The following is a 72089-nucleotide window of genomic DNA, read 5'->3' as shown; positions in this document are numbered from 1 at the left end:
GGTTACAATGTTGTCTTCATCTACATCCCAGCTTGTTTCTTAGGGTTGAATAGTCTCCTTCCAAGGCTATGGCCTGCTATTGTCTATGAAGCCACATGTACCCTCTAGTCTCTGGTTAGCCTGCACTCATCTGCAGCCCTATCATCTGCATCAGTTGGCAGATACAAAGAGCATAGCGCTGTTTTGCGTGTGAGCATGTGCGCCTTTTGTGTGTAGCACTGCTGCACTTGCTTGTGTGTGCAAGCCTTGCCTGTGTGTGCGCTTGTGTACACTGTCTTTTTATATGATAAAGTGGGAGTGTTGGAGGCATCTGATGATTCCCAGACTTTGGCTCTGTTCTATCTGATGCTGAGATGGCAGCTGTTGACCAAAGGAATTCATACATGTGTGTATAATTTGTCTTATGGCTCAAAACAAACACGGGACTCGGGACATCTTTTACCCATTCAATTTGACATGACACAAACAGAAGACCGCTATGTGTGTTTGGTTTCTGAGTTTCTTGATTATAATCTCAGGGCTGTCTAGAAATAGAATAGACCATAAATCTAGAGTATTTTTCTCAGAACGTTATGTACAACAAACTATCAACATACTTGAACCAATATGGGCTGAAGCATGTTGCGGCAAAGCTTTGAACTCACCATTTTATTTGCCTCCTCTTAATGATAATAATCTTAGCACTGGCAGCGGCGAATGAGCCTCCCCTGAATCGCAAAAGAAGAAAAAAATGACATGAATTAATAATGAGCAAAATTACTCAAACTCTGCACACCACGACCTGCCGCAGCACGGTGAGTAGCGGGCCCTAAGGTGACAAAGCTAGATAAATATTTTATTTCTAAATATGATTTTGGGGTCCTGAGCCTGCTGTCTGACAATCCTGCACAGGTTATTGCAGCACATGGCAAAACCATTAAGCTAAAAGGAGACTTGGAATCCGTCTGCAGCTCTTGTCTGGACAGAAGCAAGACTCAGAGATCAGGTTTATGTGTAGCAGCCAGCTTTTGGGGGCTTGTGTCTTGCCAGTGAAGTGAGTAGATGGTGTTCTTTGGGTGCCCTCAGGTGGAAGCCTGGTATAATTGCTGTTGACAACCTACAAGTCATTGTGCAATTAAAGCATCTGCCGCTCCTGTGTGGCAGCGGGCTGTGATGCCTTGTGACAGCTCGTAGCCATTAAGCAACTGTAAGCAGCTGGCGTGCCTCTGTGGGGGAAAATAATGTGACAGAGGCACTCCCCCCTATTGTTGCCCTTGTCTCATTGGGGAAAAGAGGGACATTACATCACTCACTGAATTCTCGGGCGCCTCGATGAATGAGAAAGGGGCACATCTACAAATTAGAATTAGCACAGCTGGATGTCCAAATGATACTTTGTTTCTGAGTACAACAAATGAATGAGAGCTTATTGTTTTCAAAAAGTATATAAGGGGAAAACTAGCATGCAGTGTACTTTGGTGTTACCATAAATCAGAGTTTAAAAGTCAATTCGTCAATGAGTCAATTGACAGAAAATTACCTGGCAACAGTTTTGATCATTTGAGTCATTTGACAGAAATGTCAAATATTTTTTGCTTCCAGCTGTTCAGATGTGAAGATTTGCGTCTTTTTTTTGTTTTCTGTGATAGTAAATTGAATATGTTTGGGCCGTGGCCTGATGGGGAATTTGAAAACACCAACTTGCATTCTGGGAAAGGGTGACACTATTTTCTGTGATTTTAGAGGCCGAAAGGTTAATCCATTAATTGAGGAAATAATCTGCAGCTCAATCGATAACAGAAATAATCGACAGTTGCAAGTCCTGCTGGGAATATCTGTAGCGAGACACACCTCACTTCTGGTGCAGCGCTTTCCTAATAATGAAGTGACTAAAAGCTGCTCAATCATAAGACTTCCTTACTGACGAGGGGAGGAAGAATTCTGGGCTGCGAGTGTGAAACGTGAATAACCAGATTTACAGTTCTTTGGATTGTAAAAATGAAGTCTTGATCAAAGTATGCCGGCCTGTCCTCCACTGCTGGGAGGATGACATAAGTCTTTCTTTAATTAACCCATCTCTGAGTCATTTGTCTGTCACATGTGAATGTGGTCTTTGATGTAACGGTACTGAGTTTGTGGGGGGATTTATGTACATAAGAGTTTGCATGGTCGTCGGTCAGATCTAATTATTATCTCTTTTTCATGTCTTTTTTTCTTTTGGACCCCGAGAGTCATCAATTTTCAATACGCCTTAAGAAAACAGTACTTTCCTACTAATATGACATAAACTATTACCATACATTTATCTGAATCTATGGGGACAATCCTGACAGGATCAAACTCAAAGACAGCGGTAATCAAGTAGTCAGATTCATGTGGGCAGGCCATGAAAGGCCGAGCATTCTGTGTGTGTGAGTGTGTGTGAGAGTGTGTGTGTGTGTGTGTGTGTGCACCTCCTGTCTGTCTCAAGGATTTGCTGTTTCAGCAGGGAAGGAATCAGTCCTGTGCCTTTGCCATGCAGGAAAGTCAGCGTAAGGAAATTCCTGAGCTTCACAGTGGCAATCAGGCAGTTAAGGACCTGCCACTGAAAATGGAGCTGTGTGTCAGTCACTTTCATGGCTTATTCACACTAGCACAACTGCTCTGGCATAAAAAGAGGCATTCTCATTCACTCACCCCAACAGCCCAGTAAATTGCCCTTACTTGAAAGATGGTAGAGTGTGTATGCTTAAGTGCCCTACAACAATTTCTTCATCTCCAAAGCTTGCTTCTCACAGGAGAAATGCTCTTTAAAGTCATCTCAGGTAGCACATGAAGTGTTAAGGTTTTATTCTGAAATGTGCAGAGCCAACGTTACTGTGTAAACAGCGGCTGATGGTGAACTTTAAGGCAAAACGTCGGTTCGAGTCAGATATTATTTATTCGGTCCAAACTGACTAATAGGTTTAGTATACACGGTAGGCCATTGAGGGCCTTTTTATTGGACTTCCAATACGACAGGTGGCAGTAACGTTGCAGTTATGCCAGGCTTTTGTAGAAGCGAGGAAAACAAGGTAATAGTTTAGCTGGAAAAGATAATAAAATGAATAAAATGTCTGTCACTCAGAGCCAAATGTTGGTGTTTACATGTTAAAGTTTTTCATGAGTAGGACTTCGGTTATTTTTCAATTAACTGCATAAGATTTTCAGAATAAAAGTGTTTGAGTCTCACTCACAACAACGGCGACGCTGCGTTCAGGTGCTCGTAAATATCTAATGTCACTGACCTCAGTGTCATTTACCAAAGAGTTGGACCCTGTTCGTGTTAGAGATTTGTTTTTCCCTCGGTTAAGAAGTCTAAAAGCAGCTTATAATGCACTGGCAGGATATAGAGAACACTTTACAATTAGTGTTTTAATTAGTTGTCTTTCCAGATTCTAAATATATACTAAATAAATAAATACATAAAAATAACAAACAAACAAAAAAACCTCCAACAACAGTTGTTGTAAAAACGAATAAAACAACAGTGTAGCAACACTGAAACGCCACTTTTTATCGCGTTAATCCACATGCACAAGAGTTGTGATGCACAATTTCCCCACAGCTCTGAAGGCAACGTGTGACGTCAACCGGGCAGAACGCATGCTTATCCTGCTGCCGTAAAGCTCCCGCAGCGTGTCGTAAACACCCCGATCTGTATCAGTGCTGTCAGATAAGTAAACTGTTGATGCCTCCGATACCCCGCACACCCCGCACCTTCACAGCCGTGAGAATGATGTAAGAATAAAATAATGTGATTGGTTGCGCTGGCTTGCGGCTTAACAACACGATGGACGTCGTGTGTGCGTCGGGGAGCCAGAGGATGAGTTGATCTCCAGCAAAACAAGCTCGAAAATGGCAACATACAACGCCGAAGGTAAATGAGGAACAGTTGTTAACACACTGCCTCCGCAGGCCGTATGTCTCTTAACATCTCAGTGTTGCATCTTGTTGTCTTCCTGTTGGAAATAATGGGCTCCTGGTGTGTGTTTTCTGCCCCCTGAAGTCGCTGCAGGGCATTCTGTTGTGCTGGAGGTGAGCCCAGACATCCATATCTGCGGCTTCTGCAAGCAGCAGTACAATAATTTCGAGGTTTTTTTCGCCCATAAGCAAAATGAATGCTCCCTGCACACCTCTGACACATCAGCCCCCTCTGCAGCAGCCACTCTCACAGGTAACACACCATATTGCTGTTTTTTTTTTTTTTTTTTTTGTTGGCAGTAACTTGCATGCACACTTGATTTCACAGTCCTGTTATCCTCCTGCACAGAAACCTACCAGACCTGCATTAAGAGAGGTGTCAAAAAGATCCTGACCAAAGCACAGAAAACACCTTCCAAAAAATTAAAACCTGCCCTGACTTCAAAGAGACACAGCTGCTGTTTCTCAGGTGGGTGCCTCTCGTCCGTTTATGGCTGTAACACGTTCCTCCTCTTTCTTTTTCGGCTGCCAAGCCCGGGAGAGATGTTATTAGCTTTTATTTATTTAGACCACCTTTTTTAGATGAACTTTTCCACAAGTACACAGGCTGCACGCACACCTTGTGAAAGCACAGTTTCTGTCCATCTGCAGGTTGCACTTTTAAGACACAGTATGGCCAAAAAGACATGGAGCGGCATCTCAAAACCCACACCGGTACGTCAGCGCCTTACACATGTGTATTCTCTGTCGCTTAAGCACATTCAGAGTTAGATATTGACGACACAAGCTGGTTTTCCCCCCCATCCGCCATCCAGGTGAAAAGCCATTCGAATGCGAGCTGTGCCACAAGCGCTTCAGTCGACGGGACAAGCTCAACATGCACAGCCGCTCACACACTGGCGAGAAGCCGCACAAGTGTAAACATTGTCCCTATGCAGCAGCAGACAGCAGCAGTCTGAAGAAGCACCTGCGTATCCACTACGACGAACGACCTTTTAAATGTCAGATCTGTCCGTACGCCAGCCGCAACTCCAGCCAGCTCACCGTGCACCTCCGCTCACACACTGGTAGGTAGTAGAAAATCCAGAATTGAAGTTGTTTTTTTTAAGACTGAACTGAAATCATTTAGTGTTTCTGTCTTGTTTTTCATTTTCCAAGGGGATGCACCTTTCCAGTGCCAACAGTGTGATGCAAAGTTCAAAATCAACTCAGACCTGAAGAGGCACATCCGGATTCACTCCGGCGAAAAGCCTTACAAGTGTGACTTCTGTGAATACCGCTGCGCCATGAAAGGCAACCTGAAGTCTCACATTCAGATCAAACACGGCACTGAGAACTCCTTCCACTGCGTGCACTGTGACTTCCAGTGTGCCAACAAGACTGCTCTGCGGCAACACACGCGAGAACACCAGCCCGTTCAGCCCATCCAGTGTTCCAAGTGCACTTACTCCTGCTCCAGCAAGGGGGCGCTCAAAGTCCACGAGAGGATCCACTCGGAGGAGCGCCCCTTCAAATGTGACTTCTGCAACTTCGCCTCCAAGCAACGCAGCAACCTTGTCATCCACAAAAAGAAGTGCCACTCGGATAAGCCTGAAAAGGGCAGCGGCGGGAAAGGTGGCAGAGGTGCGGGGAAAAGCGGAGGAGGTGACTCTCCAAAGTCCGTCGGCTCCAGATATCGGGCCAAACTAGATGCAGCTCGAGCTTTCTGCTGTGACTCGTGCGACGCTTGCTTTGTGAGGGAAGACTCCCTGCGCAGCCACAAGAAGCAACACAGAGACACTCAGAACGTGTTGCAGCTCCAGCTCTCCACCCCAGCGGATGCAGTCAACCTGGTTCCTGTAACAATGTCACAAAGCAACACCCAGCTTGAAGTTCCCATCACGTCTGACTCCATGGCTCCCTACAGCAGTGCACAGCTCAAAATCATCGTATCTCACCCTCTGGGCCAGGAGAACACCTTAATTCCAGCTGGTGTGGATAGTCAGAATAAGACCAACATGGTCCTGCTGAGCCCAGAAAGCCAGGACATGGTAGTCAACTCCATGATCCAACAGGTCAACCTGCTGGCGCCTATGCAACCCCTCGTGTCGTCCCAGACTGCAGAGGCCACCCTTGAACCCCAGACGGTCCTGTTGACACAGCTCAGCCCCGACGACACCGGCAACCCGCTCCACCAGGCCCTGCTGCAGACCGCAATAACCGCTCAGGACTCCAGCAGCTGCTCGCAGACTTTCATCACGACCTGCTCCGAACTAGAGGGCCTCAACGCCTTGATCCAGGAGGGTGGCACGGAGGTTACAGTGGTAACAGAAGGTAACACCACCATGGTGACCGCGGCAACTCCTCCCGACATGGTGTGTGGTCCATCGGAGGACATGTCCAAGCAGGCAGGGACATTGACGGTGGAGGAGTGTGCCTTACCCTGTGAGGAGAGTGCTTTACTGGTGCCAAACATCAGCCTGGGCAGCCAGAACATGGTCATCCACGGAGTTCCACTTATAGTGTCCGCTCAGCCACAGCAGAGTGCAATAGAGCAGCTCTCTCCTCACACACTCTACGCAGATTCACACACGCTGGAAGGCATCCCGCAATGAGTGTGGGGTGGGGGTCCGGTGTGGATTGTCTGAAGACTGTGACTGCATCATAAGCTATTCGTTTTGCCAGTAAGAACTCTTAGGCCTAAAGGTTACACACGTGTAGGCCATTAGCAGTAACGGCTTTTCTTTCAAGCAATTTAATCATTAACCACTGAAGTAACAATGCTGTTGACTTTGGGGGACATAATTGTTTTAGTTTTTCGATTTTTTTAGAATAATTAATTGTTGTCGTAGCACAATAGCCCAATCCAGAATGTTTTCATGTTTTGAATGTGAAAGTTAATCATTTGGACTTAATTTAATATACTTTATTTTGTCATTATTTTAAAAATAAAATAAACCTTATATTAAATAAATTATTTTGTAATTAATGATTTAATTAAAATAAGGTTTATTTGCAGCCAACATCTTGACAAGGTCTGAAACAAGTGGACACAGTTTGAAATTGAATGTGTCTTTGTGCCATGGAGCGCTCCGGCTAGTCCAGTAGGTGGCAGCAGAGTGGTACGATTAAAGGGTGAACTGGTTACTCTGACACTGTGGAGTATTGCAATGTTGTAGTATTGATTCTACATATTCTGTATATGTGCAGCTCTTTTTTTGGGAGGGGGGGGGGGATAACTTCAAGTCCTCGTTCTGAATCCAGGAAGTAGATGTCATTTGTAAGAAAACATTAGTCTGCATATCAAGGTCTTAGTTTCTAAAAGCCAAGTTGCTCTGCTGATAGATTTTTCAATAAAGTGCCTGTTTTGCTTGTGGCTATCTATTATTGTGGCCATTTTTACACTCAGACTTCAGCACTTAGTATTTGCAGAGAGTGAAGGCTGTACCTTAATAGGAGTCTCCTATGAACAGTTGACCATTGATTTCTTCCTCGTCCCTCAGCACTAATGGCTCCACTGATGCAGACATTTTCTAGCTCAGCATGGCCACGAACCCAGATGAAGTTGTTTGATGAATGGCTCTTTGGCAGCGCTGAAGTTTCACCTCAGAGTTGGTTTGTGTTTCAAATGGGGGGGGGGGGCGCTGTCTGGCTGTCTTCTGCCCGGAACAGGAAATGGTACTCACAACAAATAGCAAAGGAATATAAAGACCATACCGCCTACATTTTAAATTTATACATTTTCCTTATCTGAAACTATGAGAAGACTAAATACTGTATTTAAGTAGAATTTGGAGATACTTTTCCAGAGTGTTACATTTATCTGGCAGTCATGGCTACCACTTAGCAGATTAAAGGCACAATTAGAGAAATAGGCTTATTTGCTCTCTTGTAACAAGTTCATTGAGAAAAACTGATTCCAGTCTAAAAATCTGTCTGTTAAATATGAAGCTAAAGCCAGGAGCGTGGTTTGCTAGAAGAGTAAAACTGCAACATGTCAATTTTTAAACTTCATTTTTTAAACATTAGACTTTTATTTTGTTAATTCAGCACCGTGCCGAGCTGGCTGTTTCCTCCTGTTTCCAGTCTTTCAGCTAAGCTAAGCTAACAGTCTGCTGGCTGAAGCTTTTCAGATGTGAGATAAGTATAGATACATAAATAGAGCACTATCAATCTTCTCATCTAACTCTGCAAGAAAGTGAATAAGCATATTTTCCAAAAACTATATTTAAACTTTTTTCCCCAACTTCTACATTAAGATGCTGCTTACATGTTGATGTACCAGTAATAAGTGACAGAGGAAACAATTCTGCTGCACAATTTAACTTTTTGTACTTTTTCTACATTTTGCTAATAATACTTTGCACTGCAGTCGGGATGGAGGAGGTAATTCTTCCACCACTGAACTGAATGAAGAATGTCTGCTTTATATTAAGCAACTAAAAATCTTGGATAAATGAGTATCTCCTCTTTACAACTCTGCTCACAATTAATAATCAATCCTGCACAACTTCAGGACCATAAAGCGAGTGGGTAGTGTAAAAATGTAATCCGTTCATAAGGAGCACCTTGTTCAGAGGCTTCAGCGGGTCTGGACTGGGATAAGTTGTGCTCTCGCATTGTCACTACCTGCACTCGAGCTCACATTGATATTATAATCACACCAATGATCTGTGGTGTCACTGGTGACCCTTTTGAACATTGTGTGTGATTCCAGCACCAAAGTCTGTCGCCTGATCTTCAGGTGGAAAAGCCTCCAGAAATTCCATTATGTATGAAGATGAGCGTTATGTGGGAAAAGCAAGAAGTGCTCTCCGGTGTATCTCTTTGATCTATTATCTTACAGACTTCCAGGCCCTAATCCTGAGCACCCTTGAGGAGGCGAGCGCCCCCCCAGCTCCCCTGTTCCACATGTGACATCATGGCCGGGTTAAGTGCTTTTTCTATGGGCTACAACATCTTTAGAGCTTTGCTTTGGGGAAGAGTTTGAACTGTTGCAGGGAGTGAAATGTTATCATACATATCTTAATTTATTTTGTGTATGCTTGGTGGCTTTTTGGTTGGATAATGAATGAATGGTGCGATACTTATTTTAACTATTTTAAAGAAAAATCCCATCCAATCTATCAAAAATTCTTAAAGTTATGCTTTGGCTACAAGTTCCCCTTTCAGAAAGGTAGCAGAAGTTTTAAACAGACCTCTTGATACTGTATGGCACTTCTCAGTTCCTTCCTTCCTGTGTTTGAGATGTCAGCCTTTGAATGGGGTCATAAACGTCTCCCCAAAAAGCAATTTCCACTCACAGCTGCTTAAAGAAATCGTAAGTTGTGATGCATTCCTCCTGGACATAAATAGATCCAGAGAGGACCAGGTGATAGGAGGAAAACAAGCAGAACTAGATCAACACATACGCATTAGCAAAAGAGGACATGTACTTTTAAACAGTGTGAAAATGTCAAAGGGCTGTAAAATAAACTTTAATGAATTTAGTATGATGGTTAATTTCTTTCATCAGAGGCGGTTATAAATCGTTCAGACGGCCACTGAGTGCAAACTGTTCTTCACACCTCATTCCTCCGGGTACAATCTGTCACTCGGTTCAACAATACATTTCTGACCTTTGCTTTGTTTGTGTGCAATTTGCTATCCCATCAGCAAATGGCATTGAATGTCCTAATGAAATTAACTGATTGGTAAAGTATTGATCTGGATTTGTTTTCCGATGCAGGCGTCTTTTTCGCTGTGACACTATTGACATCTTAAGTGAGTTTTGATTTCTCAGTACACTGGAGGCTTTTATCTTGTCTCTGTTCAGTTCTTTGTGTGTGTGTGTGTGTGTGTGTGTGTGTGTGTGTGTGTGTGTGTGTGTGTGTGGTGTGTGTGTGTGTGTGTGTGTGTGTGTGTGTGTGTGTGTGTGTGTGTGTGATAGAAATGCAAGATGATAGAGCTAATTGATCAGCCTTTTACAGCCAAGTAACAAAGAGACACCTTAATTTTGCCTTTCTGAATGCAATGTGATTATTTGCTGAAACATTATTAAGCCATTGTAGGGTCTAAGAGTGGAATCAATAGGATAACTTTGGTTTTTTTTGCCTCTGTGGGTGGCTGTATGTTTCATATATATTTTAATAAAATGCATAATTTAAAGTGATTTTCTGCTCTGAAAGGTGACAACTCTTTTCTGAACCTTTTTTTTTTTTGTTGTGGGTGATTCATTTGTCATTCGAGTGTTTAGGGTGTTGTTTTTGTCTGTTTTTGTCCATCCTTGGTTGTCAGGAAGCATTAACCTGACAGGCTCTTTTGTTGTTGTTTCTTTATGATTGAAAGCACCAGTTTAAACCCAGTCCTCAGGGGGCAGAAAAATAAGTATAATTTTGAGCCAATAGGCATGGCTGAAGAGAGAGTGCCAAAGCCAATAAAAGTCCTTTAATGGACAAAGGAATGCTACAGTATCTCCTGCTCTCCAACACAGAGCCAGTGCCTTTTATAACAATGTCCTTTATAACGATGTGGGTTTCACCATTTAGCAATGAGCGCTGAGTGTGATCTCGTGAATGCAAATAACCAGCTATCAGCTTTTGTGATTCAGTAACAAAGACATTTAGCCATTGTTTCCCTGTCCTGTTTCTGTGCCACTAACCCTAAACAAATGAATGTTTGCATGGTTTTGACCGTGCACATGGTGCCATGTATTGAAGCAGGAACAATCACTCAATTGTTTTCTTTTATTCCATATTTTGTGGGATGCAAGTTGCTCTGGGAACACTGGCTAAGTGTTAGTCTTGTGCCACCAGGTTTAGCTCTGCACAGTTACAGGATTTGTTTTTTATGCTCAGTTTTGTGACAGCCTCGGATCATTCTCACATGTCAGCATGTTGCTTTGTGTTTTGCCTGTCCGCATTCTCATAGTTTGCAGTGCAGGACAGTCAGTTTTTGTGTGGTTGGACATTTGTTTGTCATTGCCAGCGTCCCATTATAGAGTGATTAGATTGTTCTAAGCATTCAATAATTGGAGAAAAGTTTATTATAACAATACAGACAAATGAGTTTCTGTAGGATTGTGTGGCTATTTAGATTTTATTTTATTCGCAGGGGAATAAAGGTGTAAGCACCTGGTGGGATTCACAATTCAAACATTTAACTTTTAAATTAATACTTGTGTGTCATCTCAGTCAGTGGCCGTTGTTTAAATATTGCCCTAATTAAACTTGTTGCATAGCAAAACAATAAACCTATTTACAATTTTAGAAATTCCTGTGGTTTCAACAGATGGCTATGAGCAAGCAAAATATTTTCTTTGTTCACACACGCCTTATCCTAAGAAAACAAACATGATGGAAATCTGATCTTTACCGATACAAGCCATTGTGTGTCCGTGTGTGTCAGTGTGTGTGTGTCCGTGTGTGTCAGTGTGTGTGTGTCTGTGTGTGCGCACATAAGTCTGTGTTTACCTTCCCTGCTTTCAAAGCACTTAATGCACATAGATACTGCTGCGGCCAAATTCATTCTTATGCAATCTAAAAAAATAAAAACTCTGCGGTGGATACGGAGCAATTAGGAACACAGTGTGAGTTATATGGATTATTATTATTATTATACTCAAAATATTAACACTGCAAAACAAATGTTCTTCACAGGAAAGTTGATATAAAGACTTTTTGTCTAAATCCCTATTCACAAACTCAAAAAAATTATCATACAGGCAGTCAGGAAATACTTAATTTTCATAACTGCTGTGGTTTGGTTTATCAGGGTGGACTGAGGTGCTTTCAGTGTATCTTGCCTGTAGATCTTTTTCATCACCAGTGATGATTCAGTCAGTCAGTGATGGACCCAGGAAATGTTGGTGTTTTCATTTTGATATGGTGTTTCTCAGGAATGGAGAGGTGGAGAGTGGGGATGGTAATGGGGGCAGGCAGAGAAGATAAGATTAAAGATGTGCTTTTTTCAAGTATTTCAAGCATAAAAATGCTGCAAAAAATATCAGAAAGCAAAAGGAATAAAAAAAGAAATTGTGCTTCCGTCCCTATTGCTGCTCATTCTTTTTTGTCCTTAAATGAAGTTCTCTTACTGCCACCATAATGTCCACTCAACCCTATGATCTAAGTCATAGCCTGTCCATATTTGCTGTTTGTTTGACCCCATAAGGGCACGGACCCTGGCTGATCCTTCATCTGAGGACAAAGCTTATGTTTGCAGTGACATCATAAATGCCTGTGCAGAGAAAACAATGGCTGATGAATTCAGCGGGAGTCGGGCACAGTGGACAGCAGAGGCACAGGGACGTAGCCCGAAACTTCCAGTGTCATGGAAAGTTTTCAGACATGACCCACGCCTTGGCCAAACACACAGAGTGCTCCCAAAATGTAGTCAGAAGGGATCAAATTGCTGCAGTTGTTTTAGAGACAGTGGCAGGGAGGGACTGAGCTTTGCTGGGATCATCATGTTAAAACACTAAATGTTTATATGAAGCTTTGTGACAGTTGGAGACAGTCAGAGATGGGTCTCTGCTCCTTAGGGAAGAAAGACGCTTTGTTTTTATAGGCTGCCTGGAATGTGTTGAGGACATCTGCTTTATTAGCATATGTGATTCCACCCCCAGCTATGAATCTGCTGGTGGTCTGATAATGTCTTACTGGTACTGATATCTGTAAATACAGACAGTGTGAAAGGCTGCTCTGCAATGTATTCTTTTTTTTTTAACACCATATAATGAATGGGTTGTCCTTTAGAGTCATATTTAAAAATGTCCATTTTAACCTGTGAGTAAAACAGAGGAAGTGGGCTTTGTGTGAGCGCTGTTTTTGAATGCGAGAAGTTTTTGTTTTTTCAGTTGCACCACTCAGAGATTAGCACTATATGAATGTGTGTTTTAGTCTGGCTCTCCTGGAGCTTATTGGTGTGAAAATTCCTCAGAGTCATTCTCAGGTCATTACAGATGCATCCCACCCATGCACCCATACTGGCTCATGGATTACCATTTTCTTTGTTAGGCTAATTACATTATTGTGGCTTTTTAAAAATCAAGTAGGGGGTAGGCCTGGATGGGGCTCTATGAATGTACAATCACCTATGGATGAGATTTGTTTTATTCAAATGGAAATGAATGCCTAAAGTTTCTAGGTTGCATGTGATTTATTTTAAGATTCTTCCTAAAAATGTATTTAAATTTTTTAATTTTTTATTAGAAATTATGAAATTTATCATTTTAAACTCTTCCCTAATATCACAGTGGTTTGTGGCCGACACCCAGCACACAGCCTCTGCGTATTTCCTCTTATCATGCCAGATAATTAATTAGTTTATGAATGATGCACCATTTCTCAAAAAGCTGAGTGATAAAGATCTCATGGCAAAGTCCCCTCAGACAGATATCATCTATTAAATAGACCAGTCCTGTGTAACCTAACACCTTTTAGGGAATGCACTCAATCAAGCCTATTGTTTCTGCTCACATACAGTTCCTTCTGTGAGATAAGTATGGCCTGGCCACAGAGATAACAACAATGCCTTAAAAGCATGGATGAGACGGTCACTGTCAACACCTCAGTTTGTAAGATTACTGCTCAGATTAATGCGCTAGTTCAACTCAGTCAGGTCAGCTGTGGCCATCAAACCAGAAGAAAATGACCATTAAAACTAATAAATGTATATGGAAAGTTATGTCACTGCAGTGACTCTCTGGTAAACCATTGTCTCTAATATCACACCATCACTGACTAATATTCAGACTATTAGTCAGAGTGTAATGAGGTGAGCCAGTGCCTGCGGTGTGATTCACATAGCAATTTGATGAGAGCAGCTTCTGAATAGGCAGCATAAATATTATGGCACAGAGGATGTGAGTCAGGACAGAGAGAATCCAGTTCATTGGGCCATTATTTGAGTTGAAAGGAAGGAGAGGAAGTTTGTTTGATGATTTGTCACCAGCAGATCTTTTGGTTTTAGGAAGGGGGTGGGCTCTGCACAGCTCAGGAATGTGGAAAAAAAATCTGGGTGTTGGGAGGGTTTCATAAATAAGACTTGTCAAACAAGTCACCAGATTCTGTGTGAGTGGTGCTGTTTATTATAATGTTGTATTTCATATTTGTGTTACTTCATATATTGCATTATCATAAAAAACAACACAGTGCCTGATAGAACCTGTTGCTCGAGACCTAAATATGCTTTATGAATATCTTGAACAACGGTTTTGTCTGCTATCAGAAATCTCAGCGCAACAGGTAAATCAGAAACTGACCCTATTCTCTTGGGGTTTTTTTTTTTTTTGGTCATCTGCTCTGGTTGGCTCATTATTTCATGCCTTTTCAAGTCTTTCGACTGCATCTAAATTCCTGCTCAAAAGCTCATTGGAGGCAGTTGTCCTACTCAGACCCTCATCACCGGAGGTGGGAGGCTGATATATCCATCTGCGCCTGCGAAGGGGCGCTAATCCTTGACAACTGTGCCCCTCTGGCACCATATCCGTTGCACTGCTGGTTGTGTGATACAATAGGCTCCCCTCCTTTGTCCTTGAAATTGTTTTAATTAGCCCCACTGCGGGGGTTGGGGTTGCAAACATAAGACTGACTCAATAGGGTTGACAAAATCACAGGAGCATGATACTACAGGCTTGGATATGACAGACACATGTTGGTGGCTAAATGGTTACAAGTGACAGATCTAGAATCAGCTTTGGCTCTTGAATCACAATGAATGACTGGAGCTCAGCTTTTATGCAGAATAAAGACAGTTATCAAAAAGGTTATGAATAACTTTCCCTAAATTTGAATCCATATGGTTATTAAGTTCAGAACTACAAAATATGTGTTATGATCCTGAACTTTAATTAATTGATTCACGCCGTAGAAGATGTGAATACTTTACACAGACACTGATTATTTCCTGACTGCCAAACCTGCTGCAAAACACACAAATAGACAATGACCCCTAAAAGTAATTTTCCTGAAATGTCACTTGCAAAACTCTAAAACCTGTTATGCCTGCTGGTTCATGATTCACTAACCAAATGCAGTGTAGTTGTGTGGGTGGGTGGGTGGGTGGCTGTGTGTGAACATGCATGTGTATGGCCTGATAAGCCACATGCGGTCACTTGTCCCACCATCAAATTTGCAGCATGGACAAGTTGGACCTCCCAGCAGCCAGCCAGCCCTGCCAACAAGAGGTGACAAGAAGCCAAGTCGTTACGTGATCCAAGAGGATCATGTGGCCCTTAAAATGCCACTATAATCCAATGTTCGTGTCTGTTGCGCGGGTCACTTTCTATTGGAAAGTTAATTCAAAGAACTCTGTGGAATGCCAGACATAGCATTAGCACCAGTTCTTGATACGGGGGATGTACAGCTGTAATTTAAAGCAATTGTCAGACAGGAAAACAGAAACTCTCTATGGGTGAAAAAGGGAGGCAAAAAAACTTAGTTTGGCCTTTTATGTAAATGCTCTCACCCCCTTCCAAATTCAGCTCTCCCTAGTCAAACACACCCATCCCCCTCATGTTCCCCTCCTCGCCCTGCCCCATGGGAGGAGGGGTGGCAGAGAGAGAGAGAGAAGAGAGAGAGAGAGATCCCAAACCATCTGAATCCCTTTTAACTAAGTGGCCAGAGAAGGGTAAGGGCAATTATTCCACCATGATGCATTCCTCTTCAAAAGAGGATACCATCACTGTTCAACACGTGGAATGCAAGCTGTGTTATGGGCACTGAAGGCATGTCACATCCTCCCACTGCTCACGAAAAACTAGAGATGTGCATCAGAACCAGCAAAACAGGTGCTCACAAAGGCATCGAGTTCTGCATGCACAGTGGGAAGCTAAATATATATGTGTGTGTGTGTGTGTGTGTGTGTGTGTGTGTGTGTGTGTGTGTGTGTGTGTGTGTGTGTGTGTGTGTGTGTGTGTGTGTGTGTGTGTGTGTGTGTGTGTGTGTGTTGGTGTTGGGAGGCATGTTAAAGGCTAATTTATTAAATAGCCAAGTGGATGTGTGTAAGACATCAAAATCAAATGTAATTTTATAATCTTCAAATGAACATGTGCAGGCAGTCAAAAAATCCTCACCAAACCCTGAATGAATGAATACATTCATAACAAGTGTATTCATTTATAATCTGATCATATTTTAACAGATGGCATATTCAGAAGGTGTAGATGTGGATAAACAGTCGGAGTCTAATGAAGTTAATATAAGACACTATGTACTATTTAATGGGAGCCGAACAAAATTGTGTTCTTGAGGTCTGATTATCTCCCGCTTACGTTGTGGGTCAGTTTCCTGCCACTATAAACACAGGCTTAATGATGAAAAATACAGCTGTGGGACGTTTGAATGGAGAAGCCTACAATTAACAAAGATTAATAACGGTGTGCTGCGATGGAGCCCCTCCTCGTACTGGCTCCCTCAGGCTGTGAGGGGAAAAAAAAAAAGTGTTTGTTTATTTTCACCCTCCATAGTCATGCTGATTATAAGAAACTGGAGACGTTGCATTCTTGTCTGCGTGGAATTTGAAGTGGTTTTTTTCCCCCTGTCACCTTTCATCATCAGTTCATTGAAAATGGAACAAAAGAAGGCATTCTGGTTTTTATGAGACGTTGATGAAGATGTGCACTTTGCATGTTCTTTTCCAATCTGCATTTATTAAATTCTGATCACTTTTAATTAGGCTGATCTTTCATTTGCTCTAATTTCTAATTCAAAATCCTGTTCTTACACTGACACTGCATGACTAGCTTCAAGAGGAAATAATACACCTTCCCACACTTTATTAGAACCAAAGAGCTGTGATTTTAGCACTGTGTGGCCTCACTTCCCATACCCCACCTGTAGCTTGTGCAGTATTGATTGCTCCAGACAGCCTTGAGAGGTCCACTTCTTCAGTGGTGTTTAATGGAGCTCATCGTTCCCTACCAATTCTCTCACCATTTCCCCTGAAACTGGACACTCGGGCCCATGTATCATCCAACAGCACCTTTCTTAGGAAGCGACTGGAGCATGGAGCGAGAGCTTTAACACTTTAAAGAGTAAGACAATGAGCTCAAGACAAATTTCCAGCGGAGCAGCTGTGTGGTGGAAAACACTTGCCTTTGTCCAGTCCTTCTCAGAGTCACATAGGGGCTGTCATATGCCGAGCATTTGTTTGACTGTTTCAGATGGGTTTTTGAAAGCCTGTGGGGTGGAACCAAACACATTCTTATGTGTGTGAAAATCACAGGGTATACAGACAGATGTAGCATTGCTCAACTCCTGCTCACCCAAATCATCTGTGATAGAACTCATCAGCCGGGTTGTGGTACTTGAAACCAAATCAAATTTCAGATTCTCATAGTACAACAAACAAGTACCATGTTTTCCACCATCAATCAAATATTTATGTTGATAAAGCAATAATTTGTCATTTTGGGAAATACGAGATGAGAAAATCAATACCACCTTCATGTCTGCATGGTAAATATGAAACTACTGCCAGTAGCTGCTTAGCTTAGCTTAGCTTAGCATAAAGACTGGGGACAGGACTAAACAGCTAGCATGGCTCTGTCCAAAGGTAATAAAAAGCAGCATACATACATACACCTAAAGCTCACTGATTATCATTTTATATCTTGTACCTTTGGCCAGACCCAGGCCCCTGTTTTGGTGCTAAGCTAAGCTGTTGGCTGTATCTTCATATTTACAGCACAGACATGGAAGTGTTATCAATCTTCTCATCTTACTCTCAGCAAGAAAATCAAATAATCATATTTCCCTATTCACCGTTTTAACGTACGAAAGAGAAGATACCAAACTTCACAGTGTCTGTATCGTGTTAGCAGGCAGATTCTACATGCTGACACACAGACAGCAGCCAGCTAAATGTGTCTGTGTGATAAGTCCAACCCGAGCCTTTCATCCTCTCGACGTTTGGACAGAGACACAGACAGGTCAGGGTTAATGACAGGCTGTCAGTGCACCTTTAATGTACTATGTGTTGAGTAAAGGCCGTCCAGATATGGATAATGGGTTTTGTATTCAAAAGAAAAAAGTCAAATCTTATACATGAAAGGGGTTTGATAATCAAATATCATCTATCAATAACTAGCCTATACGCTGTAGATATATTCTCGCTGGCTGATTGTAAGATAAGGATGGCTTTGTAAACATATTAATCAATTTAACCTCCCAGCATGCACCACCAAGCTGAGTTCATATTCCATATCTGTGCAACCCTCCTCTCTCTTCTCCCCTGCCCTCCCCACAAAGACCTGCGTATGAACATTTCCTTCTGAGAAGTCTGACTGTAATGGAATACTTGTTAAAAAGAGAAGAATGTGCTTTAATTTGTCAAGGGGATCTGAGCTGACAACTTTAGTAAAGTCCACTATAACAACCTTCCAGGGCCCCTGACCTAGGGAGGGAGTGACCCCTGACCTTATTTGGGCCTCTTTTATGAGGACTTTTTTGGCTCCGGCCAGATGGCTAAACTATCAAAGGGTTTTTTTATGAGAAAAATCTGCAGGCAAGAGCGGAGTAGTATATTTATCTCATTGTGTGGAAGACGAAGCCTCTGTAACTTCCGACTAGGTGGGTAGGCGAAGACTTGGATACCCAGCGGGGTGTGTGTGTGTGAGTGCCACCACTAAACATCTGAAGAGTTGTCATTTAGCCAAAGAAATCATCTCTTTTTCATAAATAATATCAGCTTTGTCCTAACTTTTCAAGCAGGGAAGCTTTTTAATCAAGCCAATCTACCTACCGTCGTTCAGTCTCTGCCTCTTCACATTCAGACACCATTCATGCTCACAATGTAGATGTTACAGTTTGATATAATTGCAAGATTTTTTGTACAAAGGTTTGTATTCCCTAGCAATCCTAAAAAAATATATATCTTTGTCTCTATTATCAGCAGCTTACTATTGACTCAGTCCTCCATCTCCGCTAACAGCAGCAGCAAACAAGAAAAGGAAATATTGATTTTATGTCTTTGCAACTCAAAAGCAGCTGCTTGTCAATAGTAGCAATCAGACAGTAGAATGAAATGAACAGCCTGTTGTTGAATAAGGCTGCTGCTCTCTTCTATTTTCAAACAAAACCCGGCCCTTTTTACAGGTAATGCAAAACCAGTGTATGAAAAGATTTTATAAATGTTGCCCTGAAACCGATGTGACAGTTGCCTGAGATCACAGATGAGCGCGAATCAGTGGAATTTGTGTGTTTGAGAAAAGGGAAGAGTTGTGTGTCCCAGGGTCACTATAACTTGCTCCGCTCACATCACTCATGTGGCGTCTTTATGAGCGATGGGCTGTTTTGTTGGATTAGGTTTCTGGGGAAGCATTCATGGCCGGCCTAAGCAGAGCAATACAGGAATATATTCAAGATCCCAGTAAATGTCCGATATGACGTTTGATATGTTAATAATCCGGTGCACATGTTTGTCCGTGTATTTGCATGAATCTGACTTTGTGATTGATAAAAGCGCTGCTGTATCTCCATGAAACCCCCACTCAGCAGGAAGTGAGTGCCTTCTTATACACACATGAATAGTCACACAGCTGTTGTAAGCATTACCTGTTTGTTGTTCTCTTCAGAAACCAAATCAGCTGCTCCCTCTGAGCCTACTCATCATACTCCTTTCGACCTCTGTAAGGACAGGAGCAAGATAATTTACAGACATGTATTCCACATGAGTGGAAAAGGAGATACACAGGAGTTTTAAAGTCACTGTGGGACCAGATTCATCATGTAAATGTATGTAAAAGATTCAAAGGAATTCTCTCCTTGTTTACATTAAGTACCTGAAATCCAAATTGTGTATGTTTTGGTATTTATACGCTTCCAAACGTATTCCCTGAGACACTGATCAATCATTTATGACCATTTGTAGCTTTCAAACTAGTATCTAACTCTTCATAACTGGGGTAACCTAAGCTGTCACCGGCCTGGTTGTTTTAATGTGGCCATTCCTTCTCCTGATTGCACTCAAAGGTCGAGCGAGATCTGAAGTCACTGGAAGCAGTTAAAATAATAGGAGCTGACCATGTGTTTGAGGTTATAAGAGAGGGGAGGGACACCCCCGTTACACAGAGCCAACACAGCCGCAGTGGAAACTGCTGCAGTTTACTTTAACATTACCAGAACCTGGAGAATATTTGATGATAACACATCAGTTATGAGGCTTTTCATCGGTTCTAGCTGTTCAGATCTCAACGCTGTGGGGCGCATGACTGATTTTGTAAATTGTTTTTATTGTAATTTCTACTTTAGTGTTAGTTTCCATCATTAACAGGCAGCATGCAACACATACAGCTCCAGTTTTAATTAGCTATCTGAGACGCTGATGATTGTTTCTGTTAGTAGCCCACAAAGTTATTTTACATTCGGATGCAGTATTTTACTAAAACAGCAAAGTAAACTAAAGCAATCCGGGTTAATAAAACAAACAAAATCTAAACTGAAATCTATACAAACATAAACATTACACAAAATAACTGTTTTTATGATCATAACTCAATCAGCAATTCATGTTGTGGTGTGTACATTTGCTAAGGTCTGCACAAACTGCCTGTTTACTTTCCCCTGCAGGCAAACAGTGTAGCACATGTGCACACGCATGCACACAAGCGCCTGCTATCAAAAACACTCACTGACACACATGTACATACACCCCACATAGCTGTCTCCACCCATTTTCATTCACAAAGAGAAGCGTGGTGCAGGAGGTGGAGCTATAACCAAATTTTGTATGAGTCACTGAAAGAGCACACCATGCATCTGGTATGTGCTGCTGAAAGTCACTTATCAGCCTAAAGTGATACTTTTATTGTGAAAATCCACTAAAGACCCCTCAAACAAAATGTTTATCATAAAGATCCTTATCAGTGTGGTTTATGAGTTCTCTGCTCCATGCCATTTTGACTTCACAGTTGGATTTGTGTGTCTTGCAAATGAGCTAGAACCAGAATTATGAGGGGGATCCTTCACCTTCAGATTTTTTTTTTTTCTCTGTTTCACTGTTAAATCTCCTAAAGGTTAGAACACAAAGACCCCTCAGCGCTGGCCAGCCCACCCTGCAGATGGCCGGAGGATCAGAGGCTGTCAGCACGCTTAAACGAGCCAAGAGTCGAGGCTTCAGCCCTGCGGGGGAGGACAGAGCATGAATGGGGTATTTCCACCAACCTCTATAGCCCCCCACTGGGCATTTGTAAAATGATTTGTGGCAAATTTGTTTAATCAATATGGATGTGGGGGTTTGGATACCCTCCTCGGACAGAAGTCTTTCTTTCCCCCCTTTTTTTCTCCCCTGCCTTGTAAATGCATCACTGGTCACTATGTATTAGGAAAACTCAGACTTCAGGTTTTTGTTTATATCTGTGTGAGAGCACAAAACTGAGTGGATGAATACCTGAGAGGAAGTCAGTGATCAGGGGAGTGCTTTACAAACAGCACAGGGATTCCAGTAACAAGTAATACAAGTTTGGACACCTAATAACAAAGACTTCTTGACAACTTCTATTGTCTGTCCATCCGTAAAGAGGAATCCCTCCTCTGTTGCTTCTCCTGAGTGATTTTTTGGGGAGTAGTTTTTTTTCTTTAAAAGGATCTAAAGATAGATTATGAAGCCCTTCGAAGCCATTTTGTTATTTGGGGCTATATGTACAAATAAAATGAACTTGACTATTCATTCTGACTTCTCTTCAGTGGTAAAAAAAAGCAAGTACATTTACTGAAGTACCGTACTTAAGTGGACTGCAATTTTGAGATACTTTGCTTGAGTATTTCCATTTTCTGCAACTTTAAAAGTATACTCTACTACATTTCAGAGAGAAATATTCTACTTTTCACTTTGTTACATTTATTTAAGAGCTATAGTTACTCATTACTTTTCAAATTAAGACTTCACATACAAAACATACGATCAGTTTATAAAATATGATCCATTGTTAAAGATTAAACTGCCAAAAGTATATGAAGCAGTCCAAATTAGCTCCACCTTGACCAACAACAACATTAAAGTACCACTTACATATTAATACATTCATAATAATGATCCAGTGATATAATAGTGTAACACTGACAAAAGCCATTTTGCATCATGCGTACTTTCACTTTGAATATTTTAAGTACATTTTGTTGCTAATACTTCCACCGCTGGTTCTCTTTTTTAGCTATAATCACATGTATAATATCATGTCCCTTTCTGTGATATCATCAACATATTTTGAGCTTTTCATTGACATTGTCTGTGAAGTCAAGCTGGTAGGAAATAATGTAAAAATGACACACTTCTGATTTTAGTGCAAGTGCACTCATTTTCACTAAAATCTTAAATCCTTCCTCAAATCATGTAGGAGAGCAACAGCGGTCTCTCTTTTATTCGGTGTGCTCGGTGGCTTTGCAGAGAGGCAGGTGGCTTCAATCCAATTCTACCGTGGCTGCTGTCCACGAGGAATCAAAGGACAAAAGCACTATAGGGTTTTCTCCTTTTTGTCTAGCTTGTGATTTACAGTTGTGCCTCCCATAAAGTAAACCACCCTCTCTCTTACACACTCTCTCGCACAAACTTTTGCTCATTTTTTCCCTATCAGAGCGGAGAGTGAGGTTGCTGTGGTCTTCACATACACTGAATTATTTCAGTGACTTTTCTTACAGAGCGTCAAAACAGTCAGCAACATCCTGTAATTATCTAAGACATTAGAGTAACTATTTGCTGTCATTTACTCTTTGAAATATCTCAGTTATGTTTTAATTGTCTTGATGTTTGTATGTCCTGCTGTATCTGCCTCTGTTTATTCACCTGTTGTGGTTATGTCCTGCCATGTTTCGCCAATAAAAGCAAAAAAAAAAAAAGAGGGCACAAGAAAGCCCTAGAAGCATACATATTCTACCTCTGCATACCTTCCTGGTTGCTATGCACTGTTATTATTTACAGCGTATCCAGCTGGATGTTTCTGGCTCTTCCTCTGGAATTGTTTGCCATTATAAACCCTGCAAAGCACATAAGAACTTTTGTCACACACTTTTTTTCTAACCCCGTTGAGTTGAGTTGAGAGTCTCTTTTTTTCTTTCTTCTTACTTCCTATCAAAACAGTGCTACCAGAGCTTACTGCATCACAGTTCCTGCACAGATGTAGGCAGAATTCTTAATTTCATTCTCATTCTCTCAGCCTGTCAGTTTTGAAAGGGGGAAGCAGGACAGAAAATAATCGGCAGAACATCCCATAAGTCTGAATGTGAGGGCAGCAGATGTGGGTGTGGAGGGGGTTGCCACTGGGCCTCCCCAAGGCCCATCTGACTATTGTTCAGCATAGAAGCCATTTCTGTGGTTGCTATAACAACCATAATACACTCTTGTCCATGTCCTTGCGCTCATGGTAGAATGAGCTCTGATTCTTTGAACTTTATTGACAAGAAAAAGCAATAACTAACTCGAATATGTCTTCTTATTTATTTGTTTTATTTTAAAAAAATCTAAATGTCTAATGTCTTAATTAATGTCAGACATTAAGGGACCAACAGATATGTTTTCATGAGCAGAAAGTAACAAGAACACTTTGATATTTAGCTCATCTTACAGGAAATGTGAACAGAATTTAAATGCCAGAGAGTTAATATTGTTGAATACAGTAGGCAGAGGCTGTGGGGATTAGTTCCTTTTAGCAGGTCACAGAAGGCAGTCAATACCTCTGAGGTCCACGGCTGTCTTTGTCAATGGCCGCTGTAAACCTACATTGAAGAGCCTGAAAACCCACCAGGTGTCTTATGGTCTTTGAGCCACAGAAGAACGACCACATTCACTGTCAAGTGCTTTATGCAGCGTGTTTCTTTTGTATTCTGGGACGTTTTTACACTTCAACACCCGAGGGCACCTTTAAAAGCTTTTTGCTTATGCTAAAATAAACCTTTAAAAAGTCAATTTAAATGATTAGAATTATTATTGTATTTGTAACTCATCTGTAATATCTGTTGCCAAGAGATACAAGTTTATTCAGTGTCTGAAAATGTATTTAGAAACATAGCAATGCGCATTATTATTCATTTTCTGCTCTTCATTCACAGAAGAATTGTTTTTTGTAAATAAATGTGGACTCAATATGATCGATCCATATTTCAGCAACACTTTTTCTGCTTCATTGCACCTACAGAAGCTGTGTGTGCATGTGCATATGTTGATGGGTGTGTCACCATGAGATCATGTTAACATGGGCGTTACAATCATCAATGTTTCATCAGCACCATACTTTACTCCAGTCACTCTGCCATCTGGCCGCACTTTCCACAAAACTTAATCCATCAATGCGAATGAGCCTGACATAGCCTCCTGCATGGTAACATTTGGTTTAACAAAATCAATTTATCCATTTACAAAGTTGATATATTTGACTCTTACTGAAGTTGTTTGATATCATTTACAAGAAAGCCCATCCATTTAAAGTTTTGAGGTCATATTTTCTGAAGGCCATACATTCCCATGATTTTCTTCCCTCTGCTTTTAGGTGAAACGTTTTGATGCATTTTTGACTCCACCTGATTGCTTTAAATTGATCTTTTGCTTTTCAACTGATATTAACACTTGGAAATAACCCAAATGGGAGGGGCGATATGTTATTGTATAACTAGTGCATTCTCATAAGCTAATTAGAAGTGAGAGAGGACTGATATCCTGCAGGCCCTCTGCTCAGCACTTCCCACCCTGTAAATGTTTATGACCCTGGCCCAGATTGCATCTCAGAATTGAAGGATTGGCCCCCTGTTGACTCACAGCTTGATGGTGACTGCCAAGCTCTCCCTATCTCTTTGTTTATTGTGTCTCAAATTCTTCAAGTTTGACCTCTTCATCCCCAAATCTACAATTCCTCTTCATAAATGTATAGAAGATGTGTAAATTAATAGCAGGTCAATATGAGAGTTGTGGCGTTTTCTCGCATAAAAAAATATCCCTGAATGTGCTAAATCTGTTGTTGTGCTTTACTTTCTCTCTAATGTGTGACTTCAGCTCTCCAGGCTCGTTATTGCACAGACTCATCATACGCTTCTTCACTGTGTGGCTGATTAGAAGAGAGAGTGAGAAGTGGACACAGTGGGGTTCTCTTCATACAGTGAGTCCTTGTCCCCCCCACCCCCCACCCCCACCCCACACCCCCACCCCAACACTCTATTGTTTATTGATGGAGGCGGTTGTCATAGTCATGCAATAACAAAAGCCTGACTATTGGTGTGTTTACCTCTGCACAGGAACCACTGGGCAATTCTCCATTAAATTACAGCCATGTGTGGGCCACTGATCTCTCCCCTCACCCGCCAGCCCCTGCACCAGAGGCACACACACTCCCACGGATCACACACTCAGAGTAGAGCAGGATATTAGACTGTTACCTTAACTATAAACCAGGACCTTTTTAAAAAAAAAACCCACACACACTGACTTTCTTTTTGTCGTGTCACCACCTGTCAGAAAATGTGGCAAATAAACAGTGGTTACAATAACGTGGACAAGAATTATGACAGAAGGGGAGATTTAAGAGCAGGGGTTTGTTTGTGGAATGCTGTGACACATAATTTCCTCCAGCCCCAACTCCCAACCTCCCAGTCAATGGTGTGAGACAAATAAGCAGTCATCTTGTTATCTGTAAAGGCACAGATCTACTTTAAAGACACAGTCGTTTATACTTCCTGTTTCACCCAGGTGTTACAACCATTTCCGGTTGAACTCTTAACATGCATGTTATACATGGTTGTGTTAAATTTGATTTTCTAATTAGTTGGATTTTGTTGTATTCACATTTTATATTAAAGATTTAACTCCGGACATATTTTAAGAAATAACATAAATTCTCCAATATGGTTTTTCTACTAAATAAAGTTAAATTACCTCGTTAGAAAATTCCTGAAATTACATTTATATATATATATATATATAATATATATCATATAATATATATGATAATATGGAAGTTTAGAGTTTCCATATCACTTGTGTATGTTGCATCTTGGCTTCCAAACTAGTTGTGATGTCCCAAAATACTGTTATTATGATCACATCTTAAACTCAGATTTAAGGTGCACAGAAGAGCACAGAAACATCCCCCCCTGGGCAGAAAACAGATGTGAAAACAGCCTTTTAGTACATATATCACTCTGCACTGTGAAGCTCAAACATCCAAATGAATAACAACAAGCTAACACATTTTTGAGTGGAAGGAGATACAAACTTTTATTCATTAGAGAACATATACATATATATATATATATATATATATATATTATATATATATGTATAGGACTATATATATATATATATATATATGTATAGGACCTGCCTATATATACATACTATGTATTCAGTTGACTAGTGGCATGGCATGCTGTATAACTCATATGGGTAATGCTTTTCAAAAGAGCAACATTCAATGGGGAAAAAAACAATATTGGTGCAACAGACAAACATCCAATACCTTTCACCTCAATGCCCTCAGCCTCTATTCTAGGCTGATGTTACCAAACAAAAGAACTAAATACATGTGTTCATGAAAAGGAGGACATTTGAAAGGGTGTTTGCTGATCAATAATGAAAACAGTCTGACACTATAGTAATTGCAGTGAGCCTCTATACTTGTATTTGCTAGATAATGCCATGTTTAGATGATCGTACAATTGCTGAGAACAAAGGGTGGCGGGGAAAATTTCTGCATAGTCTTAACAGTGCTGTCATAGAAAAAAGGGTCATTGATTGCCTACAAGCAGAGCTTATGTTGTGATATGACTAATATGAATGGAAAAAAACACCCAGGTAGTCTAAGCAACAAAAGGTCACCTGGACTGTTTTCATTTGTGTTTGACTATCCTCAGTATTACTTACCCTTTCCATGGGAATCAAGTCTTGCATGAAAAAGAAAAAACTTTTCCTTTTGTCCTTTGTGTGAGTTTAATGACGTTATTTATGACTACAAGGGAGGAAATGTTTTAAGGGGCACCTGAAGAAAACCAACAGAGGATAAAATAATAAAACAGGATATAGGAAATACACTCAGAAGAAATCCTGATGTCAATGAGCAAGAAGCTGGTCAACCATTAAAAGACTATTTGTGGTGTCCCACTGTGGAAGAGAGCACAGCTGAAAAGGTGAGAAATGAACCGCCTGGCTGTGTTTTCAGGTCTTTATGTAGGAAAATGCTGTTTTGTCAGCGTGTTTCTTCAGTAGGCAGTTAATTATTTGCAATCTAACACTTGTCGAGCGTGTGATTCAATGCAAGGAGCTCGGGATTGGCTGACAGACTGAAATGTCATGTTGAATGTTGAAAGGTTTTGACGAGTTATAAAGTGTTTCCTGGTACATTTTGTGCCCATAGTTGATTTAATAACTATGTGAATCCAAGTATTTAAGAATAACTTGTGTCTGATATTATTTCTCCCCAATAAAATAGTTTAAAGTTCAGGCCCAAAAGCTTCTCACTGATAAGTCTCGAGTATGCAAATGTGTTATATTTCAGAACTGCTGAACACCAGGTGCCTCCTTCTTCAGTTTTCAGTATGTGTGCTGTGAGATTTCAGGTGTTCACATCACGCTTCTGTAAGTTGCATTTTGGACTGATGATTGGCTTTCAAGATAATTGTGACGTCACAAAACCATACTTATATGTTCATGTCTTAAACTCAGATTTAGGGCAGAAAACAGTTTTTAGTGTCAAACCGGAAGTACGGAATTTAGTGCAGTGAAGGTCAAACATCCAAGTAAAGTAACAATAAGCAAAATGCATTTCGTGGAGGAGTTAGTTTAGCTCATTCTGCAAACTTGAAGAATAAATCAAGTTCTCATACAAACACATTGATGAGTAAAGCAGGCTCTTTTCATAAAAATTGGGCTTGTTTTGACAACAGTGCTGATTGTCACACTGATGTGAAATAGCTCATCCTTCCCAAGTTGGTTTGTGGCTTTCATCTTTTACTGAGTCCTAAAAAACACATGTTCAATTCACAATCCCTCAGCAAGTGCTGGGCTGTTATTGTTTGTCCACTGCAAGGTCGTCGTAAAGCTCGGCAAATGACACATCTGAGGAGCGTCAATGTGTCTCTTCCCTCATGCGTAAACTCCAGAGAGGATCAGAAAAGGGTCAGGATATAGAAAATACTGAATAGTATCCGTCCCGAGGCTGTTTTCAAGCCACCCCCGTTGGCTGTTTTGTGTGGTCTTTCATTGGTGACCAATGTAGGTTCACTATTGTCAGATACATGACCTGGTCAAGGACACAGTGCATGTTATGCTCTCTGTGCAGCTCAGAAAACAGCTATATCACTTTAACAAAAGGCAGGTAAAAAGGCAATGGTCCTCCTGTTTATGTGGTTTATTGCTTTTTACAGAACAAATACGAAGCAGCAAAATAGATTTCTATTCTTTCACATAATCACTGTTTCCATTGATTGAGTGTCAGCGTAAAAACTGATTTTCACATGATTTTTTTTAATATATATATATATCGCTGCCATGTTTTATTTATGTATAAGTTTTATTATTCAGTTTTCCAAAAGGGGCATGTTATGTAGCTGATATGCCTCTGGTTCTGGTTCCCACAACTGCAGTTTTACGACTGCACACTGTTTGAGTTGTTTAGATTGAATGTAGAAGAAACAGCGTATTCAAGCATAGTTTCTTATTGGGGCAATAAACCGTCTAGACAGCACTCCCCTCTTTTTCACCTTCAGCCAGTCCCCTTAAAGAGCATTTGTTTATCTGGATATATTGGCTTGTCTTTGTCTTACACTCATCAGCTGTGGCATTATATAACACATGCAGAGATATTTAAGATTGAAATAGTGGTAAAAAAAAAGACCAATATTGTGTATTATGAAGCGTTATAGTTTATTTCAGTTTAGATGTTCGTCTGTAGCTCATTAAAATTATATGTACAATAACAATTTTCATCATCAGCTAATGTATGACTTACTTTTTCACGTGTGTATCTATTCTGTAGTCTCAAAATAATAGCAAATGTTCATCACAAGTTAGCATAGACAAAACTTAATTATTAATTTAGTCCATCAACAAATCCAAAAATAGTCTTATAGTGTGTTCATTGCTTTTAATGTCTTTATTTTCATGTTTTTGCATCTGAATTGCCTTCAGCTTTGTGTAAAAATTAACCTATTCTTTTATTCAGTCTTCTAAAGTCTGTTTCCAAAGTTTAAATATCTGTATGAATTGTGTTCTATGAATAAATTCACCTTGCCAAATAGACTGTTTCTGCATTATTGTGAGAGGAAAGCTTTGTGTGTGTATATCCTGTGTCTATGGACAGTTTATTGCCCTCACACCCTTCACACTCTTTTGTGTGATGTCTCTTTCACTCTGTTTATTATCTGAGAGCCAGTAGTAGTTTTATATACTATTATTCTTGTTATACCCTAGTGCCTCATGAAGATTATTTTCCTTCTTCTACATCTCATGTAAAATAAATTTGTATCCAAACTTTGGATTTTCCCACACTTCAGTGATCTCAAGCGAGCCCTCAGTGTCTGCACAGCAACATTTGTACACAGCTTGGTATGTCCTTGGTATGTCACATTCCAAAAATAAATTACTGTCTGCATAAAGTAATCTGAGAACGAGAAAGTCACAAATAAGGTAGGTTGTCTGTCCTGTACACGCATACTTCATATCGTCACGCTCTGAAAATAAACAAAATACTGTGATATAAATAGAAATATTACATATTGTAATTGTACTTTTCTATTTTTATCTGTTTGAATCTTGACTTTTACAGTTCTTTTCTCTTGCTTTGTTTATTATGAGTGCTATTCATCAAAATACCAAGGCAAATTCCTTGTGTGTGAAAACCTACTTGGCAATTTTACAGTTTGTGATTCTGAACCATTCAGTTCTATTACTCCTTTCTAAACCATGTTTTTTTATTTATTATGGAATTCACCATAAACTTGTAGGAGGTGATTCACCCATAAAACTTTTCCCCTTTTGTACATTTTCTTCAGTAAACTTCCTGGAATGTTTTTGCTACACCAACTATGCCCACAAGGTGAATGTTAATGGGAAGCAGAACTAACAGCGTTATTCCAGCATCGTCTTTATTCCATATCACAGCACTGGACTTTAAACTGGCTAAACTGGAAACGCTTTTGTTCCAGATTAAACCAGTATTAAAGCAGCATCAAAACGCTTGATAACTGGGGTGACATTTGTCATTTTGTCTAACATAACAGTATATTTTGGAGCATTGAGGCTTTGAACACTGACACAGGTCACAGGACAAACTATGTGACAATTGTAGCCTCATTAATAAGTAATGCATCACTGCAAATAGATGATCTTTCACAACAGTTAGCAGTATCATCTAGAGGAATGAACATTACTCAAGCCTAAGGTGTAGTTGCATCAAAGTTATTGCAACAGTCTCAGCCAAAGACCACCAGTGTTTTGGATAATTACTGTTTGCATTAGCCTGAACATTGACAGTATTAAAGGATACATTTTGGAGCAGAGGCTTAAGTAACTGGGCTCAGTTGTAAATGTTACAAGTGGGGAGACTTTCAACAACTTTCAGTACATGAACAACCACCACGAACATATAAAGCTTGTATGTTTTGTTTTCCTTTAAATATACCCTATGTTGGATTCATTTCATGTTTTGTACTATTTTCTGTGATGGTTGAAGTATCGTTTGTAAGCCTTCATCATAAATACTTATGTCAGCCTCCAAAAAGACGTGCAAACAGAGTTAATGTGTGTGTGTACCCTCCATTACTGTACATTCCTGAGAACCAAACAGCTCTAAATTTGGAGTTTAGATGAACATTTATACCCTCACTGCTAATAAACACCGATCCCATGATATTTCTGGGAGAATATCCCAACAAATCTCAAGGAATATTTTGAGAACACTATACAGAGAATTGATTAGATCCCCATATGGACTTTTCCATATAGGCTGCCACATATGCACCACATTTGCATACAGGAACATACAGTGAGGCTGTAGGAGGATAAAGATAATAAAAATATGATGTTTCCTGGAAAGAGTTGGGCACCATGTGAAGACAAGGAGTCCCTGCAGAAAATGACTAAACATACACACAAACACATCCGTACGCCCCGTGTGTGAATGTGATCTAATAGGAAATCAAACAAATGCCACAAAGTACGCAAAGGTCACTATTCAAACGCGAATTATGATGTTTTTTTTTAGTTCAAAGCGCCACAGAGTAGCAGTTTTTAATCCAATGCCGTTTGACTGATCTGATCTTTGGCTCGCCTCGGTGACTTTATACATAGGTTTATTTTCATGAACAAGGAAAAAGTGCAATGAGTTGGGTGTTATTAACCCTGCCTCCATCCTGCAGTCCATCCACTAGCAGGGCTCCTCCCGCCCCCTCCTGCCGCTCCGCTCCGCTCATCAATAGGGAGCACATTTGAATAATGTGTGAGCACTTGGACTGGAGCCAATCAGCTGTCAGAGGGCCGTGATAAATCGCAATGCATTATTGATAATAATAATTACGTTGACATGCGCATTTCTACTTGAGGGGCTAATTTTCCAAGCCGAAGAATTTGTTGAAGAAGAAGGAGAGGAAAATTGTTTGCAACTCTTTGCTCCTGATGGTTGCACCATGTCGAGGCGTAAGCAAAGCAAACCGCAGCACATCAACTCCGACGAGCCCGGGTCGTTGGGAAACGGTAAGTTTACTCACACAGAGAGAGTTGGCGATATACCCCCCCCAAAAAAAAAAAAAAAAGAGAAAGAAGTTCACATTTTAGCTCCGCCATGCCATGTCGGGAACTATCGACATTTTATCTGAAAGTTTGAGGGGGTGATGCCGTTTACATTGTTCCTCTCACACTTTGACCTGTTGCTGTCCGTTGTGAATTGGGCAGCAGACAAACTTAAGCCGCAGTTTGTTTTGTTTTTTTTACTGAAGCGACGCATTCACAAATGATTTTAAACACAATACAGGTGTTCCGAGGCTCACTTTTTCCAAATGCAACACTGCGAGCTTGTATTTCTTCTCTCATGAGATAAAGGCGCATCCTTTTTTATTGTAACTTGACTAATCTGTGTACTGTTTATTTCGTGGGAAAAGCTGGAGACTTTAAATCCCGTTGAACTTTTTTTTTGGATCCATTGAAGCGTGTTGTACCTGTTGAATGTTTGATACATGGTGAGGTTGGAAGTTGGGTAGCAAGGAATGAGCAGGATGCCTTTTTATGTCTATCTATCTATTTGTATTTATTTCCCTCATATATTAACTCACTGGTCTCATTTATCATGGCGCATCACGTTGAATTGGTGGCAGATATTAGCGCGTACTTCCAGCGCTTTGGCTGAATTTTAGATGGGTATTGTTACAGTTGCCATTGTTTATTGTGTAGCAAATGAATTAACTCTCTACTTGGAATTTCACTGCATCTAATGTAACAACGTGTGTGTGGATATATTCGGTTTCTAATTTTCTTTTGGTGTGATGTGTTTGCAAGTGTGTGCCAAAGTTGAGGTTTGTTCAAAACAAAGGTGCCCAAAAAAACTGTATGAAATGTGACTCAGGAGTAAGCTGACCTAAAGGCAATAAATCCCCCAGTTTAATGCATGACTGTTTCCTTTCGTACATATGTGGAGAGGTGGGGGATGGAGCAGTGGCCTTTTCTGTGGAGCCTGGGTGGGGGTGCGTTTTGGTGTTGCCATATGCATGCTCAAGCGACCTCACCTTTTTATAATTGGGGGAAACTTTTGTTAACGCGGTGTTTGCAGAGCGGCTGCGTGCTCTGAGTTGTACCTGAGCGTTAGAACATTGATGTTTGATATAAGATTATATGTCACACACGCACACGGCCCATGAATTGAATGTTTAGTCTGACCTCGTGTCATGTACCCCAGTAAAGGTGATCACATACAGGTCATGCGCCGTCAAGTGGTGAACTAGAGCGTTGCCTCCTTTTTATATTTTTACTACACAATCGACAAGTTGTGATTTTATTGGAAGAATAAGAAAGACCAGAGATAGATATTCCCGTGTGTACTATCCACATCGAGTTAATTGCATTAAGATAAGAGCGCCGGTGCAGTATAGTGCGCAGATGTGGGTGGCTGAGCCTTGCTCACGGTTTCCTCGTAGATCAGAAAGTAATGCAGTTTGCAACTTTTGTGTGTGTGTGTGACACCGCTTCAATGCCTCCTGGTGAGCAATTAACAAGTCCCACAGTTTCCTCGGGCAAATGCAAACAGGTGGTCTACTCCCTTTCTCTGATGCATTAGCATTTAACAATACACCCAGTTGTGAAATGGCCTCTTGGTTAGCAGACAAATTAAAATGCACACAGGAGCACTTATCAGGCTTTCACAGGCTGTGGAAATGGTTTAAGGTAATCAACATTTAGATTACCCACTGTATTTGGTTATATTTTAGCCCAGTTTTGGATTGTAAACTTAGTTTTATAGTGATTTTATTGTGCATTGTAGAAGCTATAACCAGAGTTTACTGGATTTTAGTTTGGTACTGGTTGCAAATTTTTCCCCACATGTGGTGCTGGAAACGGATCTGATTTTTAGCAAGTCGTTGGTGGCCTGTTTCAGAAACACAGCAATTCAATGCCCATGGGTCTTTGTCTCTCTGGACATTGTTCTGGATCATGTCAAAGGTAGATGATTGCCCTCTGCTGGCCCTGTGGACAATAGCCAAATTAAAGTCCTTACCAGCCCTTGTGTGGAGAACTACAAGAGGTGGACAAAATAAGGTTAAAATCAACACATTGTCACAATGAAGGCAAAAAAATGAACATAAGCCCCACAAAGTTTAAATGTATTGCATTTGTTTTTTTTTGGTATTTCAAGATATATCATGCTGGTGGTGTTCATAATCTGTTGCCACAATTTGAATTATCTTGACACAAATAATATGGTTTTAAAACTTCCTTACTTTTAAGTAACTCATTATCAGATATTGTCATAACTGTATAAAAAGCATTAACTTAGATCCTGTATTCTCGGTTTGTTTTTTTAGGAATTCTTCGAGATGAGCAGGCTGAGGAGGTTGGAAATGAAGTGAAGAGGTTCAGAATGGATGAGACCAAGGTCTGCAACAAATGCTGTGCCGAATTCTTCGATGAAGCCGAATTCCACGAGCATGAGAAAAATTGCACTAAAAGTCAGCAAGTGGTCATCATGAAAGATGGAGATGGCAATGAAGTGCCGGAGGAATATTCACAAGGCTCTCCCGAAGGCATTACAAGTGACCATGACGATAGCCAGTCCAGCAGTCATTCCCTATCAAATGTCAATACAGACCACCTGGAAAGAACAGAGGAGGAGTCCAGCATGAATGCAGAGGACCTGGGAGAACAGGATCAGACAGAAATGGCTGCCAGCCCTGAGATGAATTTCCATCCCCTATCCAAACTGCATGATTCAAATGTCACTCTTGAAACCATGGCAGACACTAAAGTGGCTGTCTCCCAACATTCGTCAAAAAATAAATCTCTGACCTCGTCACAGGAAGCCCTGCAGTCCATCCCGATGATCTTGGAACAGTTGGTTTGCCTCCAGCAACAGCAGCTACAGCAAATCCAACTCACAGAACAGATTCGAATCCAAGTAGCCATGATGACTCCACAGGGTCTCCAGTCGTCAGTAGGGGCGGTAATGGACCCTCTGAAAGCCCTTGGTGCACATCTCTCTCAACAGCTGTCTGCTGCAGCAGCACTGATAGGAAAAAGGACCGGCAGTCAGAGCCTTTCTATGGAGACGATGAAGCAAGGGAAACTACCTCTCCCCACTGGCATCCCTACCTCTCTACCTGGGGGACTGGGTTCGATGACTTCTAAAACAGACATTTTGAAGGGCATTCCAGATCTGGCCAGCCGTTTACCAGCACTACTGCCACAGTCACCAGGTGTCATGGGTTTCCCTAGCACCCTCAATAGTATCCAAGCAGGTATCGAGGCCTCGAAAAAAGTGAAGACGAAGATGCTGAGCCTCCCACCAGAATCAAAGAACGGTGACTCGTTATACAAGCACAAGTGTAAGTACTGCGGAAAGACCTTTGGCAATGACAGTGCTCTCCAGATTCACTTGCGTTCTCACACTGGCGAGAGGCCCTTCAAATGTAACATTTGCGGAAACCGTTTCACAACCAAAGGAAACCTCAAAGTGCATTTCCAGAGGCATAAAGACAAGTATCCCAACATCGGCATGAACCCACATCCTGTGCCAGAGCACCTTGACAATATTCCCACTACCAGTGGCATTCCCTTTGGCATGTCTGTGCCCATGGATGAGTCAAATCTCACTGAAATTAAGCCCATGCTAAGCCATCCTGCTGCTGGGTTTCACCCATCATCCATGCCAGTGTTGAAGACAACATTTGACAGTTTTGCAGAGAACCCCTTTTCCCAGCGACCCTCCCCATCAACAAGTGATGGTTCCCCATCTGTTTCCTCTGTGTTTGGCCAAGAAACTGGTCTGGATGCTAATCAGAAGGATACTAAAGAACTTTTTGGAGCACTGCATCATATGAATGGTAGTGCCCTCCCAGAAGAACAAAGCTCTGGAACTGCAAAACTTCAGCAGATGGTGGATGGCCTGGAAAAGAGGACCAGTGACCCCAACGAGTGCGTAATCTGCCATAGGGTGCTCAGTTGCCAGAGCTCACTCAAAATGCATTACCGTACACACACCGGCGAGAGACCCTACAAGTGCAAAATCTGTGGCCGCGCATTCTCCACCAAGGGTAACCTCAAGGCCCATTATGGAGTGCACAGGGCTAACACACCTCTTAAAATGCAGCACTCATGCCCCATCTGCCAGAAGAAGTTCACCAATGCTGTGGTTCTGCAGCAGCACATTCGTATGCACATGGGTGGCCAGATCCCCAACACCCCTATGCCGGAAAACCAGTTTGAAGAAGCAGAAACAATGGAGTCCTCTCTACCAGAGGAGACCCCTCTTGATACCAGTGGTTTTGAAGCAAGTATGGAGGATCTCAAGCCAGAGCTGAACTCCCACAAGCCAAATGACACCTCAGAGCCCCTCCTAGATTCCCTCCCATCTGCCTCTGAGGAGCAACCGCTGCAGCATGTTGCCCCCGCCGTGCTTTCCAGCCTAGATGTTTTGAAGAATCTCACCTCTGCTCTTGCACTGAAACGACAGAGTAGCACCGCCTCGGAAAGCGAGGGAACATCCAAAGAATCCCCATCAGCTCCCAGAGAGCAGGAATATCAGAATGGCCGTAGTCCTGCCATTTCTGACTCCGCCATGTCATTTCACTCCTCTTCCCCAGTTAACAACATGAGTAGTTGCAAGTCACCGGAGTCTGCTTTGGATGAATATCCCCATAGTGTGCAAAAACCAGAGTCTGATGGCGGTGCTCAAGGTGGCACAGAGTCAAGTGGAGCCCTTGACCTCACAGCTTCCAGCAGCTTTACCCCCAAAGCGATTAAAGAAGAACCTGGACTTCCATTCACAAACGGAGACTATGGTGAGTTTATTAGTGAAGAAAAGTATTTTAGAGGCTGTCATGTTGAATGCTTTGATCTAATTTTTCAACTCTTGTGCCAATAGTTCCTAGTAACATGCCTTTCATGAGGATACCATCGAGTCTGGCCAGTCTGGAGATGAAGCTTCCTATGGAGAATCCTTTGGGCCCTCATGGTTTGTTCAGCTCCCATATGCCTCAGGGAACAGCCATGCCCTCTTCCATCTCGGCTGCGCCGCGACGATCAACCAAACAGCATGTGTGTCATGCCTGTGGCAAGAACTTCTCATCTGCCAGCGCCTTGCAGATCCATGAGCGCACTCATACAGGGGAGAAACCTTTCGCCTGCAACATCTGTGGCAGGGCTTTCACCACCAAGGGAAATCTAAAGGTAAATCACATTTGTCTAAGAAAAGTGCTGAATAGACCATTTCCAGTCTATTTTAAGTGTATTTAGGAATAATGTGTTGGGATTGTAATTAACTGTTTTGTCTTTTAGGTACACATCGGCACTCATATGTGGAACAACACGTCGCGGCGTGGCCAGCGCCTCTCTCTGGATAATCCCATGGCACTGATGGCAATGAGCTCTGAGGCGAAGATGTTGCCAGAAATTATGCAGGCCCCCAAAGAACTCGGTGCTCCACAAATGAACTTTGACCCGTCTCTGTGGAACCAGTATGCTGCTGCCTTCAGTGGTGGCCTGACCATGAAGACCAATGAAATATCAGTCATCCAGGGCGGTGGCATCCCACTCCCTGGGAGCCCTGCCGGCGGGCCCCTGATTGGATCCACTGGAGGCCTCATGAAGATGGATGGATCGCACTCGGGCTTGCCTGCCACCTTGGCCGAAATGGAGAAGAACGGCTCCGACAGTGTGCCAAAATCGCAGTTCCCACATTTTATGGAGGAGGGTAAAATTGCAGTTAATTAGGCTTTCTAGCCATCAGTCAATTTATTACCTGAACTCGGTTTTCTTGAATGTCCCCTCTCTTTGAATGAGGTACAATCAATATTCAGAGAAAACTTTGTAGAATTCTGCTTAGTTTGTTTGAATTTTTCCAGTAACTTCACTGCAGCTCTCTTCCTCCTGATCTGAATGATTCTCAAGTGTTATTTTTAGTTTAACTTGATATAACTACTGTAGTTGTATTTTATTTTATATAAATATATATGCGGGTATTTTTTTCCTGTGCGTTTTTTTTCGTTTTGCTGTCTATCCAGAAGTTTGAATGTATAACTTACTTGAAACTGCTTTAATTCAGACTGTCTCCTTGATATTTTTGAAGGATTTTGACTTTAATAGGAAAGGTTTCAGGGCATGACTTTTTAAGGACACCATGTCTGTGTTCAGAAATAATGGTGTAGTTAACAATATGTATCTATAATGACTACTTTCCCTCCTATTGTGTGCCATAGGTTTTATGACATTGTAAATTTTTGTAGTGGTAAATGTCATTAGCATGTCTCATTTTTGAAGGGGCTTTTGATCAGATTGGCAGATTATTCCAGCGTCTTGTCTATCACATCAAGGTGCAACAGTTCAGTCACCAGTTTCAGATAACGTAGATTCAGCTTTCATCTTTGTTGCATTGGTGCTAAGATACAGTAGTTAATGACTCAAACCTTTTTGCCAAGTGCCTAACCCGAATTGTACATGTTGCTGTTGTCTTTCACTGCACCAAAAGCCTGTTTATGAAGGCTCTGTTAGACTGATAAATTCATGTGTTGTACCGTGTAGCATTACACGTATATTTCATATTTTCATCAGTTTCTGAAAGTCAAGGTCTCACCCCTGCCCCCCCAACATATTCCACTTGTAAATCTGCAGAGTCAAGTTTAGTTGGCTGAGGTCTGAAGGCTTTTAAATGCTTTATGTTCTCATGCCTGCACTTTATTTCAGGTTGTAGTTACATTTACATTTTATAGTTACATTTCACTGCTTTTTATTGTGATGGCTGAACGGGGAAAGGGCAAATCAACAACTTTGTTAACTTTTCCATCCTGTCAGATTATGTTTGAAACAACCATTTAGAGTAATTTTCGGACTGAACTTTTTTTTTTTTTTTTCCTAGGTTATCTTACCAACCTGTAGCATCATTAATTTATTTATACTTCACAAAGTGCTTGAGTTTAGGGGGTAAATTCTACCTCGTTTAGATTTTAGTTGTCCTCCACCCCCCCCTACTCTCAACGCAATGATCTGTACATTTTCCGATACATTCTTGAGTTAAGGTTTTTCATTCTCAACCTGCTGAGTTGAACAGTAATGAATGTATCACTGGACACTTTACACAACTCAGAATGGTCAGAGTACTTTGTAGGCCCCTGCTGTACATTCCTTATCGATATGCATTTGCCAAGTTGTGCCTTTCTTTAGCAAACCATGTCAAAACTGCTTTCAAGTTGTCTCTACAATTCAAGTAATGTTGAGCCAATTTGGCTTGTTTACAATGTAAATGTTTTTTGGTTGTTTTTCCAATGTTTCCTTCACCTAAATGTTTTCTGATTTTGAAAAATAAAATCAGGGTGACTTTTTCAACACTTTTTCCTGTCATTACTTTATTGCAGAAGACTTATTTGAGCTGATACCCAGAGACAAGAAGTCTCTAGCTTTATACAGTAGGCTGAAAATGTAGGTAGGAGTGTTGTACTAACTGGTAAAATGTACCCTACCCCTAGGCTAACTTGAAAGATGGCACACAAATGAATTTGAATATATACAATCCCTAATTTACATCAATTCACCTTCAGATGACACAAGTGAAATGTTTTTGCTATTTTGATGATCCACCAGAAGTCATTAATCCGATGCCATTTTGCATCCTCAATGGAAAAACTATTTGCATCCACAACTGAAGTGCTCTCCAATCGTGTGTGTCCATGAACCATTTCAGGTTAGTGTCCTTGACCCTTCTGACATGATGCAATACTCTGCATAATGGTTATTATATACTAAATCACAACAAAGACTGCTGTGCCTCTTCACTTACAGACTGATGTCAAAGTTGTAGTAGTGACATGGTGGTGGTGTACATTAACTCATCTCTCCTCTTTCTGTCTCCTTATAAAAAGGTTTTACACCTATTTTTAGAAGCTTATGTAATCTGTTAAGCTGTTGTGAATTTTGGTCCCCACAATGATTTCTATCCAAAAGAGCTATGATGTCTGATTAAAATCTCAACTAGTATTTTACTGTACTTAGGCCGGTTTCTGCTACACTCAAACACCTGTAAACTGCTTTGTGTTGGTCTGCAGTATATTAAACAGTTTCTAATATTTTGTCCACCTCACCTAACATATATAATGAACTACAAATATTAAAAACTGCTTAAAACATGAGACAATCCAAGACAACAGCATGAACTGTAGCCTTGTATGGATGCATGTTACTGTTTCTCTGGTCACATTAGCAGTGGCAGAAGTAGTATTCAGATCCTTGACAGTGAGTAAAAGTACAAATACCATAATGTAGAAATACTTTGATACGAGTAAAAGTCCTCTATTTTATCACCTCCTTGAGTAAAAGTATACATATACAGTTGCAGTAGTAGATACATTTACTACACTGAACTCTTCAATATTTTATAAACCCAGCACACCAATGGTCCACCCCCACCGGTATTTGACTTATTCTGCCTGATTATATCCTTTCTGAGGATTGTGTGAGACTGCAAACACTGGGCTTGACTGAAATCATCCTTCACTTTATTATGGGACAAAGCATATCTTTGCACAGGGGCAGGTTTAATCAGATGCAATAGCTGAAAACACCTTTTATCTATGATAATGCATCATATTACATACATTGATCACATGTCTTGTAGTGTAAAAGAAAAGTGATTAGTAACTATTGCTGTTAAATAAAGTGGACGTAAGTAGTATTAGGAGTAGAACTGTAGAACATTACCTTCAAATGATATTTAACCCTGCACGCTGTATATACTGTAGGCTATATATAGACATGTTTATAGGCATCACTTACATCATGCACTGTATATAAAGTAACATACTATTTTAACCATTCAATATTTAATTTGACAATTTACAAAACACTTGACTTTACAAAGCTGCTGGTTATTGTTGCTTTTATGTAAGCTACACCTATTTGTTCCCCTATAGCCCACTTATATATTTTATGTTTACACTGTATATAAATTGTTCTGTGTGTAAGTACATTGAGACCAACAAACAATAAAAGCTGATTCTGATGACTCCCCAAGCAATATACAAATATTTACTAGTTATTTAGTCCTGTAACAAACTCAGGAAAAGTCTAGAATCCAAATAGATAGATAGATAGATAGATAGATAGATAGATAGATAGTTTATTCATCCTGAGGGAAATTCAAGCATCCAGTAGCAGCATACAAACATACATTAGACATAAAATTAACCAATAGCACAGTAGCCATACATTAAACTGGATAAATTAAACTTTTGCAGAGGAATTAAATATGTGCAGAGAGAGAAAATAAACTAGAAAAAAATGAAACGTGCAGGCAGGAAAAAATAAATAATATATTGTATCATAAACTGGATCAGAGGCTCATTGCTAAGGTCAGGCTGCCCGGTGCGGTGCTCAGCGAGAGCTAACCTGCTGACTGTTGAACCGTCCTTGTCTGAGTGACAGCCGGGAAGCCTCCGCCCAGAACCCGCTACAGCGAGGCGGACGGACTCCCCACCGCTTCCACCGGCTACCAGGAGCTGCAGGAATGACCGACAATATCCCCTTACAACCCGTGAGACGACAGAAGCGACACGACAGTAAACACAGAAATGGGTAAGGGCGTTGTTATACAGCACCGGAGAACATTAACACGGAGCCATTTGTGTTTTTTAACGTGAGCTTGATGTCAAGACGAGCGGCCGTTCAATTGTTTACAGGAGCGCGTCGACATTGTCTCAGTAAACTAAGCTAAGCGGTAGCGGGTTTATACGGGGAATAGCAGATATATATATATATGTTATTAAAAATGATGTAGCCGTTAATTTTAAGCTTTTTTATTTTTAATAAGCTAGCAAGAGCTAGGAGACATCCTTGTTCCGGGGTGCAGTTGGAGCAAGTGCATTTGACGCCCATGTCAATATTTGCTCGGTTGACTGAAGCTCAGTCTGTCAAAGAGCAGAAATGTTAGGCCCCTCGCCTAAAGGGGAGCTGTAGAAGCCCCTAAATTCACATGCTTGCTGGCAAAAATGACGCTTTTGTAGGTTTTGTTTTGCACATCACATAAAGGGACAGGCCTCATAAGAAGGAGGATGAGGATGATGAAGAAAGCACGTACTGGGCAGACACCAGTGCTGAAAGGCAGCCAATAGTCTCATCAGGCTAACATGGTGATGTCACCTCCTGTAATAAACACACTGTTTAAAGGCTCAAAACCTGGAAATGAGCTGTTATAGTGCAGAAATATTGTCGCTACTTGCTCAATGTGATGTATTTTTTTTGCAGTTAGGAGCATCATTTACAGTCAAAGTTGATCCATCATTGTCCAATTCACCTGTCCCACCCTCTGGCATGCTGTCTAATGCAAAAAGCCCTGCAATATATCCTGCCTTAGTGAACGTTATAATGTTTCAGTTTTTATATAAATGAGGCTACATGACAGACAAACCTACAAACCTCTCTGTATAATGCAATATAGTGCAGTAGCACTACAAACTGCATCATTATGTTGAATCAACACTTCTCTTAAACAGTCTGAGCAAACACTGAGCATCATAACCTTCATGAGGGGAGGATTTATTGCAGGACTGTTGTATTAGACTGCATTAGTTTTAGCCTAGGTGTAACCCAGGAGTGACCCGTATATATAGATTAGTAAACACACTTTGTCCTGTTTTAGCTGTAAAGCATTAAGATCTACAGTAACGCTGAATAAGTTAATTAATTGATTGAAAATTAATTGGCAACAATTATGAATTAAATGCCATTTTTTTGATAAATGATGACACAAGATGTCTGGGTTTCTTGGCTTCTCAAACTGTATGTTGGACAAAACAAGGCATGAATATGTCAGCTTGGGATCTGGGAAATTTTCAGTGGCCACCTTTTCACTATTTGTTAATATTTTATAGAAATAAAACAAGGGTTAGCGCATGATCCCTCAATATGTTGAGCTGATATTTTGTATTCTGAACAATAAATGTTGAAACTATTTGGGAGGATCCTGAAACAAAAGAAGCAAAGCTATTGTTAATTTTATTATTCACACCTGTGCTTTACCTGTTTTGACATATCAAAATGTCTTCTGTGAAAGAAAATGGTTAATCCACAGTAGGTGATGCACTGTAGCCGTCTCTGTGAGAGGCTTCTGGGGTCTAAATAGAGGAACACAAACATTATTTTAAAGAATTTATAGAAACCAGGGTTTGCGTAACAATGACGGAGCTCTTTTTTTAATCCTCGCAACATACACAACTATTCTATCTTTAAATACAATATATATCTAACATACTGTGGGCCTTCCTCATATAAGCTCACACAGAACGCTACTAAAAAGGAACAGCAGTAGAAAAGCTGTCAGGCCTCTCAGACGGCTTTTGAAGGGTGAATATTGTTTTGTTTGTTGAGTCATCTTCTAGAAAACTATGGCTTCCTCAACACCCTTTCTCTGAATTGTTTGCAGCTAATAGAGGCTTCATATTTGCTGCGCCCTTTATACAGTTTTTAGTCTGTATTTTTAAAACTTTCAAAGTTCAATTATTAATCATGAGTTCACTGGGCTCTCCGTTGATTGATATGGCGTGTTTTGTGAGCGAAGGGAGTGGCCACCCTTTTCCACATGAAGTTAATGTTTATTTTGCCATGGCACAATCTCCTCAGACTCCACGGTCATGCATGTTAAGCTCAGCCATGTCTGTTCTGTGGGTTTTATAGCTGCGTTAAGCAACACATTAACTAAGAGATGTGACAAGAAATTAATTAAAAATGGAGCTGTTATCTCGACAGTGTCACACAATACAACACAGGGTTGTGAGACAAACTACAGAATCTTCTTTTTAAAGTGATCCTACATTGGTCACCTACATCTTAAATATATTAGAAAATGGTTCGTGTAACTATCTGAATGTGAAATTCCTGAACCTTTCCCCACCTCTTCCTCTCAGGTGCTGCCCGTGGTCGAGATGCTGTGGCATGGGCGACTTCCGTCCCCGCACCGTGTGGCTCGGCCACCCAGAAAAGAGGGAGCAGAGGTACCCCAGGAATGTCATTAACAACCAGAAGTACAACTTCTTCACCTTCCTGCCTGCGGTAAGTGTCAGTCAAAGGTCACCCCTCCACCCTCCCTTTAACCCCCTGAACCACCACCCACCTCTCTCAGCCTGGCCCTGATTCACTGTCACTTGTCAGACACATTTTACCATTAAGACAATCATAATATTTGGGATCTGGTCACCTTGGCTGTTTCCTCTCACTGTTGGTTGCTAATAATGTGGGTGGTCAACACATTGAACCTCATTGTAGTGTGTGTCTCATTTTAAATCACTGTGGATTAGAGGGTCACATTAGGGCTGCAAGTATTTTTTGTATTTTGACAGTTATCATAACCCAAAGATAATCACTTTACAATAAAATAAAACCGAGAAAAACAGAAATCTCTCACATTTTAGGGGCTTCCACCAGCTAATGTTTAACATTTTGGGTTGAAACTATTCAGCAATTAACAAAATAGTTACTGAAAATCAATAAATTGAATATCTCAGCTGTAGATCAGATTCATGCCTGAAGTGTATATATATTATTTGTGTTTTTAATATAATAATATCTAATACAAGAATAGTCTTGTTTGCCATTATCTCATAACTACATATTAGCATACTTGTGGATGCTTAGACAAATAGAGGCTGGTGACATTTTTATATATATATATATGAATTATGCCAGAGGGCATTTTCTGACTGATGCAAAGTTTGCAATTTCATAGGAATGTGCCGGCCTGATATGCTGGTTAGGCTTGTTTTGTAAATGAAATATTGATTACTTTCTTCGGTTCACTTGCCGGATGTATAAGAAACTCACCAGTCATTCATAAATGGTGGAATGTCTTAGGTTAAAGTGAAGAGCTTTAAATCGGGGGAAAAAGAAGAGTGATGGATAGTTTCAGACACATTTGGACAAACTGCTACATGGACGCGTAGCACCAGATCTTCACGATTAGATTCACCTTCTTAAAAGAAAAAGGTGGTGACAGATGTGACAGCAGTTACTAGGCTGTGTGTTTTTGACCGGCCTGATTTACATATGCATTTGTTTTCCCGACATTCAGTTGTCTTAAGATCTTATGCCTTTTTTTGTATATGAAGTCAGACATTGAAAGTAGCTCAGATTTGTTTGGAAAGCAGAAGACGAGCATAGCCGTTTTGCATTGCAAATTGTGATTCTTTTTATTTTTGTTTGTTCGTGTCAAGAAGTTGGTCTCACTAGAACATATGGTAGTCTTGATGTTTCTGTGCATAGTGTCATGTTCTCTACTCTCCACTTGGAAATGGTGTACAGTGACAATGTGAAGACACAAGTTTTCCCTTGGTAGTAATCTTGCACACTGGTGGTAATGAAATTGTTGCGTGAGTGTTAATTTTAAGAATATGTTTTACAACATGCATATTGTTCCATATGTCTTAGGTTAGTGGAAGGATTACTAGGTTAAAACTGGGCTTTATGCAGTTGAATGTAATGTTGGTAGGGCTGGGTGATATGTCAATATATAACATCAGGTTGTATAAATTTGTATACAGTCAGTCAATATTAATTTTCAAGTTTTATGAGGCTAATGTGGAGGAGCTAACCAGTGGTGACAATATTGCATTTTATGTTTTTTTGCATCAGTTTTGAGGAAGTTGCTTAATATTAAGTTTTCAATTCACTGGATTTTATCCAATAATAGTTTTGTGTTTAATTTTTCAGAAAATCTGCCATGTTTTGCCACAAATCAGAAATCAGAATCACTATTGCTAAGTAGGTTTTTATATAAACAATATTGCAATTTCCTTAAAGGCCAGGCTCTTCAAATTGCTTGTTTTGTGCAACCAACAGGCCAAAAATCTTCACTTTACTGTCACAGAAGTCTAAAAAAAAAACAACAACCAGTGAATTTAGAATTTATGCTTAAAACCATCAATGGTTTTCTCAAAATAGTTGCCGTTTATTATTCCATTGTTCGGCTTATCAATTAATTGACTCATTGGTTCAGCTCTAATTGTGATTATATGTGTTTAATGATATAGAATTACATGTGATAGAGAATTTCAACCATATTGCCCACTCCTACCTTTTAGATTACTATGTTTGCTAGGATACTGGATCTGATCTGTAGATAAAAACGTCTCATTCTAAGGTAATGATTATACACTAATGAAAACATACCTATGAACATTACATTCCATTTCTGCCAATATATAACCTCCTAAATGTTACACATTGGACCTTTTAAAGTCATTTTTCATTTTCTAAATGTACGTTCATAGATGCTTAGGTGACCTTTTCATCTACAGGTCACCAAAATAGTGTTGTAATAAGGCACAATGATGTCAAATATATTTTCTATCAAAATCAGTCATCAGTCATGGTCTGAAAAAAGATGAAGTCTACCAGTAAATGTCAAATACAGTCACATGCACAATAATTTGCCACACAGCAAATATTTCAATCTGCTTCTTTCTTGTTTTATGTTCACAGGTGCTGTTCAATCAGTTCAAGTACTTCTTCAACTTGTACTTTTTGCTTTTGGCCTGCTCTCAATTTGTCAATGAGCTACGCTTAGGTGCGCTCTACACCTACTGGGTCCCTTTGGTATGTGGCATTTAACAAAGCTTTGTTCCCCATAATTGTCTTTTATCATGGATTGTTATACTTAATTTGTATTCAGTGTATCTCAGGTTTTTTTTGTTGTTGTTGATGGAAATGTTCAGAAATAACATGTAAAGTTGTTCTCTACTGTGGAAAAAATTGTTAAGATAATTTTAACATTTCACTCTTCAGGGTCTTGTTTTGATTATCACCATCATGAGAGAGGCCATTGAAGAAATAAGATGCTACCTTCGAGACAAAGAAGTCAACTCTCAGATTTACAGCAAGCTTTCAACAAGAGGTAAGGATTAGAAGCCTGGACAACACTGGTTATGTTTTGTCTGTATTGATATCTAAACCATGTTGCTTATTTCTCAGCATCAGCGTCTATTAACTGTAGGAGGTTGGTCCTATTAAAACTTATTGGGGCTAGGGGAAATGGTGGGTAATTCAAAGCAGAGATGTAAAAGTGTACATAAGAGGCCTTGGTATAAAGTGCTACCAGCAATAAAAAGCAGGAGACCTCTTGTGGTTTCCATCACTTTGCCCCTTTGATGTGGCAGCTTGTTTTACCCATAAACACAATGACTGGTTGCCTCCATGATAGCAGCCCCCATGCATATCTTGTGGTTTATAGAAACTTCATGATGTCAGAACTCGGTGTGTTGTTTTCTAGTATAGGATGAAGAAACTGGTTGAAATTGTGATGTTTAGTTTTGTCTATAAAATGTCAAAATATAGTGGAAAATTCCCAGTTTAATTTCCCACTGCTCAAGGAGATGTATTCCAGTTGCCCAACAGTCCAAAAAAGCAAAGATATTCCATCATGTATGACAAAGAAAAGCAACACATCTTCACATGTGAAGAGCTGGAATCAGTTAAAACCAGTGAATGTTTTGTGCTTTTCCTCTGTGTAAAGTAATCTGTAAAATGTTTTAACTTTAGTGGAACAGAGCACTGATGTGAAGTCCCTTGAACCCCAATGCATAGCAATATTAATGTGCTTTAATGTCTTGCATATGCAAAGCCCAGAGGTCGCGACAGAGGTCAAGGGTCAGTGATCTCTTCCAAACAATTTTGCCTGTTCATTCCAAACGAAATGAGAGAAAAGGCTCAACTCCCCCAGCATTCTTTCAAATCTGCAAGGAAAATTGCCTTCACAAATGTGCACTGGGGTGACTAGTGAGGCAACAGTTCAGTCATATTTAGTCACTTTATGTGTATTCCATAAATCCCAAATCTATGTTAAATTATTAAAAATGGAACTGTCCATATTTATTGAAAACTTTAGCTACATAATTGGCGGATTGGAATTTCATATGTTTTGCGTATGCAACCGTTATTGTAAAAACCTCATTCACTTTAAAGTTTGTTTTGTGTTTCAGGCACAGTGAAGGTTAAAAGCAGCGGTATTCAAGTTGGAGATCTTATAATCGTGGAAAAGGTTTGTTAAAGATTGTTTCATCCACACCTGTGAATAGTTTTGCTTTTCAGGACTGTCAAGTTACCATTTATATGACAGCGAATAATGAGGGGGTTGTTAATCTTCGTTGCTCCACTGGTGACTGAGGTGAAAGGAGTTAGTAAAGATTTTGTAATCTTGTGATCAATGCTGAGCCTCAGCCTGTCAAACTCAATACATACACAACAGACGTGAACCGAAAATGCCTTTGATTAGATCTTAAGCACAAATTCAATTATGTTCTATCTTTTTAAAACAATTTTTTGATCCTAAAATCGCATTTATAGTTGTTTCAAATATTCAAGTAAGTTTGAGTTTTCAGGGCAATCTGTTTTGTTGCTCCTCATGTGGACAGAGTGGATTCTCTGAGGTCTTTGTACATGAAATATGAGAAGTCAGTCCTGTCTTCAGTTTCCAACTCATTTCAACGCAGCTGAAGGAAAGGTCACACATGTTGTCCTACGCATTTCACTAATATGACTGAGTGATTTAGAGTTATTTGGGTTACAATTCTGAAATGTGAACTCAGCAGCTGAGGTGAAACCAGTAGCTAACAAAAAGAAAGCTGTGGATTTTATTTTATTAACCTGCATTTTAAGAGTCAGAGTACATCTTTATTAGACTATCGAGCACTTAGCAATAATCCATGCACAGCTCAGTTTTTGGGAAGCTGTCCAGATGAATTGAATGGAGAATGTGTTTAGTGTAGTGGAGGGACCAGGTCAGGCAGAGTGTAAAACCTGCTCAGGGTCCCGTTCAGGCCACGACAGGATGATTTGCTGGAGGGCTTATTATTTTGACTGACTGACTGTTGGTAATGTGGCACATGAAAAGCTAAAAGTCTTACTTTTCTGCAGTTAAAGAGAGGAGGGAGGAGGAGAAGTGCAGGATCAGGAAGTGATGTTGAAGTCATGTTTTTCTTTCTGCCTTTCTTTGTAGAACCAGCGTGTTCCTGCTGACATGATCTTTTTAAGGACCTCTGAAAGAAATGGTAAACATCTGCTGGTCATTCAACCAGATCTCCACAACAGGCTGGCTGCCTGGCTGGCTGGCTTGGGAAATGACTTGTTTAAAAAGGCGCTGAGGTGCAGGGATTAGCCCTGAGCCAGGACAGGAAGTCATACAATGTCTAAATTGTAATTGGGTCCACTACTAAACTATCACTCAAAATGTGGGGTGGTGGAGAGTGCCTGCTCCGTGTAATGGGGAGATGCACTGTAGACAAAACGTCTTTATCTTCGTCTATGACTCATTTTGTCTTTCAAATGAGTAAGTAATCCAACGGAAAATCGAGGGAGACACAAAAATCAAATGCAAAGACAGAACAGGAGACATGAGCAGATGATACCTCATCTGAATAACCAAATATGGATAAGGGCAAGATTTGTCAGTGGTAAAACAAACACATTTACAAAATACACACAGTTCAGTCCATTCAAAATATCATCCTCTCAGGCACAGCACACCATTAATGTCATCACAGGGAGAGGTTTTATTTTCAGCTTCTAGAAACCCAAATGTGGCTCTGTAAGAGAAGCTAGGTGCCTGTTGTTGTTGCGTCTTCCTGTTGGGGGAAGAAGAAAAACAACAGCTTTGTTTTACTGGAAATAGTGCTTGGTTATCTCTCTTCCATGTGGAGGCCATTAGGTCAATTATGAAGTGCCTAGGCCAGGATTGGGAGTTTTGGGCAGGATGACGCACGCAGGCCAGTGGGGGGATGGGCTTTGGTGGATGCCTCCACTTCAGTCCCAACAGTAATATGGAGCAGCTTTGTCCCGTTCACAGAAGTTGCCGCTATTGATTTGTGACTTCATTCTAAATTGTTTTTATTGGCCCTTTTCATGTATTTATTCAAACTGGGAACTTTAAAACAGATGTGTATTAGAACAGATATAATCATAAACCTGCAACAGTTGACAGTAGTGTATTGAAATATAAATGTACTGATCGATGCCATCGTCCAGGATAGAGATTGTGATGTCCACCCTTGAACTAAAAGCCTATCTATTGTTGCCCCCTAGAGGTGAATGTGTTTCCATCTGGCATCAGTGGCAGCTCTTGTCCTCTTTTTATCAGGCTCCTGTTTCCTGCGGACTGACCAGCTGGATGGAGAGACAGACTGGAAACTACGCCTCCCAGTGGCCTGCACGCAGAGGCTGCCGACTGCCGCTGTGAGTCATTCAATAAAGATAGAGAGGTAGTAAGGATGAGAATAAGGAAGAAAATTGCACAGCGTTTAAGCCATTGCTGTATGGGTAATTGCACATGCCGACCATGGTCTCAGAGAAGCAAGTCTTTCATTTGGGCAGAGTAGTGATTTAACTAGAGTGCAGGGTGGCCTGGTCATCAGAGAGTGTCATGACCTAAAGGTCAAAGGTTCACCTCAGGCCTGAGTTGTTCAGTGTTTAACCAGTTTGGGTTTTTTAAAGGCATTTGTTCATGCTGACATTATTAGACTTCAAATTGTCAGTAAGTCAATACATTTTGTTAATTCAACCTAAATTTGGCTGTGATCAACAATATTGAAATTTTATTGAGGGGTCAGCAGTGTGGGCTTTAAGATGAAGAATTAATATTTAATCGGACTGTTGGTCGGCCAAAACATGACGCATTGAAGATGTTAATTTTGGCTCTGGGAAACTGATCTTTCACTATTTTCCATTATTTTATAGACCAAACGATTAATTGATTAATCAAGGTCATAATAAGCAGATTCATTTATTATAAGAATAATTGTTAGTTGCAGCCCTGGGTCTAACTCAACCCTGAACCTCTCCCACCTGTGCTTCTGTCATCTCCTGCTCTCTGAGCCTCTGGTGACAGGATGTTTTGCTGATGCCTCCGGGTCCACAAGAAAGTGATAATAAAATAACCACAATATTTGTCTAACAAGTCCGGGGCTATTTATGTTTGGGACTTGTCATAGCAGTTTGTCTACAAACTATAACCTCAAGCTAAACGCCAGTAATGTGAAAGGTAAACACTGCTGCTGCATGAACTGTAAATGATAATATAAACTAATGTGGTGTCCAAATAAGTGATGTATTATCTAAGATAGTTACATAATGTCTGTTTAATAGTAAGTTAGACAAAGCTTTGGTTGTTCTTGTGTTCTTCTCAGTCAATCATTATTCACTTTTTCCTGTGTTATTGATCTAAACCTAATCTATGTTTGTGATGTCTCACAGGACCTTCTACAAATCAGATCATATGTATACGCTGAAGAACCAAATATTGATATCCATAATTTTATTGGAACTTTCACCAGGGTGAGTGCTTACATTACTATTCTGTTGAACCCTACACCTTTCACACATGCACCCCTCTATGTTAATCTGATGGAAATTTAACATGTCTGAGTAAGTGTTTAAATCACTTTTACAGAAAAGTCATGACGGCAATCTTGCTAGCCTGGACCCAGTAACACTTCCACATCACTTTCAGCACGGCAGAAGTTTAGATTGAATTTCTTTTCAATTTTCACCTCTTATGCTCATAGAAAATATAACAAATTATCCTCTTGCAGTGCAACCAGGGTAAAAGAGGATAAAAAAAAAACCTTGTACGACCACAGTAATAATTTGACAAACAGTCTCTCCCTAAATTTTCAATTTTAATTTAAACTTCATGGATGAATATGAATATCAAGCAAAACGCTTTACATGCAGTCTGTGAGCTACTAGGAATAAAATGAGTCCCAACTTAACATCCTGTTATTCAATGCTTGTGCACTGTCAGATATTATAAAACAGGCAGTAGGCAGTAGACTTCTTGCTGTAATGGCGTTAAATGAGGAAACTGATATGAAATGCATTAGTGGATAACTGTTAGAAGCAGGGGTGAGCGTCCTTCACACATTTGGTGAAAGCACAGTGGCTCATTGCATAAATGTCCTTCCTGAAGCCGTTAGAAACATTAACATAATATAAACCTATGTCTGAGTGACGAAAAGCCATCACTGTAACGGATGGATGAAGCCAGTAATCTTAGGTATTCCATGAAAAGAGCTTTTGTGTAATTCTGTTTACAAAACCTTTATTTAACAAGATAACAATTATTTTACCGGTTTCTTTCTTCCATCATCATTCTGTATATTTGTTCTCTCAACTGTTACAGGAAGATGGAGACCCTCCAGTTAATGAAAGTCTCAGCATTGAGAACACCCTGTGGGCCAGCACCGTTGTTGCCTCCGGTAAATATGTGACTGATGGAGCAGCTCAATACTCAGGAAGTAACCAGGACCAGTCTCGACTCTTAGCGCTAAAGTTCCTTCACAACTGTTGATCTGATGATTTGTCAAACCAAACACACACACACACACACACACACACACACACACACACACACACACACACACACACACACACACACACACAGTCAAACATTTTGCTCATTCATAAATAGCTCGGGGGCAGCTAACCATACTGGTAAAGAAAGTGTGCTTCTTCCAGGAGAGAACAGACGGTCATGTGTTATCCATTAAGCAATTTGAAATATGCATCCTATATTCCAAATGACATTCTTCATTCGACATTCGTCTATTCATGTCAAGCTTATAAGTCTGGGAAACTTCTTCTTGACATACAGAGTTTTATGTTGTTTCTTTATTATATTGACCAGAGGCAGTTTTTTTTAAGGTCTTTTTCTCTCTCCCTCACTCCAGGCACAGTGGTGGGGGTTGTGATTTACACAGGCAGGGAGCTGCGCAGTGTCATGAACACCTCCAACCCAAGGCACAAGGTACAGTAGTGTGAACCAGAGCCTGAAGACCAACATTTGACTGCTTACTTTGCATGAAGATGTATTTAATTGGAGGATTTTGATTGTAATGTTTATTATTATTATTATTATTATTATTATTAATGGTGCAATTTGTTTAACTTTTTATTGATCTATTGATTTACTACATATAGATCTACATGTTGTACGTACACAGACCATTTCTCCTCATAATATTTGCCTCTGTGTCTCATGGTAGGTGGGTTTGTTTGACTTGGAAGTGAACTGTTTGACTAAGATCCTGTTTGGGGCCCTGGTAGTGGTGTCACTGGTCATGGTGGCCCTCCAGCACTTCGCTGGCCGTTGGTATCTCCAGATCTTTCGCTTCCTGCTGCTCTTCTCTCACATTGTGCCCATTAGGTATGACTTAAGATTCTCTACTTCAAATTCATCTGCACTGTTGCATTGTATTTACATGTAAGGCATTGAAAAACACTTATTTACTGTTTCTATTTTATGCAGTCTGCGTGTCAATCTGGATATGGGAAAGATGGTTTTCAGCTGGATGATTAAGAAAGACTCCAAGATCCCTGGGACGATGGTGAGGGCTAGCACCATACCTGAACAGCTTGGACGCATCTCCTACCTGCTGACTGACAAAACAGGTTAGACTGCAAGAAATGGCTGTGAAAAGCAGCATACTTTATATTAAAATTACCTTGGTTGTGTGGCCAAAAGAATCACTGAGGCCACCGTGTGGAGTACTAAAATGAAAGGTTATAGTGCTGGGGATTTGCCAAGGAAGTATCCAGTAGGACAGAGTTAAGTCGTTTCCTTCCCTAGGGGGTTTTGCTCTGTGGTGGGGTCTCTCCTGCTGGAGACCTGCTACTTATTGGACCCTTAAATCATAAAAAAAAGCCCAAAGTCTCTCATCCATACACACCTTTAGAGCATAACACCTCCACCAGTGCACTTCCTCAGGCGCGAGGTGTTACACGTCAGATTTATAGCCCTCATGCCCAATAAAATGATCAGCCATTACCCCATCCAGACCGTGATAAGGCCGGTGGGGTCTGCAGGTCAGGCTAATGTACGTGCGAGGCCCCTGAGGTCTTTTTGATATATGGGCGGAAAATGCTTTTAAAGTGAGTGTGAGGATATAGAGGTTGTGTATGGTGTTGAAGGGAAGGCTTCCGGCTCTCTTACCATTTTTATTTTTTTTCTTTTTTCAATCACCATATGTGACATGCATGTGACTGTTTTAAGTAACTGATTAATGTTTGTAACTTCCCATCTGTGAAAGGTGTAGAAATACTTTTACTTTTATTGATTTTAGGGGAGTTAGTTTCCAAAATTGTATTCATTTAGCAACCAAAATCTAAAACACCATTTCATATTTTCTGTCAATATTTATTCAAAAGGGTCACATGTAGCATGTGAAGCTGAAAATAATCTTGAAATGAACTGCTTTGGTTGTTCATATTTTGGAGGAGTTTCACTATTTGAATACCTGTAATGTAATCTTTACCAGGGACTCTTACTCAAAATGAAATGGTGTTCAGGCGGCTCCATCTTGGAACTGTGGCATATGGGATGGACTCAATGGATGAAGTACAGAGCCATGTGTTCAGCGCCTACACACAGGTAAGAATACATGCATGCATCTATGACTGAATGAGAACAAATTCACTCAGAGCATTTCGTAACCAAACAGAAAACATTGAGTTCAAAAATCTAGGGAGAGGGTAAAACAAACAGACACGAGCATTGTTTTAAGAAACATATCAGTTTGTGATTATTGTTTGGTTGAATGCTTCCTGACCTCAGATGACACTCTTTGTCCCCCTTGACACCAGAGGTTAGTGAAGCAGGAAACAGGATTAGCCCACAAGCGAAGCCCTGACCGGACTTCTTTAATGACGCTACCATTAACCCCTGGAACGCAAGGCCTTCTAAAAATAGCAAGGCCACAATGCAAAAGCAAATTGTTCATATTTACTTTCCACATCTGGTTATGTTTACAGGCCACTATCACAGCAATGATTAAAACCGGGGGTTAGTGGAGCAGCTAGTTTCTCATGACTAAAACATCTCCAGTTAGTAATCTCATTTTCAGATTAGGTTTTTGAATGTATGTCTTTGTGTATTGTTGTATATAGGAGTTCAAGTGTTCACCTTGTTTATTTTTTAATTAAACACCACAGATTTTTTTTTTGGCAGTACAGATTATTAGTTTTATTGGCTACAATAGAAAAACCTTGACCACAATAAAAGCCCCCCCTTAGAAAAGGGTGTTACAACTCTTTTCAGATGACTGTGTGCCCTTCTTTTAATCACAGTACCTTCTGCAATTTTTCTCAGCCCACACATGACCTTCCAGCCTCCAGGGCTCCGGCAGCCACTAAGGTCCGCAAGACAATCAGCAGTAGAGTTCATGAGGCTGTGAAGGCCATCGCCCTGGTGCACAACGTGACACCAGTATACGAGTCCAACGGCGTGACAGACCAGGCGGAGGCTGAGCAGCATTATGAAGACACATGCAGAGTCTACCAGGCTTCCAGCCCAGATGAGGTATGATGGCTTTGTGTTTTAGTGACATTTATGTTATTATTTTTTTTATCAACAGATGGGTTGAATGCTTCTTAGGGTGTGTGCTGATGAGAAAATGTAATACCAGTTATCTGGGCTCAAACAAAATAGCATTAATATTTAATTCCTATCCTTATCGATTTTGGATTTTTAAATGAGGGTTTCGAGAGTAATTCAAGATACTTCCAAGGTAATTGCACTGGAAAAACCATACCAACCACAAATTATCACAAATTATCTTTATTATGTTATTCATAGTATTTTTATATGTATATGTCTAATAATAATAATAATAATAACACAAGAAAGGCAGTAAATATTAAAATATTTAAATACATTTAAAAGAAACAAAAAACTGTTACAAACCTAGAAATAAAGTCAAATGAAGGCACAGTGGGCATCTGTGTGGAAACATACATGCAGACTTGCACATTTTCCACATTTATTAAGCAGTATATCCATCAGATCACATATATGTAAACATACACACACTAATTAAACTTGACCTGTTGGGAAATGTACTCTTTATCTCCATACAACATTCTTTTCTCATGGACAAACCCGGAAGGCCTGACAGGAGAACAGACTTCTCAAGATGGAGATTTTGTCAGTGAAGGCCATTATCTTGAGTATCTTCACTGCTTTCTTACATGAAGGGAAACATTCACAAGCCAAATGCCGTTCCACATTTATGTCCTTCATCAGTATAAATTCTTTGAACATCAGGAAGAGAGCTGCAGAATTCGACGTCGATCCATTTCCTGCAGTATAAATACGGATTTCCTTAATGTGCTCCCCAGCCCATTGCACTTATCCCCTTTTGAATTTCCTCTTTGATAGCATACGTTGATGGAGCCCAGTGCATCTGTGGTGATGTGGTTTATATTGTGGGAAGGAAATTGAGCCGTTTTATTCTTTTAGGTCACACTGGATACAAATTTAAACTGTTTTATTTGAGTTGCTGAGCCCTGAAAGGTGCATTGTATGAATTTGATACAATCTAGAGCAAGATTCAGTTTGCTTTCCTACAGCTTTCAGGAAGTCTTAATATAGATTTGGTTTTGGCTGTGAGTACTATGGACACAATGTTAGTGACTGTTGAATGCATGGTTTTTAACCAGTGCAGTCAAAACCAACATTTTACTACATACATGTCACTTTTTTAAAGAGGACATGCAAGTGAAAATAGGATCAGAATCATCATATGCAAGTAATAAGAATCAAAACAGTGACTTGTATTATGTGTGATTCACCAAGGAGAGTTGATATCATGAATCACTTCGCTTTTCAGCTCATAAAAAACTTGTCAGCCATGTGTTGGTTCTGAGTCAAGCCAACTGGATACAGCATTATTCAGTTCAGTTAGAAATCTGCAGCCAACCCAGATGCTGCTATTACAAGGGGTTACTGTTGTGGCCGACACCAGATCCAAGAATGCCCCCACAGTGACTATTTCTAGACCGTGACTAAGCGTCAATCTTCATATTTCCCAACCTGGATGACAAACATTACGGTAGACAGAGCTTTTCTGACGTTAAAGTCCTCCTGGCCAGGCATTGTCAGACTACGTGGTCATGTATTTCCAAAATAAGGAATTTTGGGCCAACAAAATCTGGGAAATTGGGGTTGGAGTGTGCTGATCTCTGATATTTTCTCTCATCTGCATCCATTTGGCCAGCTCTGCTATTAGACCTGTCAGAAGGTGGATGATAAATTGGGTTTGTGATCTGGCTTCTGGTCTGGAAGTTGTTGGGAAATGTCGTCTCCCTTCTTTTTCTCTGCACAGAGACCTACAAACACACACACACACACATTAACATTATATTAATGGATGTCATTTGTTGTGTCCTTCAGAAAGGATCGAACCAAAACAATATTTTCTGTTCAGAAATGAACATTTCCCTAGTTTATCAATCAATAGTCTTGAGTGCTGAAAATGCTTGAGTTATTGATTAAAGCTGAATGGTCACTGTGCTATCTGACATCCTGCTCACTCCAAAGTGCCCTTCACTGTTTTCTTTGTAATTCAAGTAATGGAACATCATATTGACATAATGGCTTCACCAAGAGAATAATAAAAACCCTAAACATGGTCACTTCTCTCTCTTGCTGTGTGTACCTAAATGATGATTATATTTTATTATTTGGCTAAAATGTAAAATGTTAGCTATTATATTCACCTATATCCACTTATATATATTTCAATCACCACCCACTAAAGCCTTTTCTATGTGGCGTTGCTAGGTGTCGCTGGTGCAGTGGACTGAGAGTGTTGGTCTGACACTGGTGGGAAGAGACCAGTCTTCCATGCAGCTGCGGACCCCTACTGGCCAAATACTGAACTTCACCATCCTGCAGATATTCCCCTTCACCTATGAGAGCAAGAGGATGGGCATCATAGTGCGAGTGAGTGCCAAGATAATTTTGTTGCTTGTGATTAATGTTCTTATTTGGCATTATTAAATTGCAGCAGCTGTTGTGCTTTTTGCTTTCTAATGTGCCTCAAAGAAACTGAATTGATTTCCTAGTTGCTTAAATAATACTTACAATTATAATGTAGGTCAGTGCTTGTTGCTAGGTGGGTGATTGGGACTTGACACTGGCTATGACTAGACAAACAAAAGAAAACATTCAAATTAAAGTACATTATCTGAGAAAAAACTCACCTTATAATAACCTCTGACTAAGTCCGATGACTAACCTTCTTTTTATTGGCTCAGGAAGCTCAGGAAGCCTGGGATTTTTAAACTTGACTTCCTCGTGATAATATTTTCAAAGCTTTTTGAAAACCCCTGTGAATACCAAAATAAGCTATGCATTACTAGGCAACACAAAATCATAAAATGGTGCACGTGCATCTTGGCTCATGAGGTATGGAGTGGAAATCCCTTCTGAGTGAAACATACTTGGGTCATTAAAGTAAGATGTGTGAGGTTTTTATGCTCAATTTATGTGTCACACTGAATAAACTAGGGATAATTGTTTTTTAGGACGAATCTACAGGAGAGATCACTTTCTACATGAAGGGTGCTGATGTGGTGATGGCAGGCATCGTCCAGTATAATGACTGGCTGGAAGAGGAGGTACATTTCCTTCTGTTTCTCTAACATGCGATGAAGATGTAGCAACAGTGATTTTATTCCTGTTAGAAATGAATCACAGACTTGTAAATGTGCTGAATCCAGATGTTGTGTTTGCTAGTGCGGAAACATGGCGAGGGAAGGCCTCCGGGTCCTTGTGGTCTCCAAGAAGTCCCTGACAGAGGAGCAGTATCAAGATTTTGAGGTAAATACTGTCTCATGAGATTAACCTACAGTGATCTGAGGCTTAGCCAAGGGTCCGGGTCTCATATTCATCATAGAACAAGACAATACTTACACATTTCGTTTGTCTGACTTATGTTGAATATCCCATTATTGCTGGTAAACTGCAGAATTATCCACAGTGTGTTAGATATCTCAAATTACACTCACACTGCCAAACACACAAATGCAGAATGATATGTATCACAGCGATGTTCAGTATCTCTGACTGTCAAAGTGGGTTGTTGGGTAATGAAAGGGTCCAGTCCATGCACCCCACCCTCCCACTCACACACCCAGGCCCCACTCATTGTTTGAGCAGGGCAGGGCTGTCTCCCCTGCAGCCTTCAGCCCCAGGCCCGTTACTGAAGTGTATAATTGTGTGAGCAGAGCTGGTGGGCAGCAGTGAGTCACCAACTGAGTCACACACAGAGTTTGTGTTCCTGTATGAGTCACACTGAGATTGTTTTTGCTTTATCTCACTCACAAATTGCCCTGGAGCTGGAGCGCTGAAGATGGGCGTTAACCAATTGATCATGTCTGTCTGTATTTTACAGCTTTCTGAAACATAGTAGCTTTAAGGGCTGCTTGCAAGAAAATACCTGGTAGTTTGTATATAAACTGAAACTTTGATATCTCATATGGGCGTTTCTGTGAGTGTTGAATGGTGTGTATTCATGCTGGACACAGTTTAATCTCTGTGTAGGTGGCAAAAATTCTGCTCATGTATGCACACTGTGTGACGCATCCCTGTTGCATTTTTTTGTACTTTTCTCTCTGTGTTTGTGTCGTGCCTTACATAGCTTGTGGTCATATTGTTATTTTCTCCCCCTATTCCTGGCTGTTTCCCTGCTTTGGTATTGCAATGCTAAATCTTATTTATACTAATCTAATCACCTCTCATTCAAAATCCTCCCATCACTCTCCCTTCTCCCCAGGCACGCTACGTCCAGGCCAAGCTCAGCGTCCATGACCGCTCTCTGAAGGTGGCCACAGTGATTGAGAGTCTGGAGATGGAGATGGAGCTGCTGTGTCTGACTGGGGTGGAGGACCAGCTCCAGACTGATGTCAGGCCCACCCTGGAGATCCTCCGCAATGCAGGCATCAAGGTCTGAGCAGCAAACAGCCTCATAGCTTACAGTAGCAACAAACTAAGAAAAGAAAACATGATGAGTACATATGTTTTTCATATCTATTTGCATGAACAAGCCTCATCTAAGTGCCTCCTTTAAGTATAAAAACCAAGACTATAGTGAATTAGAATTAATTTTATGGGAAGTGGTTGTTGGTTGGCACACATCAGATGGTTGATAATAAAATATTTGACCATATTCTTATGGAAATAGGTATTTGGTTTTGTATAAGGGAACCAGAAAGCTGAATTGGTTACTGTGGTAAAAGTCACCCTTTTTAATTTAAAGGGTCAGTTCACCCAAAATACTAAAAAATGAATTTTCTCAATTAGCTCCAGTTGTATCTAGCTGCGCAGATGTCTGTCTCTAACAAAAAAGTGCCACTGTAACTGTTAAAAAAAATTAAATAAATAAGGACTTTTTCTTCCATAGAAAGTAGTTCAATTGAAAACTTTTGTCAGGGTGTTCTGTGGATTATCCAGACTAAGACAAGAGACATGCGACTGCTGAATTATTATTATTATTTTTTTTTATGCTGAGTTTTAGAAATTAAATTGCGTTCATCTCCACTGAATCTAAGTGAAATCAAAAATAATAAATAAAACCCAAAACCACTACAGTTAGGAATTATTTTCTTTTAATTTGGGTGAATCAACCATTTAAATCCTCTGCTTTAAGCTTCAATAAGCAACCTGTGAAACGACTCCATTAAGAATCTGGATACCAATCTATGTGATTTGTCTTCTGTTTGAACCACAAGTACTACAATAAAGTAAACCTTTTTGATCGTAAGATAAGTTCACAAACTTTGGCTCCCAGACAGTGCAGTTACAGGTTGCTTGATGAAGACAGTGATTAGAGTCTTTGATCCCTGGAATTTAGCTTTTAGCTGATTTAACAGAGAGATAATTGAAAACGTTTCATGTATTTACAAGTTAGAGGTGGAATTTCTCTTCAAACATCAGTGCGTCTTATGAATCCAAATATGATCTTCTCTCCATGTTATTTCTCTGGTTTCTTTGTAGGTTTGGATGCTGACAGGAGACAAGCTTGAAACGGCCACATGCACCGCTAAGAACGCCCATTTGATCACCCGCAACCAGGACATCCATATCTTCAGACCCGTAAGTACAGAACAACGACCCCTTTTCCTGTTATATTCATATGAAGTGTGTAATAGTTGATTTTAGTACCACAGGGTTCATTTCAGTTCAATGCAGCACTGACAGCTTCCTGACTCCACCGACCCGCGGGCATCCATCCTCTGTGTGACCGAGGCCCATTAGCTAGTGGTCGTACAGCCCCACACAACTACGCATGCAGCCCAAGCCAGCATCCACAGCTGAATAAATCACCTCCCACCAGCAAAGGCATCCAAGCCACTGTCAAAGAGAACAAACAGGCCTTCGCTCAAACAGAGAGCAGAAACCAGCTGAACCACTCCCAGAGGGAACATGCAGAGGGCTCACTTCCTAATTTGTTTTGCAGGTTTTGGGCCTCTCTCGCCACTTTGATATTTTGCGTCTGCCTTCCCCTCTGGAGCCGTGCCAGAGCAGAAGGAGCGCCTGCCATGTAGGAAGGTTACAACTTGCGTACAACTGCGGTTACTGGAAGAGAATAACAATGGTTGGCACGGCTTGAAAACCTCTGTCCCAATGGACGGGGGAGTGCTGACTGGGCCTGCAACACATACATCTGGATTAGTTTCCTGGTGGCCACCAATGGCCTGATCTGGATTGACGTATGAATAGTCAGCGGTTGAAGGATATTCATTCCAGAGCATAGCTCTTGTTGACAGATTAACACCAAGCCCTGTCAGTACTGCATTTTTGGAGAATTTTTAAGTCTATATTTGAACCTGACACAATTGTTAGAACCTTCAGTTGATTTTATAATACAGAATATATTTTTATTTCCCACTTTCAAATTGAGATTTTGGTACAATTTTACTTTAATCCTCCTCCATAAGCATTTGTAAACACTACATTAAAATTTAATAAACTAATTATAACACACTATAATCCTGCTGTACACAGGAAAAGACATGTTTAAGTGTTCATTCAAGTATTTCAACAATTATAACTTTCCCTTATGAAGACATATTTTTTATTATTACAACTGGGTAATAATAAACTACATTGTAGTTCAGTATCTGTTTATACACCAGCCTCCGCTTATAGGTGCCAATTGGAAGAGCTAATGTATGCTAACTCATACATTAGCAAGATTTTAATAGAATTGGTCGACATAAATATTTATCATTAGTATATTTAGTAGTCTTATCACTTGGGGGTGCATTGCTCACTTAGTAGAGCGATAATTCAATTCAGTCGTCTTATTGACTTTCAGTGCACTCGTGTCCTAATTATGTGATTATATTATAATATAGTATTACAAAATTAAAGACAGTAACAGAATGTGTGTGGTTAAAAGTTTTTGTTTAACAAATTCTTTCTGATGTAATGCACAGAAATTGATAGTTCATTATATTGAACATCAATTAGATGGTTTTGGATTCCCCATATATTGATAATAAAAATGCACTGATTCGATTAGTCGACAGCCAGACGTTATTACATCATACATTCATTTTATTTTCTGTTCTGCTTTGTTGAGCTAAACATTTAACTGAGGTTGATGCTTTATAACAACGCTGGAACAATTTAAATATGCAACTTGCTTTAACAGCAAGGAGCATCTATTGGCAGAAATAGAATACAAAATGTATAACTATGTTTTCATTTGTGTACAATCACCTGAAAATAAGAATTGTTTTGTTTTTGTTACCTTAGAATGAGCTTTTTATATCTATAGACGCCATGGTTTCGCCTTCCATGGTTTTGTGTTTATACACGAGTTTTGCGTCCACTGTAGTTTCTCCTTCGTGCTTGGAAAGGAAGGGTTAAGCGAGTTGCATTCTTGCAGCTACACCGCTAGTTGCCACTAAATGCTACACACTGGTTCTGGATAGTAATACTCAGTTTATGATTGTCATATCATCCGCCCTTATCAGTTTGTCAGTTAGTTATTTGAATGTTTGGCAGGTATTTGGTTGCTCTAACGTTTGCTGAGCTACCGGTCTGATAACCATCAGGATGCCAAGGCTGACAGATTGTCATCCTTGATAATTTTTTCTTGTGTTTTGTGTGTTTGAATATGCGTGCATGTATGAATGTGGTTGCCATTGCCATAGGTGACAACACGAGGGGAAGCCCACCTGGAGCTCAACGCTTTCAGAAGAAAACACGACTGTGCGCTGGTGATATCTGGGGACTCACTTGAGGTAAACTTTTGGTGCATCTGTGTGTATCTAACCCTCCTCCCACTGACTCCTCTTCTTATGAAACTCTGACATATTTTCTGTGTGATGCATGATAATATCGTTGCCACTGAAGCATCTCTGGAAGTGGTATCTGTGGTTAGAGTCACTTTCTAAACTGCAGTAGGAGTTAATAGAGATGTTGAAGATCCACAGTTGAGATCAGTTATATGCGGTGGGCTAAGTTGCTCACCCATACTATTCTGGTGGGTTTCTTGCAGGTTTGTCTGAAATACTATGAGTATGAGTTCATGGAGCTTGCATGTCAGTGTCCCGCTGTGGTTTGCTGCCGATGTACCCCCACTCAGAAGGCTCAGATAGTCCGGCTGCTGCAAGAGCGCACAGGCAAACTCACCTGTGCTGTGGGTGAGTAGAAAATAGAAACTGTCCAACAGCTACTTCATGGGGGGATACAAACCATATTTATTCTTCACGTCCTCCTCAGAACATATTCATCTGTTTCAGCCACAAACCTCTGTCACTCAGTTGCACTCTCACCAGCTCTCGCATGAAAACATGTCACAAATAAGCAGGGCTGATTTAAATGTGCTTTATTCCCCATATTCTATGCATCACTTGATGATGATGACCTCTCGGGCTGGGGAATATTTCACATTGTTATTGCCTGTTTATAGAAGCATATTATGACGATATGATCAAACCTGTAGTTGATATCAGTAAAAGCCAATTCAATCAGTGGAACACAGCCTGCAGAATTGTACATTAATCAAATATAAACATTTAATATGTGATTGGAGTGAATTTCAACCATATTACTCAGCCCCTTTATCTCACCCTTTATCTTGCAAATTCCACAGAGACATGTCATTTTCCTTTCTTTGGCTGTAGCTCTGATCTCTTTATCAGGCCAAAATAAGTCTAGTGAAATACACACACAGATACGACTCTGTGTATTGGTGAGTCACTGATGTGAATCCTGACACCTCCATGGCTTTTGTTTTCTCTTAGGGGATGGAGGAAACGATGTCAGCATGATCCAGGAAGCCGACTGTGGCGTGGGAGTGGAGGGAAAAGTAAGACTCTCTCCATCTCATCGCCTCACATTGACGTGCCACTCTCACAGATTTTTCGCTCTGTTTCCTGTCAAGATCTCTCACGTTCACAGACATGTGAAGAGACGTGCACACAGATGATTCCTCTTTATGTCGCTCTATTGTCTGAGTAGAGGAAACAAAGATCATCTCATCAGCCTGCCTCTCCGTAAACTCCCTGTCAAAGTGGCTAGTTTGCGGAGACATGGACCTCATACATGTGACAGCAATGATGGAGAAAATTTGCTTATTCCCTTCCTTGCTAAAGATCAATACCACTCTTATATCAGTCTGCTAAAGATGAAGCTAGAGCCAGCAGCCAGGCAGTTAGCTTAGCATAAAGACTGGAAACGGAGGGAAACAGTGTGATGTAGAAACGTGAAGCCATCAGTGCACATACACTGAGAATGGACTTCACAGTGAAGTAGGAGACAACTTGTGTCCAGCAGGAAAACCTAAGCACATATTTATAAATACTGGATTATAATGGGGTAGAAGGAGTAGAAGCCTTTTTAGGAATTTTGATAAGGAAATCATTCTTTTGTGCAGAAAAAACGTTATTATTAACGCACATTATTTAGTATTTGTATATGTCTTAATACATGTGTGGAAGGGATCTTTCATATGGCATATTCAAAGATTTATTGTCATGTTTGCAAGAATGTGTTTGTCCTCTTTCAGTCTGACTGTTGTGTTTCTAAATATCCAAACTTTATATGTGTCACCGTACCATCAATTCATATTAAGCCCCAAAACCCTGCTTTTCAGGTCAGCAAACACCCCTTGTAGCTTGTCCTCACTGCCGTCTATGCTGTGTGTTTGACAGGAAGGAAAGCAGGCCTCTTTGGCTGCCGACTTCTCGGTGACTCAGTTCAAACATTTAGGCCGTCTCCTCATGGTCCACGGTCGCAACAGCTACAAAAGGGCGGCAGCCCTCAGTCAGTTTGTCATCCACAGGAGCCTGTGCATCAGCGCCATGCAGGTAGAGTACAACTTCAACATGGTGCCATTTATGTTTGTGTTCGTCAGTCAAGTTAAAATTATATTATACCTTTATATATTATACCAGTATTTTACCAGTATTAATGTGCAAAACACACACGTGCTAATTTTGGCCTGAAAACATACACATACCACACAACATGAGACTATATCAAATTAGGTAATGCATCACATACAAAGTTTTATCTGAGCATCACAACGACTTATATGTTTATCCATGATCTCATTATTGCATGTTAACAGTAGTTAGGAACAGTAACTAAAATCTGAGTCTGCAAACATTTCAAACTGAATAAGCTGTATTACTGTAAATATAGATAATAAAGTCCTATATGTTTACCTTTTCTGCTCTGTATCAACAACGATTTTTTATTTTTTTTTCAATCAAGGACCACTTATTACACCACTGGACACTCAGAGCATTGTAACATTTTGATACTAATCAGAAGCAAAGAAATCACAATTTCAGTTGATTTCCTTTTTTTTAAATTACAACTACTGCCATACTTTTGACATGCAAGTAATTAAGGTGCTTACTTGGGTAGTAATGTTAAAATAAGGTGTTTTAATAATGAACACTGAAACTGCTAATATGAAGTGGTTGTATGTAAGCATGTGATTTGTGATGATGTGTTGTATATGAGGACAGCATTTTGTGTTTTAAAGCACAATTCAAGCAAGTCAGATTGGCTCTTTGCTTTAAGAGTTTTGCACATTAAAAAATATTGAGCCAAAGCATTCATCAAATACTGTTAAATGTCTGAAAAATAATACTTATATATATCTTAAAGTTGGGGGCAGGGAGATATGGGTTTGTGTTTATCCACAACACCTAAAATCTGAATGTGAGGAGGAGCTGATTGGGGCGAGGCAGGGAGAAGTTTCAGGGGTGGTCACGGAAGGGTGGGGTGCACGATGACTCAGCCCGTGGTGCCCTTCTGAGCCAGCCCCCCCCACACACCCGACACCGTCCCCAGTCCAATTCCCATGTCCCAGTCCAACCTCAGCCCCCGCCGTGGAGGGACAGCCCATTACTCACTGCATCATGGATTTTGGGGTTTTAGGGAGGCCCTCCTCCACATGTCTCACATTAACACCAACCACAGCCGCTGCTGTGACCTGTCTGGTTGCCTGATGGTAGGCTGACTAGTTGACAGCTCAATATTGGCATCATCCATATGTTAGAGATACATGCTAGAGTTGGTCAGTGAAGTTTTTCTCCTGCAGTAGCTCTGCGGTAGAGTGAGGATTATTGCGAGTTTTATGTGTGGGATTTAGCTAATTAATTAGTCAGAGTGTGGTTACCTTTTGAGTTGAGCGTTACCATGCCAGATGAATGTTCTCGCTTTAGTTTTGTTGTACTTCTGCAAAATAAAACTTGGCTCCTAGACATTATTTCTGTCTGTAGCATTTGGAAAGTGATGCCTCTGATTTGTTCCATTATCATCTGTAATGCCATTTGGAAGGATAAAAAATGACTCACTGACTTTCTCGGTTCTTCTTTTTCTGTTTCTCTAGGCTGTCTTCTCCTCTGTTTTCTACTTTGCTTCAGTCCCACTCTACCAAGGATTTCTGACTATTGGGTGAGATACAAACTGAATGGCGATGACTTTATCGAGAGAGCATTTGGCTGCCTTGTTTCCCTGGCATTTCCTCTGTGTTAAAGCACTGTTGAAATGCGAGAAGGGGAAAATATGAAAGTATTGACTGCTGGACTGATGCATTTCACTGCTCAATCTAACAATGAAATGTGTGAAACGTCTTGTCCATGTGCCATTTTGTTGGGAGCATATTCCCCAACGCTGAGATCACATGAATTTGTCTGTTTCAGCTATTCCACTATCTACACCATGTTCCCTGTCTTCTCCCTGGTGTTGGACAAAGATGTGAAGTCAGAAGTTGCCATGTTATACCCAGAATTGTACAAAGATCTCTTGAAGGTATTGGATGAACGTTCACACACTGTTACAGTGTTACAGCCAAATATGGTTCAGATATACAAAAACGTGTACGAAAAGACTATAATTCTGTTCCTGTTTTCTTTCCACAGGGTCGACCGCTATCTTTCAAGACATTCCTAATATGGGTCTTAATAAGTATCTATCAAGGTAAGGATGACTTTGTGAGTCAATAACTGCTACCGTAGGAGAGATGTACTCATAATAACCTAAATAAAAAAACAACCTTACACGCAAACACGTGTTGGAAGGTCAACATACAATGCACGCACACTGTATCATAGAGTCACCACATTACATACATAGAGCCAGCAGTCATTATTTTGCATTCAAACGGTATTTTGGGCCACATTTTGTCAAGTCACTTGCAGATGAACAAGGCTCACAAAGATGTTGATCAAATGTCCAATTTAGGCAAACAGACAAATCAAAGCCCAACAAACTAAGATTAAAAAAAAGGTATCTTTTAACAGCCCACACACTTTTTTTTGTTTTTATTTCTGGAGGATTTTATTTGTGCAGACTTTGTGAAAAAGCCTGGCGTAACTTTCCGACATGGACCATTTGCAGTGAAAAGGTGTTTATAAGGGCATCATAAGCTACGCCCTGAAACCTTTTATTTACTTCTGTCAAAACATGAACGATCCATTTTATGATCTTAAGCTACTGTATGTTTCCAAACCACAGCTCTCTATGTTGGTATCACTTTACTCACTGTTTCTTATGCTGAACTTTCTCTTTGTACGTTCAATGTGATGAAATAATTCAAAAGGTACAAGATTGTTTCAATGACAGGCTGGAGATTTTTAAAAGAATTGTCTCTGTCGAGAGTTGCGAGTATCCAATCAAGGAAAAACTTAACCTGGGTGGGGATTGTGTTCATTTTTAAAAGAAGTTGAAGGTTTTAGAGAGGTTAAACATATAATTGAATACATCCATAGATAATTATATTAATTAATATTAATTGAAACAAAGGTAAAAAAATATATATATCAGCCTTACTTTCTGCTTAACCTCCAAGCAGTTGGTTAAGAATAGAGAAAACCAAGCCTTTTTAAAAATGTTCCTTTACCTCCAATTGTTTGATCATTGAATCCTTATTTGTTTTACTGCTCCGTGTGTATCTTTCACTGCGTTTTTTTAGCTCCTCGCTTGATCTTGGCACACAATTAAGGATTTATCTATTCCCTATTTCCTCCCACGCAATCAGATGGGCATGTCCAGGGTTTGTTTCAGAGTGTGTGTGTTTAACATCAGTGACAGGACTTTGTGACGAGCTAGTTTACTTAAAAAAAAACACTGAGCACCATCCTTTTCAGTTAGTTTCAGTTAATCCTATTACTGTTCTGCATACTGCTGTAGCATCACTATATAACCTGAGAGCCTGGTGCTCACTGGCGTGTTTAGCTGCTAGGGTTTTCAGGTGAGCTAGCTAGCAACAGAGTGATCTCATTTTATGTAGACTGTATTTACCACTAATGTTGGAAACACACTCCTGACCAATCTCTTATCTGGGCATGCATGCACAAGCATATCCTGTAGTCAAACCATTATATAAGCATAAGGAAAATTGGAATTGTGGCGAGGACAATGGGGAGCTGTGCAGGCAGGAGAAAAGTATAAAGCATGATATTTCTTACTGCCTTTCGTCGTTTAAGACCTCCATAGCTCGATCCTGCAGCATAGTATTTCATTCCCTCTTCGATCATTCATTTTTCTGCAGACTAAAGATTGACTGTACTGCAGGATAAATGTTGGTGTTAGTTCTCGGGAAGTGCTCACTCTCGGTTTGTGGCCTCCTTTCACTCCACAGGGAGCATCATCATGTACGGGGCACTGCTGCTCTTCGAGTCAGAGTTCGTCCATATCGTTGCCATTTCCTTCACCTCTCTCATCCTGACTGAGCTGCTGATGGTGGCCCTGACCATTCAAACGTGGCACTGGCTCATGATAGTCGGCGAGCTCCTGAGCTTAGCCTGCTACGTCGCCTCACTCGTCTTCCTGCACGAGTTTATAGGTGAGTAAACACAAACACACGTATACATAAACTCATACTTCACCCTGCACAGAAGGTGACTCTGAGCCTGCGGCGGTGTATATCACTGAGACAAGAAAACAAACGCAGTCTGAGTTCATTTCACTGCAGCCTGATGGATATTATTGTGCTTTTGGCGACCTTGAAATCGTACGTCAGCATTCAGCAGTAAGGGGGGATCTGCTTGTTCATATTATGCCTCTGGTGTACAATAAGCTGTGGCGTGCTGGATATTAGGAAAGCTAAAGGTGAGTGCATTGACAAATGTTCCTGGTGTGGACGAGGCTCAGGCATACCGTAGTATCAAAGAGGAAATGCCAACAGTCCTGTTAGCTTCCTGTGGACCACCAAGGTTCATGTGTTTATCACAGTAAAACATAGTGTTTGATAGAAAGCACTGGTTGTGTGAGATGAGATTCAAAGCCATTACAAACATAACATTTATAGCAGAAGAAGGGTATATTGTTGGTGTTTATATTACTCTATTACAGCCTGCATGTTGTCAGGCTATTGGCTTATTTTTTTCGCTTGCTCAAGTAAATAAATGTCCAAGTTTAGTTAGTGCCATATTAAGACTTGTGACATATACAATACGCTAACCAAGAGCTTTCCAAGCCTTTATTTTCAGCTTTATGTGGGGTGTGGAGTTGCATTTTCAGCCTTCAATCTCCACCACTAGGGATCATGACTGGCATGTGGTGAAGTGTACCCTTTTTGGACACTTTTCCTCCCTCTTGAAGTCCGACTGGAATAGATTTTAAAGGCTATTCTTCTGTTGCATGTGCAGCTTACACACTTAATTTGACTTTTTCCAGGGACATTTGTTTGAAACGGTTAATTTTTCTGTCTCTTGCTTTTAAGTAGTGTTATGGTTCCAACTCAGAAAGATTGTCCCAAGAACTCCAGAGAGAAATTATATTTGAGTTTTAATCACTTTTAACATGGACAGTCTATACTAAAGGTTTTCAGTCTGTGTCAGTCTCAGGTGTATGATGCTGTTCTAAAAATAACAGGACAGTCAGCCGGTAGTGGAAGGCAGTTGGAGTTGCAGGGGCAGCTTGACCTGGTTATTTAACAAGAAATTAGTCTAGCTGTCAAAAAGATTACAAAACTTTTTTTTTTTTCCATTCAGAACTGTTAAATGATGCTTCTAAATCTCTGTCTGTATCCTACAATCACATTCTGATCTTTGTCTCTTCGTCCATGCCAGACGTATACTTCATCACTACAGTATCATTCCTGTGGAAGGTGACTGCCATCACGCTGGTGAGCTGTCTGCCTCTTTACATCCTCAAGTACCTCCGTAGACGCTTCTCCCCACCAAGCTACTCCAAGCTGACCTCTTAAAGACTGAGAGGAACCTCCAGCCTCGTCAAACGGAAAGGCGTCCGTGTCTTCATCCAGCAGAGCCCGTGCTTAGACCAGAGAATCAAACATTGGATTCATCCCCTTTTAATTTGTTCTGAAGAGTTCCACCTGGAAATGAGTGACAGACAATTCTGTCAGGGACAGGTTGTTTACTGGGAGGAAGAGTTTGGGTTTAAAAGCAGTGTTTCTTGCTACATGTGTTTGATGCAAAGACTAACTGATGATTTCTGCGGTGAATTTGAGGTCGAGTTTATTTAACCGACTTATTTATTGTCAGCTGTCGTCTCAGAATTATGAACAAAAAAAATATCCTGAACAGAAATGTGTATATATATATAATGTAATGGCTCTTTAGCCTGTATGTAATAAATTAAGGCACAAAATCAGTTCAGTAAATTTTGCAGGTCTAGGTTTTTTTTATGTCAAAACTCACATCAAGGAAAGTAACTGGAAAAGTTGGATGTCTCACTCAGTTCTGTAGATGTGTCATTTGGGCTGGAAACTAATTTTCTCTAATTTCCAGTTCTTAAATAGTAAAGCCGGTTTTATTGTTAGACACTGAAATTGACGTAGCATTCTCACTCAGGACTTGATTCACACTCTCCTTAAACATCGAATTCTAAATGGAGTTTGAGAATTATACGGTTAAAAAAAAAAAAAAAAAAAAGTTTACTGGCTAGACTTTGCATAAAACACACGTCTGCAAGTTTGTGTATTTGTTTATGCGTCACCGCGATGCTACAGCCCCGACACGGCGGAGGTGGTGTGGTTGTTTATTTTAGCATGACCCGTGGTGTCTGATGTTAAATCTGTCTTTGTCTCTTTGTACGGACCCTGAGTTGTTAGTGTTTGTGGAGCGCGGTGAAAACAGCCACAGAGGAGTGTTGGTTATTTGCAGCCGAAAACCTTCCGCTGGGGCTCCCAACTGGCTGTGTGTCCGCAGGGGAATGTCGCAGCCTCTCATGTGGCTGCTCAGCAGGCCAGCACCGGCCACGCTTCAGCATTGCATGATGACTCACTGTAACAGTGACCTAAAGCCATAACTGAAAATACCCTGGTGAACGGCGTCCAGCTGCCCCCTTTCATGTCGTCTAATCCAGGGCCCCATCACTTACTACTAACCTCCACAGTTCAGCAGTGAAAGAAAAAAAAGGGATCAAATCACCTCTCCTCAGTCAGATACAGTGTGAATATTGTCAATAAGTATTACTACTGCACATTGAAAGAAAAAAACTGATATGACACTACGCTCCTTATATTTCATTTCATTAGTGGTGTGAAGGTGGAGATACTGTAAATAATTAGCAACTACCAGAATAACATGGCCGCACTGTCACTTATTTCAAATGAATTCAAACAGTCATTTCAGTTGAGTTGGAAAAAGAACGGTCACTTTTCTCATGTGACTTGATGAATGTTGATGTGTCAAACAGAGCATCCAGGGTGCCATAAACTAATCATTTCAACATGTTCAACTAAACTTTTAATCCCCGCTGGATTCAGCAAGCTGTTTGCACAGAGTTTTGTTTTGTACAACTGATTGTTATATTTTTATGTTGTAATAGAATTGCAAAAGCAGAAATTATGCTAAAGTGATTTGCTTGTAAATAACCTTTTTTTTTTTTTTTATTTATTAACATGTTTTATTTAATGGTGTTGATTGCACTTAAATGAGCAGAACAAAAAGGGAGAATTGTGTTGATGTCAATGTTGTGCTGATAGTTAATAAATCTCATGTTTTCTTTTCTTGTGCCATTGTTTCTTTCACGTGACAATTTAAAAAAAGGCTTCATGTCCAGACAGTCTGGGGTTATTTTATGTTTTTATTATTATAAATCTCAGGAAAAGATCAGATGTGTGGGGCAACCGGACCCCCCCCCCCGAGCACCAAGGCTGAGTCCTTGCCTCAGCATCCATGGGTTCAACTGATAAATGGCCCTTTGCTGTGTGTCATCTGCTTTCTCTCTCTCCTCCCCTTTCCTGTCACTCTTTAACTGTCACTGTTGATTAAAAGCAAAAAAAAGTATA

The 72089-nt window shown here is 40.4% G+C and overlaps 3 protein-coding genes across 3 annotated transcripts; all 3 read left to right on the top strand.

Annotated features, from left to right (window-relative positions):
- Window positions 1–3632: 3632 nt before the first annotated feature.
- On the top strand, window positions 3633–7287 carry zfp64 (zinc finger protein 64 homolog (mouse)). The gene is made up of 6 exons (XM_051424976.1): window positions 3633–3877; window positions 4007–4174; window positions 4271–4390; window positions 4573–4635; window positions 4737–4988; window positions 5080–7287. The coding sequence occupies exons 1-6, from the start codon at window positions 3856–3858 to the stop codon at window positions 6513–6515; spliced, it is 2061 nt and encodes a 686-aa protein (XP_051280936.1). The 5' UTR covers window positions 3633–3855; the 3' UTR covers window positions 6516–7287.
- A 24039-nt stretch (window positions 7288–31326) lies between these two features.
- sall4 (spalt-like transcription factor 4) lies at window positions 31327–38874 on the top strand. The gene is made up of 4 exons (XM_051425794.1): window positions 31327–31545; window positions 33864–36335; window positions 36419–36723; window positions 36832–38874. Exons 1-4 carry the CDS (start codon window positions 31479–31481, stop codon window positions 37264–37266), a joined length of 3279 nt encoding a protein of 1092 aa, XP_051281754.1. The 5' UTR covers window positions 31327–31478; the 3' UTR covers window positions 37267–38874.
- A 2081-nt stretch (window positions 38875–40955) lies between these two features.
- LOC127377410 (probable phospholipid-transporting ATPase IIA) lies at window positions 40956–71807 on the top strand. The gene is made up of 28 exons (XM_051425261.1): window positions 40956–41115; window positions 43443–43587; window positions 46012–46125; window positions 46315–46423; window positions 47508–47566; window positions 48524–48575; window positions 49661–49755; window positions 50773–50853; window positions 51701–51776; window positions 52248–52324; window positions 52563–52723; window positions 52826–52968; window positions 53835–53947; window positions 54665–54874; window positions 57137–57298; window positions 57883–57975; window positions 58094–58177; window positions 59133–59303; window positions 60353–60451; window positions 62521–62610; window positions 62868–63012; window positions 63616–63680; window positions 64525–64680; window positions 66219–66283; window positions 66532–66640; window positions 66751–66808; window positions 68472–68675; window positions 69904–71807. Exons 1-28 carry the CDS (start codon window positions 41048–41050, stop codon window positions 70038–70040), a joined length of 3141 nt encoding a protein of 1046 aa, XP_051281221.1. The 5' UTR covers window positions 40956–41047; the 3' UTR covers window positions 70041–71807.
- The last annotated feature ends 282 nt before the right edge of the window (window positions 71808–72089 follow it).

The sequence above is a fragment of the Dicentrarchus labrax genome, unplaced genomic scaffold (assembly GCF_905237075.1).
Source record: "Dicentrarchus labrax unplaced genomic scaffold, dlabrax2021, whole genome shotgun sequence".
NCBI classification, from domain to species: Eukaryota; Metazoa; Chordata; class Actinopteri; family Moronidae; genus Dicentrarchus; species Dicentrarchus labrax.
The sequence above is the reverse complement of the archived record's forward strand: the minus strand, read 5'-3'. Positions and strand labels throughout refer to the sequence as shown.

Bases quoted from the DNA above. Each gene is read 5' to 3' on its own strand.
- sall4 (XM_051425794.1), top strand. From the start codon at position 31,479: ATGTCGAGGCGTAAGCAAAGCAAACCGCAGCACATCAACTCCGACGAG. The intron at 31,546-33,863 runs GTAAGTTTACTC...TTGTTTTTTTAG, and splicing joins GCCCGGGTCGTTGGGAAACG to GAATTCTTCGAGATGAGCAG. The intron at 36,336-36,418 runs GTGAGTTTATTA...TTGTGCCAATAG, and splicing joins ATTCACAAACGGAGACTATG to TTCCTAGTAACATGCCTTTC.
- zfp64 (XM_051424976.1), top strand. From the start codon at position 3,856: ATGGCAACATACAACGCCGAAG. The intron at 4,391-4,572 runs GTGGGTGCCTCT...GTCCATCTGCAG, and splicing joins ACACAGCTGCTGTTTCTCAG to GTTGCACTTTTAAGACACAG. The intron at 4,636-4,736 runs GTACGTCAGCGC...TCCGCCATCCAG, and splicing joins GCATCTCAAAACCCACACCG to GTGAAAAGCCATTCGAATGC.
- LOC127377410 (XM_051425261.1), top strand. From the start codon at position 41,048: ATGACCGACAATATCCCCTTACAACCCGTGAGACGACAGAAGCGACAC. The intron at 53,948-54,664 runs GTAAGAATACAT...AATTTTTCTCAG, and splicing joins TGTTCAGCGCCTACACACAG to CCCACACATGACCTTCCAGC. The intron at 57,299-57,882 runs GTGAGTGCCAAG...ATTGTTTTTTAG, and splicing joins GGATGGGCATCATAGTGCGA to GACGAATCTACAGGAGAGAT.